The following is a 61214-nucleotide window of genomic DNA, read 5'->3' as shown; positions in this document are numbered from 1 at the left end:
TTTTGTCGGACTCACTGACATATGGGTCCCACATGTCATCCTCTCTTATCCCTTCTTCCTCCTCTCTCTCTCCACCTTTCTCTATCTCTCCCTCTTTTTCTTCGTGCGTGGGGAGCGGCGTCCGGATTTGCGCCGCCTCTGCCGCCACCGCAGCAGTAGGGATTCGGGTTTGGTGGTGGCGGCGCTGGAGAGGCATCGGTGGTGCGTTCGCCGCGGGGGATGATGGCGGCTGGGCTAGGGCCGCGCCTCGCCATGCAGCAGCAGTCGACAGTCTTCGTGCCGCCTCCACCGTCGCAGCAGGGTTCGGCTTCAACGGGTCCGGGAATGAAGCGGCGCTGGCGCCACGGGAGATGGGGATGGTGGCGAGGCCGCGTCAGCCGTGCAGTAGCAGCCAACTCTCGCGCCGACGCCGGCACCGCCGTTGCTGCAGCAAAATCTGGAGTGGCGACGGTGTCCCCTTCGCCACGGGGGATGACGATGGTGGTGGCGCCGTCGAAGGCGTCGCGCGGCCAAGCAAGAGGAGCTCAGGAGGGCATGGCGGCTAGAGATCCAGAGCTCCGAATCGGCCATGACGGGCGGCTAGAGGACGAGTTGCGGCAGCAGGGCGGCAACGGCAGCCTGATGTGGTCGCAGCAGCAGAGACGGTAATGGCTCGGTGGAAGGCGTTGCCGGAGACCACTCGTCACTTCGTGCCGCCGCCTCGAGGCCAAGACGAGCCCACCGCCACCGCAAAAAACGAAGGCGACGCGCAACCTTGAGTTGCTCCCGCGCCCGTCACCCGAGGTCCACCGCCCACCGCCGCCACCACCACCTGCTCGCCGCCGCTGCCACCGAGCCCCCGCCTGCCGCCGGCTCATGTCAAGGGGGGAGAGAGAGAGAGAGAGAGAGAGAGAAATAAGGGAGAGAGGAGGAAGAAGAAGGGTAGCGAGAGAGAAGATGACATGTGGGACCCACATGTCAGTGGGTCCTATAATTTTTTTGTGTGAATGACAAATGGCCCCGCATATATATTTTTTATTTTAGTGCCACATAAGCGCCACGTCAATGCCACGTGGAATAAAGATCAGGTCAACACTGCCACGTGCGCGCCACGTCAGCAAAACCGCCCTCGAAAACCACTCAAGGAGTCAAATTGCACCGGTTTTGCAAGTTCGGGGTGAAGATTTATGGTATTACGATTGAGAGATACGATTTAGATTCGGTGGTCAATTGACGGAGTCAAAGTGATCTTATTCCTTTTTTTTATTGGAGTAGGCCAGCACAGGCCCATTCGTAGACAGCCTGGGCCGAAGTTTTTGGGGCCGATAGGAGGAGCCGCGGGTCCCACAAGTCAGTGTCCTGTTCTCGGTAGAATACAGGAGCACCGGGAGCGTCGCGGCTGTGACCGCGAAAAGGACCGTGAGTACGTGTCTCCATGAACCGTAAATCGCTCTCGCTCGGAAGAAAACACGGAGGAAAGCGGCACCGGCAACGCGTCCGGGACAAAGGGCCGGCTTCGGCACCCGGCACTGCAGATTTTGATCTATTATAAGTAGGTAAGCGGGTTTATCACTTTTGCCTCTATCACTAGTTCGCTCTCATGAATAGGACGAGAAAGAGATGATAGGGAAAAAAAACGAGAGGAGAAAAATTAACGTGACTGTGAGAAGGAGGGGGAGAGATGGAGAAGTATACGGCGTTGAGGAGTCGGACCAGGTCCGTCCAACTGTCCAAGCGAGTGCGACCACGATTGAGACTACCGGTCGTGACTGACCGTGGAGTCAGGTTTTCTCACCTGTATTGATGACCTTCTTTCATTTTTCATGTTTTTCCCTCAACACTCAAAATTTTCTCTAATGAGTTAAGTTCTACTAGCTTCGTACTCCCTATAACAAAAAAAATAATGGTCAAAGTACAGCTTTAAAAATCATAAAAGTTAATACGATTCATATTTTATATTTTTGACACGGAATAAATATTTTTATGTCCTATTGATAAAATTGAATAACCGTGTCTTTTATATTTAAAGCCCTTAACCTTTAATTTCTTTCTATTATTTTATTTGTTATACATATCATACAATTAATAATACCCCGTATCTAGAATAGTGTACCATGTACCATATTCGTGTCTGTATCCGTATGGGAGTGTCCGTATAACATAGCTAACCCTCATTTGTGTTTTGTGCCAACTGTATCACAAAAATCAGTTCCATCATTTGTTCATGCAACCCACATGTAAGTACAAACAACGATGTATTTGGATCGTGGGATTGGATTCTAAACTCTTGATGAGATATAAATTAAATTATAGCTAGTTAATGTATATCTATAATCAAATTTACTTTTTTCGTTGTAACTTGTAGAAGTTAAATTTGATCTTGCATGTTTATGGATTTGTTTATCACATTTTAATCTATCATGTTGATTTTTTTTTATTTTATTTTATAACTATTTAGATGACATGCAAACAACAAGATGATATCCCTCAAGAGTTTAGAATAGTTTCTAGTTTGGACCGTCCATATTTTTTATGGATAATTGCTCATTTGGCTCTGTTTTGAAGCATAACTACCAATCAGACTCTACTTATTCTAATTTGCTCATTTGACCCCTTTTTCAAAATCAAAGTTACCATCTAACCCTACTTTCTCTATGATGTTAGGGCTTCATTCAAGAAAAGGGAAAAAAAATCCATTTACTAGTCAACCTGATCAAAATACCCTTGATGACATTCAACCATATCCATTCATTAGCTCCCAACCCTATCTCTCTATGTTAGGTGAGGCAGTGACGACGCACACGTAGAGGGATGGCACAGTGGTGCCAGCGTCGCCGGTGTGGAGAGGGAGGGAGCGGTGGTTGCGCATGAAGAAAGGGAGCGACGACGAAAGCTGCACACGAACGGAGCAGCGATAACGGCGTGCCAAGAGAGGGAGCGGTAGCGCACGCCTCGACAATGATGATGAGGAGCGATGGCAGCTGGGCCCGGGCGTCAGAGCTAGGACTAGGGCGGGAGGATTCAGTAGGGGATGGGTGGCGAAGCTCAGGCTGAGGCGGGTGGATGCGACGGGGAAGGAGTGTGGAGCTCGGGCTGAGGCGGGTGGATCCAGCGGAGAAGGGGCAACGATGGCTCGATGATGATGAGGAAGAGCACCAAAGGCAAGGCTCAGGCGGCAGAGTTCGGGCTGTAGCGATGGGTAGGCGATCAATCCGGTGGCGGCTGAGTATCTAGCTACAGATCCGGCGGCACCGAGACGTGCGGACTGCGGATATGGTGGCGGCATCGTGGCAGTGGTGGAATTCAGTGGGTGTGGGTTAGTTGTCGGCAACAACGACGATGACGCCATGGCAAAGAGGATGGTGGTTGCATTGACACGAACCTTCTTCCTCTCTCCCATCCACAAGCTGTATGTATTTTGGGTGGATGTTATCCAAAATTTTGTTAAATTTTATTCATATTTTTCTCAATCTAAATTAAATATGTCAAACATCTATCAAATTTAAAGTCCATTTTATCAAACTAAAGTCAAATTTAACAAAAACAATTTTTGACAAAAATATGCCAAATTTGATGAAAATCTGACAAATCTAAGTCAAACTTATCACAAATCAGTGAAACCTACGCTAAGTGCATTCATTCATTTGTATCAGGGGTCACCGATATGGCCGAAATTATTTGAATTTTTGAACAAAATTTTATCAAATTTGAATAAATAGTACCAAATGAGAACCAAAATTTCTGAAATTTTGTTATGGAATTTTGAACCCTGCCCTCAACCACTGATAGCAAAATATTTTTTTATTAGAAGCAGAATTCATAAATCAATAGTTGGTCACTTGTACTAATGATAATACAATAATAGTGTATTACGAGTAGAGAGTCTAGAGAGTAGAGACCACTGTAAAAGGATCCCGGTACAGAAGGCCAATAACCATTCACATTTTAGAGCTTGCCACAGTCATAGTCCGCCATTTTCAGAAGCTTTCTCACCAGCGCTCCGGCCAACCAATTGTCACGCAGAAAGCTGATGACCGCATTGCTGCTCTCCTGCATGAAGCCGACCGCGTAGGCTGTCCCGATGAGCTCGGCGCTCCTCCACCGCCGGATCCTCGCGTACTCACGCAGACCCGCCTCGATCCTCTCGCTCTCCGCACCGCCGCCGCCGCCGCCGAGGATGGCGTCGCCGAGGCATCTCGCCAGCACGACGCCGTCCTCCAGCGCCGCGCAGCCGCCCTGCCCCAGGTCGGGCGTCATCGGGTGCAGCGCGTCGCCGGCGACGCACACGTTCCCCTTGCTGATGCTCGCCAGCAGCAGCGAGAGCGGCGGCCGGAAACGCAGCGGCGCGGTGAGCACGTCCTTCGCCTCGCTCCTCTCGATGATCTCGAGCACCTCGGCTGGGATCTCCGCGCTATTCAGCTTGGTCAGAACGAACTTCTTATTCTTGGCGAGAGCATCATCATCTGGAGCAGCAACCAAACATGCGTGCACCGGTTAATTCCTGGTCACCAATCGATTCACCATTCGTGACAGTGTGTCAATGACAGAGACTAACCGTGCTCAGAAGGAGACCAGGTGAAGAACCAGTAGACATCAGTATCGTTGCAGGGGATCACGCCGAGACGAAAGCCATGGCCGAAGAACATCTTGAACTTGGGATCGAAGCCGTGGCCGCCAGGGTAACACGCGAGGCCTCTCGTAGCCAAGCGCCCCGAGTAGGACGGCTTTGCGAGCCCCAGCCATTTTGCCACCACGGAATTGACCCCGTCGCAACCGATCACTACCTGCATCCGCGCCATTAACAATTCAAGAATTCTCAGTTCGCAATCTTTGGGATTCACTGTGTTTTTTCTTCTTCTACCTTTGCTCGGAGAATTGCGCCGTCGGCTAGGTGTAGGATCTTGGCGTCGCCGTCCTCTTCGATTTCAACGATCTTGGAGGAGTAGCGGATGGTGCCTTCTGGTAGCTCTTCCTCCAGTGCTCGCAGTAGCCAGTCCCGCCTGACGCAGAGCATTTCGTTGGGTCCTCTGCATCTAAGCCAACAATCATGTAAGCGTTGTCTAGAATGAACGGTGTATATAATCAGTAGAGATCAGTCCGAGCATGCCATCTCACCGTTTCCCCTGCTCATTGAGAGACGTTGCATGTGCCATCTCTCCGGTGAACGAAGAGAAGACATGCAACCTGTGATGTGAAAAATTAAGGTCTAAGATATGGAGATGGAAATTTGCCTCCAGAGAATACAACCTCCTTTCTTGCATTTCACGTAACAATTTAATATGATATATTAATATGTGATATGTCATTGTATAAACATGCAGGTTAGAATTCGATCTCTAAAAATATTTATAAATAAATAAAAATATAACTTGTACGTGTAAATTCACGGTCATATTTGTCTTTTTACAATATGTAGGAGCTAAATTTAAACATACATATTTGTGAAATAGAAAATAAGGAATACTCAAAGAAGTTTGAGACCATCTAGCAGAACACAACACGAGATTAATTTAAAATAAAATATAATAATTTTAAATTAGAAAAATATAAATATGTGAGTTCAAGTATCAATACAATTTTGAAATAACTGTAATCCGGAATAATAAGAAATAGTGAAAACAGATCAATATTGAACACTATACAAGACTAACTAAAATCGGAAAAAAAATGAAAACAAAATTAGAAATTTAAAAAAAAGTTCAACTAGGAACACGATTTATAAATAACAAAAATTTGGAGTAAAAAATAAATAATATTGAAAAAACATTCTATCTATAACACAACAGTGACAATGATGATAAAAGAGAACAACATGCGAGCCGTAAAGAGGAAGAGTGGTGACGGTTAATGGGAAATTAAAAAACAATATCTAACTAATGATTAGGTTCAGTAGGGGAGAGGCGACGGGAAGGTCGTATAAGAGTAGTGTTGTGCTGGTTGACGGGACTATTAGAAAGTAAAAAAAGAAACCTAATAATAATAATCATGTTTAATTTCTAAAATCTCAATGACAAGAACATCGGGCATGCCGTGAAGGAGTCTAGTGACGGCATTTGAGGGGACTTCCAAAAAAATATGGGCTTGTTCAGATTGTAGCCAAAATAAACCTTACCAAGTTTTGGCAATGTCAAAATTTTGGTAAAGTGGTAATATTGCTAAAATTTTATAGCAGGATTTCTTATGTATTGATCAAATTTGGCAACAAACTAAATATAACCATTTTTTTTGGCAACTTTACCGAAAAATGGTATGGTTGAAAATAGCATCAATAGATAGACAAAGAAGTGAAAGTCGGTGGTGGGTGTGACTTTTAAAACATATAAAAATAAAAAAACAATGATGATAAGATTTATTTTAAAAATCTTAAAACAACGAGATTATTATTTAGCAAATTTTAAATAAATTAGATAATTTTAAATGAGTGCTAGCCGTGTGTTTACGCAGACTACCAGCTAGTTCTAATGATATGTAATAATTTTCTCGTCAAAGATATATCTTCATGCAGTGTTTTAAACCAGGTGCGTTGTACTTACTCCTGAAGATGCAGATGACACTTCCTGATCTTGTCGCCTACCCCAAGGGCGTCAAGCGCTTGCAACGCATTCCTCCACGTCGCGATGGCGAACCCCGACGCCCTGAGCTCCGGCGACGACTCTAGCACCGTGCACTTCACCCCTTTCCTGCATGCGGATCAATCAAGCAAGCAAGCAGATGATATCAGCTCAGCTCAAGTTAACATGCAGCTGCCAACACGGCGACACATACAGAAAGCCAACACATTCTCAGGGGGCTCAGGGGGTGTTTGGGAGAGAGGGGCTAAACTCTCAAAAACATAAGTCCCTCTGGTTTTGTGAGAGGGGCTAAAATATAACACCCCCTCAGTTTCCCACCTGTGCAGCCCGAGAGCCACGGCGAGTCCGGCGATTCCGGCTCCCACGATGACAACGGCATCCTCTCCGGCTCTCTTTCGTTGCAATATAGTTGATGCCATTCTACTAGCTAGTAGATGGTGCAGGCTAACTGGGGGTCACTGTTTTATAAACAAACCAAGTTCACATAGGCCGTGTCTAGATGTTTTGGCAAAAAAAAAAAAGTTTGACGTATACGGACACACATTTAAAGCATTAAACGTAAACTAATAATAAAACAAATTACAGATTCCGCATATAAACTGCGAGACGAATCTATTAAGCCTAACTAATCCATCATTAGTAAATATTTACTGTAACACCACATTGTCAAATCATAGCGTAATTAAGCTTAAAATATTCGTCTCATGATTTACATGTAAATTGTGCAATTGGTTTTTTTATTCATATTTAATGCTCCATACATGTGTCCAAACATTTGATGTAAAAAAAATTAAAAGTTTGAAGGTAAATAAAGACAGTCGTACTAGTCAGCTTCTGTAGGCTAGCTGTAGCCACAAGCTTCTTACACCTCACGTTTTTTTAGCCGCACCTCACGTTTTTCTAGCCACAAAAGTCCTTATTGATCCACGTGGCTACAGCCTACGGGCTGCATCAATCAAGTTCGTACTCCTCCTAGTATTCCCTCGAAAATAAACCAAACTCTTACAACAATATAACACATTCTAGGACGATTAGTTTATTTTAGAATAGACGGACTCTCTCTCCATCCCATAAAAAACCAATATAATACTGAATGTAACATATATTAGTATTACGAATTTGGACATATCTCTGTTTAAATTTGTTGTACTGAATATGTCACATTTAATTTTAGACTCGGTTTTTATGGGATAGAGGAAGTAGGTGCTTAGGCCCTCGAGTCTGTGATTAATGGGCAAATCATACTCACTCCATCCAAAAAAAAGGCAAACCGTGGATTCCCGTGCTAACGTTTGACTGTCTGTCTTATATGAAATTTTTTTATAATTAGTATTTTCATTGTTGTTAGATGATAAAATATGATTAATACTTTATGCGTGACTTATCTTTTTAATTTTTTTCATAATTTTTTCAAATAAGATGAACGGTCAAATATTGGACACGGAAACAAGGGTTTGTCTTTTTTTAAGGCGGAGGGAGTATGCCATACCTAGCTTGACAATTGATACCCCTGACACTGATTGAAGCATTGTGTGGCTGCTGTACTCTAGAAAATTGATATTTTGCCATTATCGAAACGGTTCGCTGGAGTGCCACTTACAAAAGTGGTCTCGTTAAAATGCCACCTTTGAACAGGGATAACATGTTGCAATGCCATTTCATCCATTTCTTCTTAGTTTAATGATTTTTGTAATATTTTTTCTTGCTGAGATGACCAAAATACCTTGATCCTATCTCATGTCTCCTCCATCTCTTCCTACTCTCCGTTGCAGATGGTGGGCGGCTTGGTGGTGCGGCTGGGGATGGGGACGGCGGCGGCGCGGCTGGGGACGGGGACGGGGACGACGCCGACGTGGGTGTGGAAGGCTGCTCGGCTCGGCGGCGCGGCTGGGGACGGCGTCCCTACGCCGCGCGGGCGCGGCTGCCGCCCATGGACCCCGCGCTCAAGACCGACGCTAACTGCATCCGGGGATGCGTCTCCCAGGTCTGGGTCCACGCCGCGCCGAAGGAGGGCGCGCCGGACAGGGTCAGCTTCCAGGCCGACTCTGACGCGCAGCTCACCAAGGGCCTCGCCGCGCTGCTCGTGCTCGGCCTCTTCGACGCGCCGGCGCGGGATGTCGCCATGGTGCCCGTCGAGTTCATCGAGTTGCTTGGGATCAGGCAGAGCCTCTCGCCGTCTAGGAACAGCGGCCTGCTCAACATGATTAGCCTCATGAAGCACAAGGTGCTGGAGATCACCATCGGTGAGGTAACCACTGAGGAAATTGGTCGCCAAGATGTGGTCCAAGAGGTTGCCGAACCGCCTGCTGCTGTCACCGTCCCCATGCCCAGCCGAGCCGCCGCCGCCATCCCCGTCCCCAGCCGCGCCGGCGCCACCCACCATTGGCAATGGAGAGGAGTAAGAGATATATAGGGAGAGATGAGATAGGATCCAATGCTATTTTGGTCACTCAGCAATAAAAAAACATTAAAAAATCATTAATTTGAGAAGAAATGGATGAAATGACATTGTAATATGTTGCTCCTGTTTGAGGGTGGTTTTTTAACGAAACCACTTTTGAAAGTGGCATTCCAGCGAAATCCAGTTTTTGACCATGGTAAAATATCAATTTTCTCGCTGTACTCGCTGTCCCCTGCTGTAAGGTCTCAAATGACGCTTCCTAGAATTTCCCATGTTCTCTCCGTCTCAACGTGTGGAATTGAAGTACTAGTATAACGGAATTGAGATATTACGGCTGCCTCGAACCACAAAGCATCTAGGAGTATATGTTAAGACAGAGAGAACACATGAATATATTTTAGACGGAGATAACGCATGATAAAGTAGAGGAGAGAACACGATAAAGATATGACAAAGATGTCCTTTATCTTCTTATTTATTTGTTCTCGTAATTAATGAACTTTCTGAGTCTCTTTTAGATGCAGGCAATCAGGTTATATTAAAGGGATAACGACGACAGGAGGTACAATTCTTCATTCTCTGATGTATGCAAATAACCTAATCACTGTGGGTCAGGCAAATGATGGAGAAGCTACTAGAATTTTTCAAACTGTTCAAACTTGTTGTGCTCAATCTGTTCAAACTCCTAACTGGGGGAATTTTCTATTTTCTTTAGCTCAAGCACTCCTAATCAACAAAAACATCAAATTCTCAATATTTTTCATGTCCCTCTGATAGAAAATTCCACTAAACATCTTGGTCACCCTTTGATTATTAACACAAGAACTAGAGCTTCTGCTTATAAGTTTATTATTTCCAAATTCAAAGCTCGTCTTACCTCTCTTAAAGCTAACATGCTCTCTCATGCTAGCCACTTGTCTTTAATTAAATATGTTTTCGCTTCAATCCCTATTTACTGTATGTCCACGATTTTACATTCTAAGAGCTTATTGAACAAGTTGACAGCTATTATTAGCGCGGTTTTGGTGGACAAGAGTGCATAATGAAGGCTCTAAGAAAGGTATTTCCTGGCGGTCTTGGAATGATTTTTGCAAATGCATCTCCTAATACTATTTCTCAGCTTTGGGATGACAGGACATGTTGGGAACTGAGCAAACTCAATCAAATATTTGATCAGCCAATGGTACAACATATAATGAAAGTTCAGATCGTTCCTCGGGACAATGAAGACAAAATTTGCTGGATTCATAATTCTTCAGGTGAATGTACTTCAAAGAGTGCATACAAGCAGGTATATAATCTATCACATTCAGTTTTCACAATTGTTACTTCTTTGCAGCTTAATATTCTTTTGAAAATCTGTTCCACTAAGTGCATTCCTCCTAAATTTAAAACTTTTATTTGGAGACTTAATAGAAAGGCTCTTCCAACTGTTGCCAATCTTCACTTAAAATTCTGTGACATTCCTGATATTTGCTCTTGTTTCAATTCTTCAGAAAATGAGGTTCATCTTTTTTTTCACTGTTCTTTTGCTAGAGTCACTTGGCATATTTCAGAAATCACTTTTGTTAATCGCATCACTGATTTAATGTATAATGTCTCTGATATTTTAGCTTACTTGCTTGTCACAAACAAATCTGAGAACATCCTACAAAAAACTTGTGTCATGCTTAGGTTTATTTGGATAGCTAGGAATGACTTTTTTTTTTTGCCGGGACGGCAAGAACACCGGCCGTAGTATATTAAGAAAGAATGACCAGTATTTTAAGAATAAAAAAAAGACCGCAAAAAAAAGAGTTTTATTTGTATCCTCAAGATTCAGAACAGTAGTTACTTGACATAACACTTAGGCCTTAGCTACATTACAGACCTGCAAAGGCTCCCATTCCTTTTGGAACTCTTCCAATTAAAGATGATATTGCTGCTGCCTCTATCAAATTGTTGCCAGGAACTAGATGTTATGTAGATGCTTCTTGGAAAGATAATCTGTTTGGGTTTGGTATCTTTATTCATGACTCTCTAAATCATCAAGCTATTTTTGTTCAAGCAAAATCAGATCTTTATGTGTCCCTTATTCGGGCAGAACTAGCAGCTTTTTAAGTTAGCTATTTTCATTTGTGTTAAACTTCACATTGCAAATCCAGTTTTTCTTTCAGATAATCAACAGTTGGTGTTTCTTCTCCAGCAATCAAATTACATAAATCAAAATCATCATTGGAGCCTTTTACCGCTGCTTGCAATAAAGCTGCGTTAATTTTCAGGTGGTGCTTCAATCAATACTACATGGATTCCAAGAGAAATGAACAAAATGATTGATTACTTATCTAGGAAAAGGCCAGAGAATCAAGGGTTGTTTTGCCTATAGCAAGCTGTCAAAAATATTAATCATGTTTGTAATAGCAAATACTAGTTCCACCAAACAAATCCTGCTTTTTGCCTCTTGAGCAGCTGAAAATGTTGTTAGAGTGCGCAGCCCGGCCCACCAACCGTGGGCCACCCAGGTCACATTGGGTCTGCTCCACCACAGACCCAACCGAAGCCATAACTTTAGGTCCTAGGATTACACAACCCAAAAGACTAGTCTGATGGGGTGAGGACCGCCCCACCTTTTAAGTGGGACTAAACCCAGCAATCTCCCTCGTCACACATCGGGCCCAACAATCTCCCCGTCACATTAACCCATGTGACCTCGAAGACTTGTTACCTGGCCTCAGGCCCAACAATCTCCCTCGTCACATTAACCCCATGTGACCCCGAAAACTTGTTACCCGGGCTCTCCACCATGTGACCCATGGAAATTGTTCCGGGTTCCAAACCGGAGCTAGTCTTTTGGGTTGTGTAGGCTCAGGACCTAAAGTTGTGGCTCCGGTTGGGCCTGTATTGGAGCAGGCCCAATGTGATCTGGGTGGCACATGGTCGGTGGCCCAGGCTGCGTACTCTAACAAATGTATCCCTTGTGCACGTGTTGTGCTTTTAATGTTTGATGTAACAAGTTCTAAAAGAAAGAACATGATAAAGTACAGGGAGAAGGAATGAGAGATAATAAATTATTCCTTACACTTCCTCCGTCCCAAAATATAATAGATTTTATATGGATGAGACATATCTTAGTACTATAATTTAAACAAGTCCAGATTCATAGTACTAGAATGTGTTTCCTCATTTCAAAATCCCTTATACGTTGGGACAAAGGGAGTATAAGAGGCACTAGGTTCGGCAATAGCAAAAAAAAGAGAAAAGTTTTCTGTTTTTTCGTGCGCACTTTTCCAAACTACTAAATAATGCATTTTTTAAAAAATCTAGATGCGTGACCCACACAATTGTGTGGCTAGCATCTATACAAAATTATCTATTTTTAAAATAATTTTACATAAAGTTTATTAATTAGATATCTCGTTGTCTTAAGATTTTGAGAAACCAAACCTTATCTCCCCGAATTAAATTTGAAAATGTACTATTCATTTGTTTTTTCTCTCAGAAATATTCGGGATGCAATTTTTTTACACAAATATACTATCGATCTCGCAGAACCATTAAGTGAAAAATGACGTGGGTGTGACGACACAGATAGTGTCGTGCGGTGACATTGCGAGACCGAGCTGTCTCGCATATGGAAATAGCGAGACCGACGTCCATGTCGAACGGCTCCAATTTAATTTGTGATTAATTACCCAATTAATGACTAACTAATAATAATTAGTGATTAATTATTTTAATTAGCAATTAATTAATAAATTGCTAATCAGGATAATTAATTAATTTGAAGCGGCCAACCTGTTCGGTCTCGCTCGCTGGTAATGCGAGATCGAGCGGTCTTGCACCGTCACTGCGTGACACAGCGCGATCTCGCGCCGTCCGTGCCGTCATGCCCATATTATTTTCAACCAACGGTTATACGAGATAACGGTATATTTCTATCAAATAAATTGCATAAGGAATATTTTTGAGGGAAAAAAAAGGTTAATGAATAGTATATTTTCAAAGTTAGTTCTTAACCTTCCTGTGTTTCTAATTTTATAGTTTTTAAAAATCGTACCTATTGCTACCCTTACTCCTATCGCTCCCTTCGTTATTTGCTCGATCTACCATTGTTTTTATTTATTTTTATGGAACCTTTAAAAATTAAATCTTATAGTTTTTAAGGTTTATTATCTCATTAGTTTTTATTTTTATAATTTTTATAAGTCCCGTCAAACAACGATACCTTTGTATACTCCTCTAATGATAATACAATAATAGTGTATTGCGAGTAGAGAGTATAGAGACCACTGTAAAAGGTTCCCAGTGCATAAGGCCAATAACCATTCACATTTTAGAGCTTGCCACAGTAATAGTCCGCCATTTTCAGAAGCTTTCTCACCAGCGCTCTGGCCAACCAATTGTCACGCAGAAAGCTGATGACCGCATTGCTGCTCTCCTGCATGAAGCCAACCACGTAGGCTGTCCCGATGAGCTCGGCGCTCCTCCACCGCCGGATCCTCGCGTACTCACGCAGACCCGCCTCGATCCTCTCGCTCTCCGCACCGCCGCCGCCGCCGCCGAGGATGGCGTCGCCGAGGCATCTCGCCAGCACGACGCCGTCCTCCAGCGCCGCGCAGCCGCCCTGCCCCAGGTCGGGCGTCATCGGGTGCAGCGCGTCGCCGGCGACGCACACGTTCCCCTTGCGGATGCTCGCCAGCAGCAGCGAGAGCGGCGGCCGGAAACGCAGCGGCGCGGTGAGCACGTGCTTCGCGTCGCTCCTCTCGATGACCTCCATCACCTCGGCTGGGATCTCGGCGCTCCTCAGCTTGGTCAGCACGAACTGCTTCTTCTTGGCTAGAGCATCGTCATCTAGAGCAGCAACGCACCGATCAATTGCTGATCACTAATCGATTCACTGTTCGTGACACTGTGTCAATGACAGAGACTAACCGTGCTCAGAAGGAGACCAGGTGAAGAACCAGTAGACATCAGTATCGTTGCAGGGGATCACGCCGATGTTGATTAATTTCAGCTGTGGCCCAATGCAAGCCGATTCTCTCGGAGCTGAACGGGAGGATGAATTAGTCTAGCAGGAGTTTGTTAGAGATGCAAATAAGTCGCAAATCAGTTAATCGTGACCGAGTCTAGCGCTGGCAGTGGCGCGGGTGTGTGCATGGAGTTCAGAGAAAAGCGGATCGTGGGATGGCGCGATTTTGCCTCGGATTCCTATTTTTTTTGCGTTGAGTATAAGTAGTTCTCTTAGCTCTTTATTCTTTTTGTAAGGTTTACATTCAGTTGAATGAGAAAAACCCAGAAAAAAATTGCCCCATACATTCTCGCAAGAATTCTTTCTCTGAAACTTCTCCTCTGCTCTGTTTGCTGCTCTGTTCGTTGTTGCCGCTGCAGTTCTTGCCGTGCCGGGCGTGAACAGTCTGCCAGCAAGGTGTTTGATCGGAGTTTTTTTGCTATTGCCAACAAGTGGTATCAGAGCACTCAGGTTGAGGGCTGATCTGACACCATGGCGTTGGTTCCGGCGGGAGCGGGAGCGGATCCGGCGAGGGGGAGCTCGGGGAGTGCTTTCTCCTACCCACAACTCACGGCAACGAACTACACCAGCTGGTGCATTCGGGTTCAGGCGATGATGGAGGACCAGGGTGTCTGGGACGCCATCGAGCCGGCGGCCGGGGTGGCCGTCGACCCAAGAAGGGACAAGAAGGCGAGGTCCCATCTGTTGCAGTCCCAGCCGGAGGACTTGCTGATGCAGGTGGCGAAGAAGAGATCGGCGAAGGAAGTGTGGGATTGCTTGAAGACAAGGTTCGTGGGCGCGGACCGCGTTCGCGAAGCGCGCTTGCAGACGTTGAAGGGTGAATTTGGTGCCATGGTGATGGAGCCAGGGGAAACTCTGGATCAGTACGCGGGCCGCATCACCGCGATGAGCGTGCGTCACTCGGCGTTGGGCTCGACGCTGGGTGATTCCGCGATGGTGAAGAAGCTGTTCGACACGGTGCCGGAAAAATTCGTCAGCCTCGTCGCAGGTATTGAGCAATTTTATGACATTGATACTATGCCATTTGAGGAGGCAGTGGGTCGACTGAAGGCCTACGAGGAGCGCATGCGGAAGAAGAAGGCTGCCGCCGGCGGGGTCACCACCGACGGGCAGGTGCTCCTCACTCAAGCGGAGTGGGAAGCTCACTTCAAGAAGAACGGCGGGGAATCCTCGCCACCACAGAAGAACAAACCTTCAGGTGAAGGTGCTGGGCGCGGCCAGGGCGGTCGCGGTCGCGGCAGAGGCCGTGGCGCAGGCGGACGCGGCGGGACGCCGCGGGGCGACTCAGGTGCAGGCTCTGGCGGCGGTGGCCGTGACAAGAGTCACATCAAGTGCTTCAATTGCGAGGAGTACGGGCACTACTCTAACCAATGCCCACATCCGAAGAAGAAGAAGGGAGAAGCACATCTTGCACAGACGGAGGACGCCGGGCCTGCCCTGTTGCTTGCGGTGACGGAGGATGTGCCAGAGCGCGCGTCGTGCGGCTTGGTCGTACGCGAGCAGCGCGTGTGGCCCAAGCTGCTGCTGGCAGACGCTGGTGGACATGCTGGCGATGTCTGGTTCCTGGACAACGGGGCCAGCAACCACATGACCGGCGATCGAAGCAAATTCCGGGAGCTGGACGAGTCGATCACCGGACGGGTGAAGTTCGGCGACGCTTCCACAGTGCAGATCAAGGGGAAGGGGTCGATTCTTTTTTCATGCAAGAACGATGATCAATGGCTGCTACAGGACGTCTACTACATCCCCAGTCTGCAATGTAACATGGTGAGTTTGGGCCAACTAACAGAGACCGGGCATCGCGTGGTCATGGATGAGGATGTACTCGAAGTGTTCGACAAAAGTCCATGGCGGCTGGTGATGAAGGTGAGGCGCACTGTAAATCGTCTTTACCGAATTGAGTTGAAGCTGGCGCATCCCGTGTCCCTGCTGTCCAGCCTCGACGACCCGGCTTGGCTGTGGCATGCGCGGCTGGGACACGTAAATTTTCAAGCAATGAAACTGCTGGTGGACAAGGAGATGGCGGGGGTGTTCCGGCAATCGTCCACCCGAATCAGCTGTGCCAATCTTGCCTGGTGGCGAAACAGGCCAGGGCGCCGTTCCCGGCGGCGGCGCACTTCAGGGCGGAGGAGCCGCTCGAGCTGCTGCACATAGATCTGTGCGGCCCGATTACACCGAATACGATGTCTGGTAATCGCTATTTTTTTCTTATAGTTGATGATTATTCCCGGTGGATATGGGTGTTCGTACTCAAGACGAAGGATCAATCGCTCGATGCTTTCGTAAAGTTCAAGCCACTGGCCGAGAACACGGCTGGGCGGCGCGTGAAGACGTTGCGGTCAGACCGGGGTGGTGAATTCCTGTCAGGCGAGTTTGCACAGGTGTGCGAGGAGGCGGGGATTCAACGTCACCTGACAGCGCCGTACTCGCCCCAGCAAAACGGGGTGGTGGAGAGGCGCAACCGCACGGTGATGGCCATGGCACGCTCACTACTGAAGGGGATGCGCGTACCGGGCAGGTTTTGGGGGGAGGCGGTGCGTCACGCGGTGCATCTCCTTAACCGGCTCCCGACGAAGGCAATGGGTGATCGTACTCCGTTCGAGGCATGGACGGGGAGGAAGCCACAGCTGGGACATCTCAAGGTGTTCGGCTGCACGGCACACGCGAAAAACACGCAGCCGCACCTCAAGAAGCTGGACGACAGGAGTGCACCGTACGTGTATCTCGGTGTGGAGGAAGGGAGCAAGGCTCATCGTCTGTTCGATCCGCGTCGTGGGCGCATACATGTAAGTCGTGACGTTGTATTTGAGGAAAATGTACCTTGGGAGTGGACATCAGCTGCAGGACAGGAGCCAACGGATTTCGCGATGGAGGAGGAGCCTGGTGAGCAGCTGCCGAGCCCGGCAACAGCGGCCGGCGTGGTACCGCCGTACCAGGCACCGTCTCCTGGCAGGCGCGCCGGGAAGGAAGCAGTGGTGGCGGCAGAAGAAGTACCGTCACCGGCAAGCCCGGTGGCAGCATCACCGACTCTGCCTGGAACGCCCACGCCCGGTTCTCCATCGACAAACTCTGCCGGGGTGGTGCCGTCACCGGGCACAGATGACAACATCGATACAGATGATGGGCCTAGGCGGTATAGATCGCTGGCAGATGTCCTGCGTGAGGCCCCGCGTGTGGATTTGGTGGAGGACGAATGTGATGGAGAGGCGCTCCTAGCTGAGTCAGAAGAGCCATCAAGCTATCGAGAAGCTGCCGGCCAACCTGCGTGGGAAGAAGCAATGCAGAGGGAGATGGAGGCAATCGAGAAGAACAAAACGTGGGAGTTGGCCATGTTGCCAGCCGGGCACCGAGCGATTGGGCTGAAATGGGTGTATAAGCTCAAGAAGAACACGGCAGGGGAGATAATCAAGCACAAGGCACGGTTGGTTGCAAAAGGATATGTGCAGAAACAAGGGGTCGATTTTGAAGAGGTGTTTGCTCCGGTAGCGAGGCTTGATACCGTTCGTGTTGTGCTTGCAGTGGCGGCTGATCGCCGCTGGCAGGTTCATCATCTTGATGTCAAATCGGCATTCCTTAATGGTGAACTTGAAGAAGAGGTGTATGTTGCACAACCGGAAGGGTTTGCTAGATCAGGAAAAGAGCATCTTGTGCTCAAGCTGCATAAGGCATTGTATGGACTCCGGCAGGCACCGCGAGCCTGGAATATACGCCTGGACAGAAGCTTGAGGGAGCTCGGCTTTGATCGGTGTACGCAGGAGCAGGCAGTATACACCCGAGGCAGAGGAAGTGATGGCATAATTGTCGGCGTTTACGTTGATGATCTCATTGTCACCGGAGAAAATCCCTCTGAATTGAAGGTTTTCAAGGAACAAATGATGGGGGAGTTTGAGATGAGTGATCTCGGTTTGCTCACATATTATCTCGGGATAGAGGTTGATCAGGATGAGAGTGCTACCACATTGAAACAGACTGCATATGCCAAGAAATTACTGTCTCAGTTTGGGATGATGGAGTGCAACTCAGTTTCAATTCCAATCGATCCGAGATCGCAGCTGAGCAAGGATCCAGAAGGTCACCCGGTGGATGCAACTGAGTATCGGCGGATCATCGGTAGTCTTCGGTATTTGCTTCACACGAGGCCGGATCTGTCATATGCTGTCGGGGTGGCAAGCAGGTTCATGGAGAGGCCAACCGTGATGCATTTCAAGGCTGTGAAGCAAATTCTCAGATACATCAAGGGAACGATGGATTATGGTCTCGTGTATGCTGCAGGCACTGGGGCACTGAAGATTACAGGGTATACTGACAGTGACCTCGCCGGGGACTTGGATGATCGGCGCAGCACTGGTGGAATGGCGTTCTACATCAATCAGAGTCTGGTGGCGTGGAGCTCGCAAAAGCAGAAAACTGTGGCACTATCGTCGTGTGAAGCCGAGTTCATGGCAGCCACGACGGCGGCCTGTCAAGCGCTCTGGTTAAGATTGTTGCTAGCAGAAGTGGCGGGAGTGGAGGAGAAAGCAGTGAAGCTCTTCGTCGACAATAGGTCAGCAATTGCATTGATGAAGAACCCGGTGTTTCATGGGAGAAGTAAGCATATTGACACCCGTTATCACTTCATACGGGAGTGTGTGGATGGCGGGCAAATTGTTGTGGAGTTCGTCCGGACTGAGGAGCAGCGAGCGGATGCACTGACGAAAGGATTGCCGGCGGCGAAGCTGGTGACGGCGAGACACCTTCTTGGTGTTCGTTCACTAGGGTCACGGCAGAATTAAGGGGGAGATTGTTGATTAATTTCAGCTGTGGCCCAATGCAAGCCGATTCTCTCGGAGCTGAACGGGAGGATGAATTAGTCTAGCAGGAGTTTGTTAGAGATGCAAATAAGTCGCGAATCAGTTAATCGTGACCGAGTCTAGCGCTGGCAGTGGCGCGGGTGTGTGCATGGAGTTCAGAGAAAAGCGGATCGTGGGATGGCGCGATTTTGCCTCGGATTCCTATTTTTTTTTGCGTTGAGTATAAGTAGTTCTCTTAGCTCTTTATTCTTTTTGTAAGGTTTACATTCAGTTGAATGAGAAAAACCCAGAAAAAATTGCCCCATAAATTCTCGCAAGAATTCTTTCTCTGAAACTTCTCCTCTGCTCTGTTTGCTGCTCTGTTCGTTGTTGCCGCTGCAGTTCTTGCCGTGCCGGGCGTGAACAGTCTGCCAGCAAGGTGTTTGATCGGAATTTTTTTGCTATTGCCAACAGCCGAGACGAAAGCCATGGCCGAAGAACATCTTGAACTTGGGATCGAAGCCGTGGCCGCCAGGGTAACACGCGAGGCCTCTCGTAGCCAAGCGCCCCGAGTAGGACGGCTTTGGGAGCCCCAGCCATTTCGCCACCACGGAATTCACCCCGTCGCAGCCGATCAGCACCTGCATGCGTCCCCGCCATTAACAATTCAAGCATCCCGGGTAATACTTTTAATCTCCAAGATAGATATATATAAGCTGTAACAAAAATAACAAATCAAACTCTCATTAGTATACATATATTCACAGTTAAATTTGTTGTTTTTGTTACTTCCTTCGTTTCACAATGTAAGTCATTCTAGCATTTTCCACATTCATATTAATGTTAATGAATCTAGACAGATATATATGTCTAGATTCATTGACATCAATATGAATGTGAGAAATGCTAGAATGACTTACATTATGAAACGGAGGGAGTAGAACTTATAAAAGTTGAATTTTAACTTGCATTTTTGTGGATATATCATCTATCTTGTAAATTTTTTTTAATTTTTTTCATGATCATTCAGTTGACATGCACTAAACGAGTGGACATCCGCTCGAGTGATTAGAATCCATCTTATCCCCCGTTCATATAATCTTTTGGATTCACTGTGAAACACTTTTAGCAACTTAGGTAGATATCCATCCATTTATTGCATGTCAACTAAATAGTTATAAATAATAATTAAAACAACTTGATAATATTAAAATATATCACTCTACTAACAGACAAGTTCAAAATCAACTTTTACAAGTTATAACAAAAATAACAAATGAAACTCTACATAGTGTACGTATATTTCACAGTAAAATTGCTACATCTTATAAAAGTTGAATTTAAAATTAAATATGTTTATGAACTGATATATTACATATCAATCTATTTATCAGTTTTTCTAAAAAAAATTATAATTATTTTGTTGATATGCAATAAACGAGTAGACATTCACCGAGTGATTAGAATCCATCTACCGATGTACGGATTCACTCTGTTCTTTTTCTACCTTTGCTCTGAGAATTGCGCCGTCGGCTAGGTGTAGGATCTTGGCGTCGCCGTCCTCTTCGATTTCAACGATTTTGGAGGAGTAGCGTATTGTGCCATTGGGTAGCTCTTCCTCAAGTGCTCGCAGTAGCCAGTCCCGCCTGACGCAGAGCATTTCGTTGGGTCCTCTGCATCCAAGCCAAATCGGCGTGTAAGCACGGCCTGGAGTGTGTAGTAGAGATCAGTCTGAGCATGCCATCTCACCGTTTCCCCTGCACATTGAGAGACGTTGTATGTGACATCTCTCCCGTGGACGAAGAGAAGACCTGCAACCTGTGTGATGTGAACGATTCAGATCAAAACATAGAGATGGAATTTTGCTCTAGGAAATGTCCACTTGTTTCTTGCATTTATATTTTTTTCAAAAAATAATTAATATACAGTATATCACTCAAAAAGTACAAAATTAAATTAACTACTACAATTTCTCAATTAAGAATTAACTACTAACAAATTAAAATGTACATAATATTCATATATTCACGTACGGCCGTATATTCTTTTTTTTTTGCAACTTGTAGAGCTCGAATTAGACATACATGGTAATAAAGTATACACATGAATTTATTTTGTTTCATCTAAAAATAAATTATGCATGTTTGAGTGACATGCAAAAACGAAATAACAAAGGTGTATCTCCTGCAGTGTTTAGGTCTTTGTTAAGTCTTGTGCGACTTCGTCCACTCATTAAGGCGCGCACGTTTTTTAATATTTAACTCTTTAAATGCGCACGTTTTTTAATATTTAACTCTTTAAATATTTGACCAATAAACTATAAATTAAATTTTATTCGATGAAAATAATATTATTGGATTGTTATTTAAATTTACTTTCATATAATTATAATTTTATTGCGACAAACATTATAATATATGAGAAATTTAAAGTTACAAATTAGTTTTAAAAATTGCGCCAAGTTTAACCGCACTTTAGTGAGTGGACGAAGAAAGTACACTAGTACTTACTCCTGAAGATGAAGATGACACTTCCTGATCTTGTCACCCACCCCAAGGGCGTCAAGCGCTTGCAACGCATTCCTCCACGTCGCGATGGCGAACCCCGACGCCCGGAGCTCCGGCGACGACTCCAGCACCCGGCACTTCACCCCTTTCCTGCATGCGGATTAATCAAGCAAGCAAGCAGATGATACCATCTCAGCTCAAGTTAACCTGCAGCTGTGCCAACACAGAGAGCAGTCTATATCCAGTTATCCGGCAAACGCATCGCTCGCCGCGCCGCGCGCTAATAGCTAAGCTCCCACCTGTGCAGCCCGAGAGCCACGGCGAGCCCGGCGATTCCGGCTCCCACGACGACGACGACGACGTCCTCCTCGCCAGCTTCCTTTTGTTGCAACACGGTTGGTGCCATCCTTGTGTTTGGATTTAAGCCAATATCATGCAGTAGTCAGCTTCTTTAGCCACAGGCCCTCTTATTACTTATTAGGAGACACCTCACGTTTTTTTTCAGCTTTCTTAGCCACAAAATTCTCTATTGATCCTCGTGGCTGCAGGCTGCATCATGAATAGCCTATCTCGCACGTGTTTGGATCCTGGAGTCCTGCTGTCTGCGAGAGTGATGGCCTCTAGCCGTAGCTTGTGTGGCTGCTGTACTCCGGTGAGTGTTGACATGTTTCCCTTACCACCTATAACTGCACGGTTACCGCGGGGTATGGTAAGGTTATCAATAGTAGGGTTTTTGAGCAAATTCAAAAATTCTAAAAAAATAGAAAAAAATCATGGATGTAGTTCTTGATTTTTAATGGTAGATGGTGAAGAATTTTTTTTTTGAAAAAGAGTAAGATAAAATCAAATTTGAGGGCAAAACCAATAATTGTTTAGGAAATGGAAAAAAGAAAAAACATGTATTGGCCTTAATTTTTGCATTTTACATCCAAGCTAGGTTTTCAGGTATCCTATATATTATTATAATTATCCTTAATTTCTACACACATTTAAGTGTTTTTAAATTTTTTTAGCATTTTTTTCATAATTTTATGTTTTCTACAAATATCGCGGTTACCGCTCAAACCACGCAGTAACCGCGAAACTGCTAATTTTTTAATTTAAATTTTTTGAAGACGAAATTCAGACAGTTTTCAACGGTTACAGCGCGGTTATCATGATAACCGTCTTACCGGGGTGGGGGCGGTAACCTCTCCCCTTAATTTTATGTTTTCATAATTTTTTTCATAATAAATGATAAGTGCAAATAATCACACGATGAAGTAGAGAAGATAAATGGGAGAGAGAATATGCTGTATCTCATGTAAGAGGTAATCTATAGGAGCAACCTTTTCCAAGAGCCATGACCCACTAATAGGCATATATAGCGTGCCTTGACGACTGAAATTATTGCTAATGAAAAAAAATTGAAAATATTGTTCACCATTTTTTTCTCGAAAATATAACACTGTTGAATTTTTCACAAGATTAGATCGTCGTAGCAAGAACGGCATGCAAACACGTAACGAGTTTGTCTACCCACCATCAGATTTGGAGCACAATGCGCGTGGATCCAGCTCCTCTGACCTTGGATGGAAAAGGCAGAGAATAAGGGCCCGTTTAGTTCATAATTTTTTTTTTCCAAAAACATCACATCAAATCTTTGGACACATACATGAAGCATTAAATATAGATAAAAAGAAAAACTAATTGCATAGTTATGGGGAAAATCGCGATATGAATGTTTTAAGCCTAATTAGTCCGTGATTAGCCATAAGTGATACAGTAATCTACATGTGCTAATGACGACTTAATTAGTCTCAAAAGATTCGTCTCGCGGTTTCCAGGCGAGTTCTGAAATTAGTTTTTTCATTCGTGTCTGAAAACCCTTTCCGATATCCGGTCAAACGTCCGATGTGACACCCAAAAATTTCCTTTTCCCTAACTAAACACACCCTAACAGTAAAATGTGTCTGTGCTACATCAGAAACAGTAATACGTAGTGTTTCACTGTAGCAACAGCACTCTAGCTCTCTAACTTTACCCATGTAAAGTCAGAGGATCCAAATCCAATGCGCGTGTGGGCGGGAAGCTAAGTAAGTTTATTGGGCCACGATATCTCATGTACCTTCAGCGCGAACTCGGCCGTGTGAGACCACAAGCATGCATCATGCCTGCACGAACTCAGGGCCTCATTGGATGGATGTTTGGGCTGAGGCTTTTCAGCCAAAACCCATTGAATTGCTTATTGGGCTGATGAGTACCAGCCACAGAAAATCTTCATCAAGTTAAATAAGCCAATCAAACCAATCAATGGTTTTTCTTTAGCTTAAAGGAAAAAAGCCAACTTTGGCAGTCAAAGCTATTTGCTTACCGATGAGGGCTTCGTACAGTGAGTACAACCCCATGAAGGTGAGGACGACGTCAACTTCACGAGTTCACATTTGCTTTGATCACTTTGTTATTAAGGCCGTGTTTAGTTCTATTTTTTTTTAAACTTCCAACTTTTCCATCACATCAAAACTTTTCTACACAAAAACTTTCAACTTTTCTGTCACATCGTTTCAATTTTAACTAAACTTTTAATTTTAGTGTGAACTAAACACAGTCTAAGAGAGAATGGTGGTATTTTAACTTGTAAGAAAGTTTCACTTATGTTCATAAAATTACAAAGTGTGTATTGAGGTTCGTAAACTTGTTTTATCGTATTATTCTAGTCCAAAACAACTTGGTTTATCGTATCATTCTTGTCCAAAACCTTGTTTGACCTACTTAGCATGCTACGTGGATAATGACATGGCACTTTTTTTTTTCCCTTTTTTTCTCCCCTCTCCCTCAGGGAATTTTTTTTATTTATACTTTTTTTTATTAAAATATTTACAAAAATAATTTGTTGTTTCGAAAATTTACAAATCTAATCGCCTGCCGCCCTTTGAGAGGGCGATTTTTAAAAATCGCCCTTCCACAGGGCGGCAAGGGACCTAAATGTAAATTTTCCAGCATAACTTGTTAGCTCTATAATTTTACAATTTAAAATTATATTATATAAAGTCAGATGAAATAAAACTTTATATCAAAATTGTAGAGCTCAAGGAGATCTACAACTTTGTAGTTAATAACTTTTTCATTTAAGATGTTTTAGATATCCAAATATTCGTTACAAAATATAAAACACATTTTAAAAAATCTCAGATCTACATTTCAAACGACATTAGATGGAGATAAACTTTATATAAAGTTGTAGATCTTGATGAGATCTATAACTTTGTAGTTTATCACTTTTCCATTTAAAATCATTTGGAGTATCGAATAAGCATTATTAGTTTTTAAGCAATTAAAACCGGTGGGAAGGGTTTGAACACAAATAAAAATTTTGTATTTAGGTCCCTTGCCGCCCTTTGAGAGGGCGATTTTTAAATATCGCCCTTCTTAAGGGCGGCATAAGGGCGGCATGCAATTAGATTTGTAAATTTTCGAAACAAAAAATTATTTTTGTAAATATTTTAATAAAAAAATGTATAAATAAAAAAAATTCCTCCCTCAGGAGTCCGGACCGGTTTGCTGCCCGCCGCCGGCATGTGGGCCATATTTCCTTTTCCATGGTAGTAGGCCAGTACAGGCCCATTCCTAGGCAGTCCCGGCCCGCAAATTTATCGGCCCAATATGAGGGGTGTCGGGTCCTACAAGTCAGTCTCCTTGCTCGTTCTAGCGTGTTCGGTGTTCCTCGATAGAAAAGAGGACTGGGGGTTTAGCTGCGCGCTCTCTCCCTCCCCCAATTTTCTCTTTCCTCATCTAGGGTTTCCGCGTCGCCGCGGCCGCGAGTCGCCATGGATTTCGACGAGTACGACTACTTGGAGAAGACGGTGGAGGGCTCCGGGGCGCCGTCCAACGGCGCCGCCGCGCCCAGATCCGAGGAGAAGGAGCGAAGCTCTCGCCGCCGGAGCGGCGGCGGCGGCGGCGGCGACGAAGAGCGCGACGATGGCGAGCGCAGATCCAAGCGCTCTCGCTCGGAGGAGAACCGCGACCGCGACAAGGACAAGGACCGGGACCGGCACCGCGACCGCGACAAGGACCGGGACCGGCACCGCAGCAGCCGGGAGCGTCGCGACCGCGACCGCGACCGAGACCGGGACGAGAAGGATAGGGAGAAGGAGAGGGACAAGGACAAGGAGAGGAGAAGCCGGGACCGCGAGAAGGAGAAGGAGAAGGAGAAGGAGAGGGAGAGGGAGAGGGAGAAGGATAGAGAGCGGAGGAGCCGGAGCCGGTCCGAGCGCCGCCGCGACGACGAAGAACGTGACCGCGAACGCTACCGCGAGCGAGACTACCGTGACCGCGATGTCAGGTGCCGATTCATGACCTTACCCACCTGTATTGGTGCCGCTGTGTTATGAACTGAGTGGTCTTAACGGACTTGCCGATTGCTTGATTCCAAAAAGCTGCCATCCATAATCTCGTTTTCACCACGTTTGATGCGCTTAGGCATCGTTGTCTCCAACAAAATCAATTTTATTTTTCTACACTTGGTCATGATATATTGTAATATTCGCGGAGGATTGCATGGGATGGGGATAGCAACATAGTTTGAGTGTAATGAGTATATTATTATGGGGTGCATTGGGACTTTTCTTCTTATTTGTACAAATGCAGCATCAATTTGTAAATTGCGTGTAATAGTTCTGCTTTCATCGTTTAGCATAATTTATAGCAGATGATTTGATAACTCTTCTATCAGAGTATTCCTATTGCTTCCTATAATTCTACTGCTATTAACAGTTTTTTGTATTATATACCTCGACTTCTTGTAAATTCCTACAATTTGAACATTAGTATGGGTACCTGCAGATTCAATTTGCTAGAGCCATCTTCTGTGGTCTTGATGTTGAGCCTGACCTAGGATATCAGGTGATTTTTTTTTAATACTACTATTATTAGATAGGAGTTAGTGTTCTATGTTAGGGTTACTATGATAGGGAAATTCAAGATGGATGATACAATTTATGCTTTTGAGTGGTGGTCTGAGAGCAATGATGGTGCCATCCACGCATAAAGTTTTGTTGCATCCAGAACATGGAGCTGAACTGTACTTCTTGTGTTGCAGAAATGCTGGTGAGCGGTGTTTTGGGCTTCTTCACTGAAGCATTGTGTCTTATTGTTAAGGGGACTCAGTATTCGGCCCGCTGCACAAACAACCCTTATTGCTTTTTACCCTTTTCAGGAGATGTCAACTTTGAGTTGTCAGAGTTAAGAGTTGTGCGAAACCTGGTTAGATGATGGTTCAGAGCCCACTCACCGTTCTAAACCGCATGCATCCATGCAGAAGGGGGGGGGGGAGCAGCTGCATGCATGCATGTGCAACACTGGGTCAAATGGTTTAGTAAAACCGTTTTTGTTCACCCCCAATCATGGTGATGCATGTCTATGCCTTACAACAAAGGGCTTTTTACACTACATTTTTTGCTTATCTCCAAGGCATGTCTTGTTACGATGTGACTTGATAGAATGTTGATGGGCCACATATTCTAATGAAATGTCTAACTCGATTAGTCAGTTATGATCTATAATGATGGCTGAACTATGCTCAGTGAACGTTGAAAGTTATTCTTCCTGGACCCCTAGATCTGACACATTCATTTCTTCAATTATTATTATTGGATAACTTGTTGGGTAGTTAAGCGTTGTGATCTTAACAAATCTTGTTATTTAGGTGAGACCGTTAGAGGTAGGGAGAGAGGATTGAGTGGTGATATAAATTTATATTAGTATGGATGGACACTAACATGTAGGGAATGATTGATATTGAGAAACTGAGGTAGTATTCTTTTTATGAGGAACTCCATTACTGTTGGAGCTGATGATTAATGTGGGCTTGTATTATATATATATTTTTCTATATTTTCGTATCAATGCTTATGACAGTTTTGCTTATTGTCTGTGCAGACGTAGGAAAGAAGAGGCTGGAGAGCCTGAAGCAGATCCAGAACGAGATCAAAGGACAGTATTTGCCTACCAGGTGCATTTTAGTGTAACATTTGAATTTCACTTTGTGACCAGGAAAATGCTGAAGCCTTTTCTATTTGAAACTAATGTTTGTGAGCATAATCACAGTTATCTCTGAAGGCGGATGAAAGAGACGTGTACGAATTCTTTTCAAGGGCTGGGAAGGTGATCCTCACTTTGAATTTGCTTGTATCCTCTTTAGTAGTAAAATATTTTATGATTAGCAGATGAACATTTACGGCCTATAATTGTGGTTTGGTGGGAAAAAAAGTTCTTCTGATGGTTGCTGCGCATTTGTTCAGTCTCTTGTCATTGCATCAAATCAATAACTGTGCTGACATTGATTACTTTTTGTAGGTCCGGGATGTTCGCCTCATCATGGACCGAAACTCGCGCCGTTCTAAAGGAGTTGGGTGAGTTTTTATAGTGAATTCTGTGCAACATATCAGATCGTTGTTTTATTTGTTACCTGTTTTTTTTCCTTGAGTTGCTAAAAGAGGGGTTTTATTTTCTTAGTGGCTTGGAATATCTAGCAGTTTGCTTATAATAGCCAAATATATCTATTGTTTACACATTTGATGGGAGGGAGGCAGGGTGTTACTTGTGTTTCCTGTTTTAGAATCTCCAAAAGATCTGATTAGACTTTGGTGTTCTACTGATTGTTACCTTGGTCGTTTGGTGCCTCCCATGGATTCATAACCTGAGATCTAGAGAGGGAGGGTGGGGCTTGATTTTAGGTTTTACAGTATCGGAATGAACTCGTTAGTTTGTGCTCATAATGCTTCTGGTTTTGTGTCCAAGTGGCAATATTGACTTACTGAGAATGAGGGAGATGGACCCACTGTTTTGGGGTTTTAGTCTGTGTTGCTAAGCCATTTGTTTGTAGCAAGCAAATAGCAAATGCCTCCTAGCTTTCTGTAAAGCTGCTCCAGTTTTGTGCTCATGTGGCAAATATTGTGATTTAGGTTGTTGGATTCAATGTTAGGCATGTTTGCACGTGAGTGTAGGTGTGCTGTAAGGTCCATTGTTGGTGGGCAACAAGGGAAGGAGATGAACTGAATCAGAAGGTATGAACCAGAGTGGAGTAGATGTCTCACAAGAGGCTGCAAAGAGATCAAATGTGTGAGAATTGTTTTTTGGGTGGGGGGTGATTGGTAGGGTATTTCAAATGTTAATGAATACCGACCATATTTGTCAATATTTTTCTGGTTGCTGTTATGATTACACAAGCATTTTTAAACTGTAGCTACATCTACGATTTATTATGGGGGAATATATTCACCGATTTTTCATACTCGGCAGGAATGTTTATAATTTGGTGTATCTACTGGGATAATCAGCTACTTATGACTAAGATGGAATACAAGATCTTTTTGGGGGAAGTAAGCAGCGTGGAACATCAAACATAGCAATTCCACATTATTGGATGCCATTTCTGCGCATTTTCATATGATTTTGGTTGGAGGAATGTGCAATTAGTTTGTGCTGGGAAAAATTAATTCTAAACCTGTTTGAAAATGTTTGATATGCAAGATTTTATGTGAATAACTGAATATCTTTTCAAAAGATTGAACGAATGCGGCCTAATTCTATCGGCGACATGATATCCTGATATTTATTATGCTTTTGCGTTTCCAGGTACATCGAATTCTATGATGTTATGTCTGTACCAATGGCAATAGCTCTTTCTGGCCAGCTGCTTCTTGGTCAACAGGTGATGGTTAAGCCATCAGAGGCTGAAAAGAATTTAGTTCAGTCAAATGCTTCTTCAAGTGGAGCAGCTTCAGGTGGGGCAAGAAAGTTGTATGTTGGAAATCTTCACTCAAATATTACTGAAGATCAATTGAGACAGGTGATGCCGACAAATTGTTTTTTAGATGAGTTGGCTGTGCTTTTGGAAGAAAATTTCCCTTGGAGTTCATAATGGAAAACATATTACTTTTATGGGGTAGAAGAATTACTATGGCATCCTTGTTATGCATATATAGAGTTTAATGAATTCTCTTTACCAGGTCTTCGAACCGTTTGGTCAGGTGGAGCTTGTCCAATTGCCACTAGATCCACTTACTGGGTTATGTAAAGGTTTTGGTTTTGTTCAGGCAAGTGTTTGCTTATTAAGCAATTCTTTTGTTTTTGTGGAGAGTTCTGTGTGGCTGACTTCTGTTTCATCATGTAGTTTGCACGCCTTGAAGATGCAAAGGCTGCTCAGAGTTTAAATGGGCAACTTGATATAGCTGGACGTGTGATTAAGGCAAGTGTTTTCTTCAGATTTACTAGAATACATGTTGTTTTCAAGCTATACATCTCAAATATAAGGGTTCTGCCTGACACTATGCTAAACTGCTGTAACCAGGTTTCTGCTGTGACAGACCAAGCAGGAGTTCAAGTCAGTGGAGTAACTACTGGAGATTTGGATGATGATGAAGGTGGAGGTTTGGTGGGTGCCATTTCTGGAGACACATCGAGAACTGGAAATTCACTTATCATATTTGATATATATATCCTCATTTTCTTTTAAGTACAATTACTTGGGACATAGCATGCTTTTGCTTGCACCTCGCCTCAATCTTTTTAGAGAAGATTTTACTCCCTCCATCCCAAATTGATCACCATATATGCATATGCACCAAAACCAATGATAATTTAATTCACATCAATCAAGACATCATGCACACATTCTCCCACAGCGCATGCATTGATTAAAACACCATGCCAATTACACCCTTAGCATGCACACATTCTCCCTTGCTGCATTAATTGTATTCCGATGAAATCCATGTTCATGTGGTTATATGATGATCAATTTGGGAAATTTTGAATTTCATTATATGATGATCAATTTGGGAAGGAGGGAGTAATGTGCAAGAACTTTACCATATGATGGTTTAGTATACACTGAGCACTCTGCATACCTAGCATATCTACTATAGCAAGCCTTTATTGCATGGTCATTTGTTCATTCTTAGTTGGTTAATGTTTGAGGCTGTTTTTAAATGCCACATACTTATGCATATTGCAACAGTATCTCAATTGTGTCTGTGATGACTTTGCTGAATGCTGATGTATGCAGGCACTGAATGCTAGTTCAAGAGCTCTTTTGATGCAGAAATTAGACCGTAGCGGCGTTACCACCAGGTATATATATGTGAGCTTAATGGGTTAAACTATCTTTTTGGTGCCCTCGTGGCCATGTCAATCTAACTACATCAGTCATATTCAATCTTACATATAACCTTTGTCCCATAAATACTCCCTCTGTTTTTTAATAGATGACACCGTTGACTTTTGGCATGATGTTTGGCCATGTTGAAAAAAATTATATAAAAATGTCATTTATTTTGTTGTGACATGTTTTATCATTAAAGAAATCTTTAAGTATGACTTATAGGCATATTTACACTAATTATACCAAAAGTCAACAGGGTCATCTATTAAAACAGAGGTAGTATAAATAGGAAGAAAAAAAAGACCATGATACCCCTCTTTAAATGTGGTATGGACGGGAGGTTGGTTAGGGGTTAGCTCGTTTGATGGCACAAGTAGTACTATAGAATCCCTTATATTTTGGGATGGAGGTAGTAGCTTGTTTAATAGTGTGTTGCTCAGTCAACCAGGTAATTTCTGTAATTTGTTGATGGTACTGCAGAGCCTTAAGTTCATATTTAGAATACTGGGATGTCAAATGTCCAGAACGTCAATTATCTTGCTTGTTAGAGTTGCTGTCATTTGTATCAAAATCATTCGTTATTGACCTTTACTATATTATCGTCAGGATTCATCCACCACTACATCAACACTGTTTCCATATGTATATAGCTTGTCAAGGTCATTCTCCAAGGACCTCTTCCAATTCTTTGGTGTACATCGCTATTGTTAATATTTTGTTTACTCCATTTCTAACATCAAATGTCAATCGCATTGACTACTACAAATTTCAAGAGAGTGAACCATGATTGAGAAATGCCGAGAACATGCCACAGTACCTTATTATTCTTATGGTATCATCAAGTTATCGTGACAAGACATGTTAGCCATAACCTTTTAATTTTTCACTGCATTTCCAATTCAAAAAATGTGCGTGGCATATATTAACTACAAATAGTTGGTACTGGTTTGAACACTTGGCCTTCCTCTGAATTTTTTACCTTCCTTTTGTCTGTCTGCAGTTTGACTGCTGGGATAGCCGGTACTGGTTTGAACACTTCTGTTGGATTACCACCTGCATCAGTTCTTGGTGCTCCTCCAGTCGCTGCATCTGTACTGCCTACAGTGCCTGGTCTTGGTTCAGTTCCTGGGGTGTCTCTTCCAATTACTACCCAAGCCATTGAGACAGCCCCACCCAGTGAATGCCTATTGCTTAAAAATATGTTTGATCCATCCGTGGAGGTTTGTTCTTACTACTGCATTCTTTTTTTTTTTGGGTTCACCAACAGTCCATACCTTTTTTAAAAAAAATCTTTACTGGTCTGTATCCTTTCTGTTTGGTTGATTAAAAACTAATTGAAACTTACTTTATTGCAGACGGACCCTGATTTTGATTTGGATATCAAAGATGATGTCCAAGAAGAATGCTCCAAGTTTGGCCAAGTAAAACACATTTTTGTGGACAAGTAAGTTTGTTCAACACTAATTACCAGTCAACAAATCTGTAACAGCTTGCATACGGCATTATTGTAACCATCTACAGCTTCCCAGTACATAAGTCCCAACACAATCTAGTAATCTAGTAAAATATAGTATTCAATAGTTACCAGCATGTACTTGTAGAGTGTTAGGGGAATAATTCTCTATTCTCTGCTAACATATCCAAAGGCTCTGTTTACTGTGCTTTTATCTTTCAATTTTCTTGTGTACTGCAACTTCAGAAAGGTGCAGTGTACTTTTGCTCCTCGTACTGCAGTGCAATTATTGCCGTGTGCAAACCTGATTTACCTTGAAAAGCCTGCCAATTTTACAAGGATAGCCTAAGGCCATGTACAACGTGTGACCCTGGCCTGTGGTCTCAAACCTCCACATCGGACGGGCGCATCCATGTCAGTGGGGACCGTGGCTCTGCAGGCCGATTCCGCGCTTGCAGAGGAACCGGTCGAAGCGCCGTGCCTGGGCTCGGGAGCCGCGAAGCCACAGCCCAAGGCCACGCGTTGGCGGAGCCGGAGCCCCGTGCTTCGCCTCGTCCGGTCGGTCGCCGTGGTAGTCGTCGCTGCTCACCGCCGCCACCGCTGCTCCCCGCCGCCGCCAGATGCGAAGAGGAGCGCCGCCGATGACACCACTGTTCCCCGCCGCCGCCAGATGCAAAGAGGAGCGCTGCTCCCCGTCGCCGCAGGATCCGGCGAGCCCGCGCCCGGATCCGGTGAGCCCGTGCCCGGATCTGGCGACCTTGTGCGCAGGGTGGCGGCGAAGGAAGTAGGATGCAGCGGAGGAGGGCGTGTGCGTGGCAGAGGAGGAGGAGAGGATGGCCTGGGGGAAGAACGCGGCGGTTGAGAGGAGGAGGCGGCGCTGCGGCGGCGCAAGAGAAGAGGAGCGGCGCTGTGGCGGCGCACGAGAGGAGAAGTGGAGGCAACAAGAGGAGGCGTTGGAGAGGAAGAGGGTAAGGCAGAGCCGGTTGGTAGGAGGAGAAAATAAAGGGAAGAGGATTGGAGAGGCTGACAGTGGGTCCATATATAGATTAGGGGTATCTATTTCTTTTTGTTGTTAGAAGGACTAAAATAGTTAATTTTATAATAACAAATATCATAGGGACTAACACAAATAGGTAGGGGCTGAAACACAAAATATACTCTGCAGTGGTCTCCATTGTAGATATCGTGGTTTTTGTGTGGCCTTATCCTATGTGGCAACCTGAGACCATAGTTGCTTGTGGCTTGCATTGTACATGCCCTAATTATTTGGTATTGTTGCAACTATTTTGCAGGAATACTTCTGGCTTTGTGTACCTTCGATTTGACAGTATAACAGCTGCCATGAGTGCACAGAAAGCACTTCATGGGAGGTGGTTTGCGGGAAAGATGATTACGGCAACATTTATGGTATGGAATACAACATTTAATTGAGGTCAATCTTCCCTTTCTAAATTTTGGGTTTGCTGATTGCTCTTTTGCTGTGTCAGTCTCCGCAGCAGTACTCAACGAAGTTCCCGAGCTAGCGGACAGCAACTTTCGGTTGATCGCTGAAGATTCTTGCTCTATTGCTGTGTAACGGTCTCCTGTAACATTATGTCATGCAGCCTTTTGTACTTTATAGCATGGGTTATTCAACACTAAGTTCGCATACATCACTCGTTTTTGCTTAAGACATTATCTATAAGCTCTCGAAGTGTACGGCGGGCAAATATTTTAACTCTTGGTGTTTCAATTGATCGTGCCGTGATGGCAAATATTAAAGAAATGTTGTCGAATTTTGGGGCAATCGTAATTGCCCAGGAAAATGATCTCATTACTTGATTTATACCCCTATCATCCGTTTGAAAAGCAGAAATTCTTGTTTTAGAAAGCACAGTTCCCTCGAGATTTCCTAATAAGAAGGGGCTATACATGGTTCCATTACATGTAAAGTAAATCATTGGATCTCCTTGAAAAAAGCTGGATTTGAATTTAATGCCTTTTTGGCCAAGTTACGCGTATCATCCCTGGATGATTCCCTTGATATGCGAAGGAGCTCCTTGATCCCTCCGGTTAGAATAATGTCACGGGCGTTATCTTCTGCGAATATGCGCATGTGATAGGAACATCAGTGATGAGGGTCAAATACTCAAAATGCGTGAGCTTGATTGTACACAGGGAGGGATCGAAGGTGACGGCAGCTAGTCAGTTTACGTACCATTTTGAGCTAAATGGCAAAATGCAAGCTCAATATGTCTTCGAGTTGAAGCAGAAAACGCGGATGAATTGGCCACCATCCAATTAAGAACACCTTCTTCGATGAGGAGGGATCTCCCTTTCCTGTGACCTATTTTGGGTAGAATGGCAAAAAAGTTGGATTTTCCCTCTCAAGTTTGCATAGTTATCTTCAGGAGAAAAGAGCTGAGGACAGTAGTGTTCCATAGTGTTCAAGGTAAAAAAATATGTAACATGTGACAATGCAATCCATGTTAAGGCATATTTAGCATATATGATTGTGTAAGCCTACCAGGATATTATTAATTGATTAGTGGTGTAATATCGGTTCGTGTTCTTGTGAACATGTGCGTTATATGCATAGATCTACTATAGTAATTTTCAAGAAGTATGTACGCAATTTCAGCAGGCTCTAGCCCTGTTGGCATGTTGTATCATATCAGTGTATCACACTTCAGATTGTCCTCTGCCGCATTTTACCTCTTTTCAACTACACCCAGATCGTCATAACTATCCAAATAAATTCAGGACTGTTCTGCAGTTGATATTCATGCAACCATGTGGAGTTTGATATTCAAACCATAAGCTCATAGAAAACAACAAACAATTACAGAATAATATGAACGAATATATCCATCACAAATGAGTAATAGAGAATGTACTAACCTTGACTTATTACTCGGGATTCACATTTTGCAAAATTAGCCATTCCCCGTGCTATCTGAGCTATGACTTCGTTGTGTCCAGTTCGGAACATTCCGAGAAGTGCTTTTATTCCGCCATCTTGTTTCAACATAACATGCAGCTTTTCTGCAAAAAAAAAAAGAAAAGGAGTACATGGTATTGGTCACTCATTATCAATCAATGTTCTACATACACGAGCTCTCTTGTTTCCATTCCAAAGGAATGCTAGCTCGATAGTTGCATGTCATTGCTGTTCAAGAAGCCACAAGTGGTGCACCCTCACAAGTCACAAGAGGACAATTGCCCAACTAAAATTACATTATTCTAAAACAAAATAAATTAAAGAAATGTACTTATCAGCTCTTGACAAATATCCGGTGCACCAATTAACAAGTTTGATCCGTAAAATCATGACTTTATCTTGTTTACATTCTGCATCGCTATCCACCTTTTTATCTTCATTTCAGAACTACTAGCAATCAGCGTTAAAAAAGGCCCTGATAAGCTGTCCTGATGCGCCGGAGGATTAGTGGCTACTGGCTAGAAGGATATGAATTCAAACTAAACACTCAAATTGTAAATTTAGATTTTTTTTTTTCAGCAGGTAACTGCACAGTTACCCTCCGGTACTGGTAAAAAAAATTCAAATTTTGGATTTGAATTTTATCTAGTAAAATCTGGTAATCGGTGGAACCAGGCCTGGTAAGTTAGGGAATACTGGTATTTGGAACGCTGCTAGCAACATTGTCAAACAAAAATAGTTAACTCATTAAAATTGAAATTGAAATTTGAATAAAAATATGACACCCACTGCCGTTCAAGAAAATTGAAATTCCATATTAAAAGGAATATTTTGCTATAATGGATACAATAAAGACAGGTTGTACCGTTTCCACATAGGTTGGCAAGGGCACCAGCAACCATCCGCAGAGTTTGGGGATCATTAGTTTTCGACGCAATATTTGCTAATAATCGAGCTCCTCCTTTGTTCATTATTAGTCCCTGGTTTGATCCTGCACTTACAAGGATCTAACTTAATACTCAAGTTATTGCCTGTTCATTTTATAAATATCGCAATATAAATTTGACTAATAATATAGATATAGTTCAAATATGTAAAAAGAATATCTCATGCTGGAAACCTATTGGGGAATTTTCCTTCAGTCAATGACTGGGCCATTTGGCATGTGCGGAAGACATTTAGTGAAAGACTATAGAACACACCGGTTAACAACTACTTCCATGCTGCAATATTATCAGCAGTGAGCCAACTATACAATGAAATAATAGCCCCTTTTGACCAAATGTGGAAAATAAATCTCATGAGAGGTTGGAATAGGCATTACCATTCATTGCCAAATTAGCAATAGCACCAGCTGTGACTCGATGAATTGTGGTATTTTCTGATGTTTCTAGAAGTGACAGAAGAGCATCCAGTCCTCCTTCTTCAACGATTTTTTCCTGATTAACGTCTGCAATCCCAGATGGATTGGTGATAACAATTAACTATGGTTATAACAGTTGCCTTCTAAAGGAGAAAACATAGCATAGACAGCAGATAACTGAAACAAATCACTGGCTTCAATATTATGACCAAGTGCAAATTACAATTCGTATGGAACAGTTGAATATGTTCGTCAACAGAATTTGAACAATATGCCACTTTCACATTTTTCACATATTATAACCAAAAGAGATCCACATATTTTTAGGGAAAAAAAATCCTCTTTTCAGGAATATTTTCCATGCAAATGTACAAGGAAAGGCAGTGAATGAAAAATATTCAGAGTTTTACATAAAGTCCCGTACCTTCAGCAGCAAGATTAGCTACTACTTTGACAGCATGGATCTGCACCTCTAGTTCATCAGACTTCAACAGAGCCAGGACATTTGGAAGACCGACTGAATGCCAGTTGGACCAAAAATAATGTCAAGATGGCTACCCACAAAAAACAGCTACACTGATATTGTACCACAAATAAAAGTACCTTCTTCAAATATCTTTGATATGTTACTTCTCTGGCTAGATAGCAACTCTCTGGATTTTCCTGACTTAGACATAAAAGGCACACTACCTAATCCAGATCCTGATCTAACCATACCACATAATGCTTTAGACTGTCAAAAAGAGAGATTGACATAAGATATGATTGGAAAATGAGCATCAGAATGTCAAGATTATAATGCAAGTGTGGTACCTCTTCAGAGCAATTATCAGCCAAAGATTGTTTCAACCTTAGAATTTCATCTTCAAGGCCCTGTCTATGTCTCATCTCCTGTTGCATCTTTTCTTGAGTAGATTTCAGCTCTTCATACACCAACTCCTAGAAGAATAATTAAATAAAAAGGTACATTAAAATTGTTTCAGATTTGAGAAAACCTAAACATCTCCATATGTTTAGATGTGCTGTCCCGTGTTTGCCATACCTTCTCTGATATGAGATCAGCAATTCTTTCTTCGAGTGAGCTTATTTGACTGGCAAATTCTTCAGTGGTTCTGGAGAGCTGCTTCTCCAATTCACAGGCTATATTTTTCTGCAACCGGGATATCCTCATATTAACCTTTTCAAAATTCCTGAAGGATGCAAACAAGTCCTCCAACAAACCTTAAATTATTGCAGGGACATGCGCAATGACATTCTGCCAAAAGGCCAATAGTGAAGAAAAAAAAGGAAAAACTATAGAGAACCCAAGGCATGTCTAGTCTAAAATGTTTTTCCATTTCAAGTATGGAGAGTAGTCCTGGTTGAGGAATGAGGATATTATATCCAAACAAGATGCAACCACAAACAAAAAATGTATACCTGAATTATCTGACTGTTATATTGTATTAGACTATTAGTTACTATGAATTATCTGACTGCATTATAGCTACAGTTGTAAATTCTGAAAGTATACCTGAAAATAATTCTGAGCATCACTCAGTTGCTGTTGTAGTACATTTAAATGGTCGTTCATGCTAGCAGAACGTGATCTTTCATCTTCAAGTTGCTTCAGCAATTCTCTTATTTTCTTCTCATGAGATTTAGTTGTATCGGCAAGAATATTTGTGTTTGAGATGTTCTCAAGCTGTTTTTGCTACTAACAACAAAACTTGTGTTAGAACTGTGAAATTATTGAAATAGGACATCTCAGTGTCAGCAGAACTACATCAAATACTAAGTACAAAATCAAGATAAACATTACATATGAGAGAAATATATAATATGGCAAAGAAAATCTACCTTATTCTCATCCAATGATGTTTCTAAGTGAATAATTTGCTCAGATAAAATATTATTTTTGCCTTTCTCTTTCTCAAGGTCCAGCATCAATCTCTTGATTGTAGATTCCAATTGACGCTTTTCCATCGCCATATTCTGCGAAAATAAATCACTTGTTACATTATATCTATAATGCCCTGAAGCAAGTTTTATGTACTGAAAGTGATTTTTCCTGAATGCTCACAATTAATAATTATATGGAAAGCACAAACAAAAATACAACCAATTTACTTGTCAGAAATTACAATAGATATTTACTTCAATTCATGTACCCAATAGGAAGGACAAAGGTAAGTAAGAAGGTTCTGTAATAAACAAAAGGCACCCAAACTGGTAGATTTTTGTGGAGTGACAAAAATGAATCAAAATTAATATACAATGCAAACTTCATAGTCTATGCTTTTTGGACAATTAGTCTATGAAAGTTATACCTCAATTTGCATGTTAGAGGTCACTTTTAAATCATTCAAGGATGCTTCTGATTCTTTCAGTTTTTTCTCCAACTGCATTTTCTCACTGTTTTTAAGCTTTTGCTGCCTCTCCATCTCTGACGTAAGATGATCAACTTCATGTTCTACCTTCTTATATAGGCTTTCATAATCAACTTCCTCCTTTATCCTTATCGTGTTCACTATTTTCATTGCCTGAAATCACATAATGAACGACTTAATGTGGTGTTATAACTTATAACAAAAAAGGAACAAGAAGAAGGAAACGATATAAAACAACTAGACAACATGAGTTTCTTTCTTTGAGTAAATGCAGAGTTGCAATTTTAAACAACGAGAGCCATTGAATTCATTTCAAGAGGAACCAGTAACAAGTAGTTTAGTTCATGCATGAATTAAGTCTCTGATGTAATGCAACATGCACAGTTTGCACTGTGTGCAAATTAATGCTGCTCAGTTCACTCTAGTAATTTATCCAGTTAGAAGCAGTTGAAATGATGTTTCCAACTCCATGAAACTAGGTGCATTATGTTGGTATAAGACAGGTGCATGGCATAATTTAATGGCCTGGGATGGAGTAGAGTTCAGATATTAACTAACCATCATATATCTAGTGGGATTAACTAAAAATATATCTAGTGGGAAAAGCTCTGAATACCATTTACAAGAATAGGTTCCATACAGTAGAGGCCAATTTTGCACAAATTGGAATAGGGAAAGTGAGCAAAAATTCATCAACGTAGACAGATCTTAGTATCTTACAGATGGACCTATTGTGCAGAGAGAGAGAGAGAGAGAGAGAGAGAGAGAGAGAGAGAGCAATGAAATATTGACCAATCTACACTTACTCGCTGCCCAAACATAATTGTGCTTGAAGTTTCTGAGAAATGCCTTGAAGATGGACCTATTGTCACAATGAGTGAAGTCCTTGCAGTCCCTGCATTTGGAGATTTGAGCAAATCAATTACAGTGTTACACATGTAGTGATGTGGAGAAAAAGTAACCATGATGTTTGAACAAATGTGATAAATTCAAACAATCTAATAGGCACCTATACTTTGGACAAACACAAGAAATTCAATCATACCAAAAGGAAATCATACCTCCAAATGAATCACGCAGTATTCTTGTAAGTTTTGAATCTCTTGTTGGTATATGAGGACTATTTTCTGCTAACGCGTTAATGCATTTGCCTAGAGATGTTAATGACAGATTGATGAACTTGGCTTCTTCAATCATGTGACCTTCACTTCCTGGGAGACAAAAGATTAATATTACAAACAAACAATACAACATACGAAATGAAAAGGTTTGTTTCAATTATATGGTAAGACCTACCAGATTTATCGATACGTTCTGATCCAGCAAGGTCGACAATCAAGAGCTTGCTCTTGAGAACAAGCGGTAAATTATCAGGAAAAAGGTTGTCAGTACCATTAGGAAGAGAGGTATTACTTCCATCTTCTATTCTTGAACTCCTCTGTATATGAATCTGAAAAGAATATCAAATTCGCATGGGCATGTAATTTACTTTGGAACTTAAAACAGAATACCCACAGCAAGGAAGAAGGAGCATACAATGAGAATAGCATGACTACGAGATGATTCTGTGTTCATCTTAGTATTAGCAGCATGACGATTCATCTCACCAATTTGGAGAAGTTGAAAAACATGTTCAAGATCTCTGATTTCAACTTTTGCAGCACCAGGCAAAGAAACTTCACCAGTTTTTGGATCCTCAACAATCGGAATATTAGTCTTCTCTGGAGCAAGTAAATCTTGCACAGATTCTAAGTAAAGCTATAAACCAAATAAACATGTATACATTAGTATGGAAAAACATACTACAACAATAAGGGACCACTAATGAATATTCAAATAATTTTATATAATTGAGAAAAAAAATATGGACATAGAAGCTTAAGCATTAAATGAACCATGGTGCACTTTGGTTCAATTTGCAGTACACCATGAACTATAACACTTCATCCCATTTGTGCAGTTTTTTATGCAATTTATCTAGCACGATAGAAAAATGCCTTTATCTTTGTCGTCCACGTTTAACATGGCAAACTACCTGGAACTATGGATGGATAATATTAAAGTGAGTGAAAGTGTTCAAACACATATTGTTATACATGACCTATTTGATGTCATGTATTAAATACAAAAACTGGTGCTATGTCTTACATAATCTGTTCAAAAATGATTGTGACAATGTGGCACGATAATCATATAAGCCTTAGCATATAAATATGACTGTTCCTGGCTTCCTGCATTAATCGAGACAGTTTGAAGAATCCTAGCTAATAAGAAAGTTAAAACAATTCCACCATTCCATGCCAAAAAAGAATAATGTCGATCAATAAGAAATAATGATACATGTACAAAACAAATAACTTCAGTTGTTGAGAATAGAACCTGGAGAAATGATATTGCCACACTATCTGTCTCCAAAGACATGACAGAAAGGATATGTTCCAATGCTCTGACCATTATTCCACCTTCAGAAGGGTCGTCATTTCCAAGCCGACCAACTGTGTATGTCTTGCCAGTACCTGTTTGACCGTAAGCCATCACGGTCCCATTATATCCTTCTAACACGCTCTGCGAGATTTATCAGAATAGTTTCTACATTCTCTCAGGCCAATATAACAAAATATCATATGCAAATGGGTCATAAGCTAGTAACAGGCTAAAGGGAAATTCCAATTGTATACACATAAAAGTTTGTTCCTACTAGCAATACAGAAAAGCGTTCTTAAGGCATAGTTGCAGGCCTGTTGTACACTATTTGGCACCTAAGAGAATCACTTCCTGATAATAATCAAGTTCTACCAACTGAAGTTAATGTAACTACATAGAAAACAGACAAACATAAGCATTTGCAATGAAAATATGTTGCTCATAGTTAGTAGTACGTTACATGTGTAAATAAAAGGGTGATGACATGTACGACTTGCCTCGACTACAGGTTTTGCAACGACCTCATATACACGTTTTTGTGAAGCATTTTCACTGAAAACCTCATCAAACCTATATGATTCACAGCTCCAGTTGTTTTTCTTTAGCTTCAGCTTCTTACACTGCACACAATAAAAAACAAGCAGAATAAGTAATTAAGTTGTTAATTACTTATAATGAGGTACAAAGCGCAGAGAGTAAAATAGGATGCTCACCTCAGGCTGCAACTCAACACAACTATCGAAGTCCGCGCCATGAGCTAAGTCCTCAGAATTCTTCGGCCGGAGCCTTACAGCAACTCTTACTCTGCACGAATCTGTGAAAAACACCCTTTATCAATTCTGAAAACATACCATATTGACATCAACTCCATAAACGACTGTAAAGCATATTAAGCTACATTCACCGCATCAGAATGTGAGAAAACAGCATCGATTACAGATATCTAGCAGAATGTACTGTGCTAGAAGGCTAGCAGCACCAGGGAAATGGCGTAAATTCAGAGCGAATATATAACTGATAGCGAACATATATGACTTGTATACATGTGTGTGCGAACATATATGACTTGTATTCATGTGTGTGCGATTTAATGAGTACAATATATAACTGATAGCGAATTTCCAATGCTGAAATGCATAAATGGTCATCTCTCCAGCGACAATGATATTCCCGTCGCCGTTGCAAGTATCCGTAACGTTTGGAGTTTCCCGATAAACCGACGAAGAGCGAAAAACCCGAGACGCGCTTCCACGGCTCCTCGAACAGAGGAAATGCATCATTCACCGGACGGCCTCCGACGAAAAGCACCAACAGCGAAAAACCCCCAATACACCGATGATGAAGTGCAATCTCCGATGATTCACGGGTGCGCGGAGCAGCAGAGGAGCGCGTACCTGAACCCCCGTCGTTGTCGGCGGCGGCGGGGCGCGCGCGGGAGGGGGACGGGGAGGGCCTGCGCGACGGCGGGGCGACCGACCTGGAGCGCCCGGCGGGGCGGGGCGGCGCGCCGTGCCTCTCCACGGGCCGCACCGACGCCCGCCCATTCGCCGCCATCTCCGCCCGCCCCACAACCCCACCCGCGCCGCGGATCCCTCTCGGCTCGTCGCCGGCGGCGCGTGCTGGATCGGGTGGAGGAGGAGGACGCGGCGAGATGGAGAGAGAGAGGCGTTGGGTTGGGGTTTTTGAGTTGAGGCGCGCACGACGGCGGGCGGGCGGGCGGAGACGGAAACGGAGTGGCTTGCAGGAGAAGGAGGCGGCGGCTCTTTTCCTAAACGCTCCACCTCCTCGGTTTGAATTATTTAATGCAGGGGGGTGTGTGCTTTGCGTTTGGGGTTGAGAGGGTGGGATGGTTGATGTTGATTGAGGTGATGGATCCAACGGCGGAGAATGGATGTTGGAGTTTGCTGGATGTCTCTCACGACTGACACTACTCCCCGTGACGACCACCAGCCAAGCGATCTTTTGTTGCATTTGCTTCTTTTTCATACTGCTGTGCATGTTTGGCTGTTTGCCCGTGAGAGAGTCATAACTAATGAACAGTAATTATTACTACTTCATTTCTGTAAATGTTTTCTAGCTGTTTTATGTTAAACTAAATGAATGCAGGAGCTTTACTACGAATAAAACAAAATATACGCGAGTTACACATCTTTTTTATGAGGAATGTTCACCTTTAGTTCGATTTTATACGTGGCAGCATATTTTAAATGAGCTCTTAATATTAAGAGGTTCAAGGTTAATTTGTAACTTTACGGATTTATTGCCACCACCATTATCCTATTTTAAAGAAGTGTAAAAATTTTGTTATGTACTGTTCTTTTCTTTAAAATAATGTTGTTTATGTACTATCTTTGTTTTCTTTTTTTTCCGAGCTGTCTGTTTTCTAATAGAGGTATCATTGATTTTGTCACAACACTTTAATATTTGTCTTATTCGGAAATAAAATTAGTGCACATATGGAAAAATATAAGTAATACTTAAAGGTCCTTTAATGTTAAACTAAGTCGCATCAAAATAAAAAATATTTAGTTAATTTTTTTAATAAAATAAAATGGTCAAACAAAATGTTAAAAAAATATCGGCATCATCCATTAAAATAACAAAACGGAAGCAATACTTCAATAAGATATGCTCTCTCCATCCCATAAAAAGCCAATCTAGTAACGGATGTGACACATCCTTATATTACGAAAATAAACATACATCTATAAACATATATCTATTTAGATTTGTTGTATTACGAATCTAAATATACATCTATAAACATATATCTATTTAGATTTATTGTACCACTATAATGTATTACATTCAATTGTTTTTCTTTCTGGATGGAGGGAGTATATACTTAGTAAGTGGCACTGAATTATCTATGGAGGATCTCAGTTAAGGTAACGAAAACAATGCTCACAAAATCTGCAATGCGCTAGTATAGCAATTCAGTATGAACCACGAGCAAAGATGATACATCTGCGAATTTCTCCTTCCTCGCTACACCATATGCATGATACATCTGCCTGTCGATTGTCGAACAAAAGATGGGCACTGTCCAGGTTTACACGGAACAAAAATGAACACCACAAAAATGGAATCTGAACTATGCAACACAAACATTACAGATTTTCGATGAGCCTGTATAGACAACACTAGCAGCTCAGCAACCCCCGTGTATGAATGGATTTGGAAACCCAATTTATAGTCTATAGACAGATCATTGTGCCCATTTCTCCACTGTAGGCAGCAAAATCCTTCCCACGTACAAATAGCGTTATTTGGCTTCGAGATCGTGCTGTAGGAGCTTCTACGTCAAAAATCGGATACAAATGAGCAACAATACACTTGATCCAGTGACCTCACACTCTGCGCAGAGGTTGAGACCCCAGACCCCAATTCACCAAGACAGTAATTGCACCATTTGACACTCTGATATTGACTCTATGAACTTCCCGTTGAATTGGCAGCTGACGCATATATCTCCAAGGAGTGCTCTGGTATGTATGTAAGACCTGTAGTAGAAAGATATCAAACAAAACAAGCAGGAAACATGGAATAAATTCCACTATAGTCTACATACTTCTTTCTTTTTTTACAATCAATTCCAACAGGAAATAATTATATGTCAACATCCTAAGGAATCTAGGATATTCACATTGTGACAGATTGTTAAAAAAAAAAGTGTTCCTCCAATGCCACTAATTTGTTTTTCTTTCTCTGTGTTTTTACTATGCTTGCAAGAAAAAGTATACCTTTCTCCCTTATCGTTATTTGAAGTGTATCCAGTGTAATGATCCCATCCGTTAATGGAAGTAGCTCAAGCTTGACGGTGGTGCTTGAACGTGCAGGAATACACCTACCACAATGGTGACAACAAATGTTATTCTTTAGTGTATAGAAATACTCCCTACGTCCCAAAATAAACTAACCCCATACGGGATGTGACATCCTAGTACAATGAATCTGGACATATCGTACTAGGATGTGGCACATCCAGTACGAGATTGGTTTATTTTGGGACGGAGGGAATACAAGGTACATGGGATGTGTCACTCAAAGAAAGAAAAGCAGGTGAGGATCAATACCCTAAAGGAACCGCACTCTGCAACCACAGATGAGTACAGCCTCCAGAAGTGCTAATTCTATTTCCTCCATTGTCACTTTCTTTTGGTGAGCCAGCAAGGACTGAATTCATTCTTCGAAAACCAGCTCGATGTTTACCCAAGCCAGATCTTCTCACAGACTCATTAAGATTGTCATACGAACTATTTGGTGTGGTTGGAGCTGAGTTCAAGGATACAACTGAAGAAGAACCAGACGCTTCTGGAGCAAGAACCGTTACGGTAAGGTTTTCTGATGTCATATTAGTAGCCTCAAGGGTTAAGACCTGGAAGGTAACAGTGGATTGCACTATCAAAATGAAACATGGATAATCTGCATAATATACCTAAAAAAGCATAGGAATTACCTGCACTGGGAGTTGAGGAACTCGAGCACTCGAAATAGGATTTCGCAAAGACAGTTCTGATGATACAGAGATCATAAGGTCACTAGCAACACAGGGTCGCCAGCTGGTGGCCTGCTTGAAGAAAAGTTTTGATTCTACACAGGAAAGAAGGCTGGAAGTCAGAAATAACAATTCAACGCTTCTTCCAAGTCACTTACCCCCATCTGTTAAGTAGTTTACCTGTGTAATTGCAGCGATATGATACAAGTACAGCATACTGATCCATAAGAGAGCCAATGGTCTCGCCAACCTTAGCCAAAGAAACATTTGTGGCAGTTCCATTCATCTTAGGGAGTGACAAAGTCAGAGGTGCATCATTGTTGGTCCTCCGGTCCCTAAACGACATAGTTGCTGGCTTGAGAATAAAAGAGTGCTCCTCGCCTCTCCTGGAAAGGAAAAGGTAACATTTAAGAAAGATGGAATATTCTAGAATCTGACATAAACTTCAATGTTTAGAGTAAGAAATACTCAACATACAACCATGTTTACTACTACTAGCATATACTTGAATCTGGTGAAAGTAAAAGGGAAATGTGGAATTAATCCAGTCCTGCTTTGACTAACCCAGTACTCTAGGGCTCTAGGCCATACAAGACCAACTTGTTTGAGGCCAAACTCAAACTCCTGGATTTGATGGACCCCGAGGGGGAATTGAACCAATCAATTTCTTTGCATAAAGCTGAAATGGTGGATAGAGAGTGAAATCAATGAGAAATTGCATATACCTGAGTGCAAGATTTGGTAAGCTATGCCCGTGCCCAACCTCAATACTGGCAATTGGGAGTGACAAAGGAGCACCTCCTTTGGATGCCTCCTCAAAGACAATTGTAATTGCATCTACCAATACAACTATATCTTTCACATGCTGTGGAGAAATATTCTGAAATTTGAAGATAGAAGCATTAGGTTTGAAAGCTTCTCTAAGTAGGAGATATTAATGGTTAGGGATGTTCGCGTAACCTTGATTAGAACACACAGAAGATTTTCCGAAGTACATTTTGCGGCAAAAGAGTGAACCTCAATTGGTTGAATGATCTCAACTTTTCTCCGCCATCTTTTCCCTGGTAGATATACACCTTCTAGACCACAACGTACGGAATACCGTTCAGGCTCCAATGGAACTCCTCTAAAGGAAAGTTGTCCATCATTTATAATATCAGGTGTTTTCGCAGGCTTTTCAGGCACAAATTCTTGACTTTCAGAAATTGGTGGTGGCCTAATGTTGGGTGGTTGAGTGGAGGAGGCTGAAGGCATGGAATAGCTTCTGAAGTGACTTAATGAAAAAATTTGAGAACCAGAAGCAGAATAAGATTGCTTGTGTGATGCACTAGGATTGAGAGTAGGAGGTGATAAGGATCGCGGAGGAAGTGTGCGATCCAAAGGGAGCAGCCAGCTTAGCAGCTCCTGACATGGATCCTCATCACCACTAGAAAGTCCATTGACCAGATTCTTGGTTATATAATTGCTTGATGAAGATTTCTCAAATTGAAGAACTTCTAGCACTGGAGCTTCCATTTTGTTAACACCAACATTCACTTGCAAAACAACCTGCATCCTTCCAACAAAGAACATGAGTGATTAATCAGCATATGTATAACATCTAAAATTAATCAACAGATACACGTGTGCTTCCTTTCTTTCTGAAAAAGGGGATTTCACCGAAGGTAATTCTATATGACTTCTAAAGATCTCAGAACATTGCTCAATGCCGTGATTTATAAAGTTGCAGAAAATGAAGAGAGTACTAAAAGGCATGGGCATGAGGTATTAGCCAGTTATGTCAATCTGCTAAGATTGACGCAAATAGGTAGCACATGAGAACAGTCTACCATGTTTATGCCTGGTGAAGTTATTATGATTAAAGCATCCAACTTGCAATTATTTATGCAGTGCTCATAAGTAAACTTCCAATGTGCATACATTATACAAAAGTTCTAGTTATAGTATCACCCAGTAACTAAACAGAAGGATCATTCATACCACGATGTCTCCATTTTGCAGAGCATAGCACCTTGCTGTACCACGAGCGATTCCTCCAGATGTGCTACCATCAAAAACTCCTTTATCAGAAATGGTATTATAAGCATTACTCCTTGAACCCTTATTGTTTTCCTGGTTGTCTGAATATGATTGCTCTTTTGGCACCTTTGATACAGCTAGTTTTTTATTGGACCAGAGAGGTTCATCTGACTCTGCAATTCGGACAAAAAAATTGGACATTTTGAATCTTTGAAGCATACTTTCAATTTGTTGCTTGTGATCTTCCAATCGAAGGAGAGATTCGGTCTCCAAAATATCTTGTTTTGAAGGAGAGATTTCGTTGTTGAGTTCAACATTTTGCATGTCATCTTGTTTTGAAGGAGACATTTCGTTGTCGAGCTCAACATTTTGCATGTCATCTTGTGTCATAGGAGACATTTCGCTGTTGAGTTCAACACTTTGCATGTCATCCTCAACAACCTGGGAACCATTCTCTCCATTCTTTACATTACTATCACCATTTTCTGTGGCATGACTAGATTTATTTGTGGAGTATTGCAAAGAATTTCCATTCTTAGACATCACGGCAGCAATTCTAAAGGGAGATATGACCTGTGTTTCTTGCTTCGAAGCGGACATGCACGCCAATATATGAACCTGCTCACCTGATAACTGAACTAGTTCAGATTCTAGAAAACAGGCAGAATCATGATGCACTTGTGCCAGACCCCCTAGACTAAGTCATAGGAAAAATGCATTTACCAGGAAAAAGGAAGGGGCGGTCCAAAGGCTGTAACTGCAACATGTCTGAAAGGTCATTCCAGTTATCAGGAAGCTCCTCTGTGGAAGTAAATTGAAGATGTTACTGACCGTAGATGTAAGAGGATTAATTGTTACAAGCTTATGGCACTTCTAAAAGCATGACCTATGTTCCATGGCACTTCAAAAGGAAAATTTTCAGAAAAATATGGATTTCCTTAGAACATTTAGCAGATCTTGTAGAGATATTCCTAACAAATGGATTCTTATTAACCAGTAATGACTTTAAATGAAAATAAAGACGGGCAAGTCAAAGGGCACATACTGTTCGGAATTGTGATCCATCCTTCGTCATCCAAAACATCGGTATGCTTTCCAGTAGGAACTGAATTTTTTGAATCTGCATCTGCAGAGTCCCCACCGATATCTACATCTCCATTATCAGTATCTTCATCTTCAGGGGAGGGGTGATATGGATCATCGGCAATAAGGCCCTCCAGAGTTGTAACTGGCTTTTGTAGGCTATCCCTTTGCTGATCTTGCTCTGGAATCCGCGGAAGCTCGGGTGCAACAGGCTGCGAAGTCCGGTAGAGGAAATTCATCTCTACCCGTCCTGCCAAGCAAAGCAAGAGGGTGAAAAAGGAGATAATGATACGCAGATGATTAAACAAACAAAATCACACCACCGGGAGCTCCAGTTCGACAGAGAGAAACAGGATCAACGAGAGGAAACAGAGATTCATCGATCCGGCAGCTCATTGAAGACAAAAACAACGGGACATCAGATCAGGCAACCACCCGCGGCAAAGCGAGCCATTCGAGGCAGCAATTAGCCATGGCGGCGCCTGATCTAGCGGCTACACGGCACAGGGGGCGCCGCATTTCCGCCGATGCGGGAGCCTGCCTAGCAATCTTAGCAACCACTGACGACTCTCACTGAAGAAGTAGGAGAAGAGGAAGGCTTAGATCACACTTACAGCGGGGGCTTCCTATGGGCATCAAACGATACACGCACAGCTGGGCTCGGAGAACCGCGCCCCGCCGGCGCGGGGAGGGAGAGAGAAGAAGCGAGCGAGCGAGCGCGGCGGCGGCGGCGGCGGCGGCGGCGACGGGGAGCGATCGCGTGAGGGGGAGCGGCTGCGTCGTGCGCAAGAGAGGAGAGAGGGGAGCGGGGCGGCGGCCTGGCGCTCCGGGGGACGGACGGATCTGAGCCGGAGAAGATGGTCCATGGCGATGCGTGGGTCGGATTAAACTAATCTTCCTCGTTGCCAACAACTAACCCAAGGCCCAGCTGAGGCCCATGCGAGCCCAACTATCTCACGTTTCTTTTGTAAGTTTTTGGAATATCAATTTTTTTTTACTAAATTTCAGCAAACCCCATGTTTTTGGTTGAAGTTGTATAAAACCCCAGTTATTGCACATAACCTCGTAATTCTTAAGTTTCACAAAACACCACACATATACATATTTGGCAAATATTTACTTAAAATTTTAAAACATAGAATATATACAAAACTTTTAGTCGTTGATTTCTTGATTAAGGTTATCAGTTTAACTCTTCGCTACTTTAAGAAATATTGTTTCTGATATCCTGAAATCAATTGAAATTTGTATCAGAGTGAGGTTTTATGAAACATTTAGGCCATAAAACATGTGATTATATGTCGCAAGTCATCACACGTGTGATTGTCTACAACTTTGATCATAAAAACGTGAGGTGTTATGAAATTTACTCCATTTTTTAGCAACTTTCAAATACCCACTTATACAATGTCTTTTTTTGGGTAGCATTGCTACCATTGGCAAAATGTTCAAGAATAAAAAGGAACATGCTTTTGTCAATCACAATAATATTCCAGCTGTAGCAGAACCATAACATGGTTAATTCCTGCTCAAAATACAGATTACGAGAGAATTTGGTTCGTATACCTCCTGGATTGCTACTTGTTGATAAGTGTTGAATCGTGTAGCAAAATGGTTCGTATACCTCCTGTACCTCACGTAAGAGCATCTATATTGATAAAGTGTAGCCTCTATCACTAACCCTCAACCTGACAATATCCCATCTCCACCACCATATATATTGATAAAGTGTAGCCTCTATCACTAACCCTCAACCTGACAATATCCCATCTCCACCACCAAACACTGCTGCCTTGTTGGGCACTGGAAAATGTTCTTCCAAGCAGCTTGTGTGTTCTTCAAGCCAAAAGTATGTCTTTGTCTATCTTCACCATCCGCACCAACTTAACGTACAGGCATTGGTGTGGAGTAGCTTTCACCTTGACGTGAGAAGGAGCAATTGCTATTCTTCGATGGAGTTGTGCGGATCCACATTACCGTCGAAATTAGCACCCGTGGACCCAGGTTTTCACTCTACTTCTTGCCTTCCAGTGACTTGAGATCAGTTTGTTTAAGTTCAACAAACTTCCCAATTCTGAACATGTAACATCCAACAAGGGTTAATATTCAGTGTTATTTTTCCTCCCAGTCTGTAAGAATAAATGGAAAACAAAAAGGTCCAGGATACCAAATTAATTTATCATTTTGTGCATGGAATCATGCCTCTAAAATGATGGCATACCAGTTATCTTTGAATCAGCCAACTATACTGGACAGGTCTTAGCATGCCTGCTGGCAGATGCTATCAAGTATACAGCACCATGTTACCTCACAATATTTGACAGGTCTTATGATATAGTTATTGTTCATATCATTTACAGCAAGAAAGTGCCATGCTCTTTCTTGCGATGTTTCATAGACATGATCTTTTTCTTACAGTATATAGTGTTCAGTGTTCATATCTTTTACATGAAAAGAACATGTCATGTCGAGTAGGTGCTAAGATGCTAAAAAGACAGTGTAAATGTATAATGGTCCATTTCAAACATATACAGATGTGGTAAACTGCATTACCTGAGATCTGGTGGAAGCCTGAACCTGCCTATCCGAACACGTTTCAAGGCATAAACCTATCAAGAACAAGGATAAAATATCAGCTACTTCCCAGAGGGGGGAAAACATTCCAAGGTATACAATTCCAGCAAAAAACGCACTTACTGGTACACAAGGATATATGCCTACCTCACCCATAAGAATATAAGATAAGTGCACTTCTTAGACTTCACTGTTGTTTTTAGAAACACCTAAGACTAGGAAGAAATCCCAAGCTGATGTGAACAAAATCTTTCAGACAAGTGATGTTCCGTTGTACAGGTATTACAGTTAGTACAATTTATCTTATGCACTGTAGTGCTTGTAGAAGCACAAGAATTGAGATCTGCAAAGTGCTTTGAGATAATATCAACTAATAAACATGCTAGGCATCTCAAAAGCTACTGTTCTAAGAACTATATAGTAGAATGTAGTATATCATCATAAGCAGGTTTGAGAAGAAAAACTCTGAAGCGCAATGTGCTAGGTGTATGACATTTTTTTAGTAAGTACACTATGTCTTTAGCACACTGCTAATCTCTGTCGTTGTAATATTCGATCATCATAATAATATTTCTGTTGAAAAGAAGACTCTGAAGCACATAAGATGCATTTCAATCCTCTTCTAAAACATACTGTTAATTTGTCAATAGTGCTACTGATCATTAATCGTCCTCATTTCTAACAATTCAATCAGATAAGGGATTAACAAACAACATTTGCTCTTGATTCTAGAACCAAATTACTTGAGTTACCAAATTTGATATTGCACAATGGGAAATGTTAAGATATGATCAATAAAACATAAAGGGAAAACTTGAGAAAAAAAATATTGAGCATACAAACAAACCTCTAGGCCTGCATTCTGCACGAGTTCACGAACTTCATGATTTCTTCCTTCATGAACCTGCCAGACATTAAAAAAAATAGCATACCAATGAGTAGATGACCAAATGCTATGCCTTTGCAAGTTTACATCTCTATAGAATTGCTTTAGTTAAGAATACATGCAAGAATTTTGAGCAATAAGTCCATAACATATTGATGTCATTGAAAATACTGTATGTTGCCCAGAGTAGTGACTTTTCCTTCTACACTGGTTTTTACTCACAGGGCTGAAATATTATCAAGAAATGGTTCCAAATTAGCTGGTAACATGTTAAAATTATTTAGCTAGTTTTGAACAATGCGAAACATATTATTGCTTAAGCTTTGCAGAATTACCAGTTTCTTATGGTTTCCACGGTTTCAATCATTTGAAAAAGTAAGCAGGTGAGGCAAATTATCGATCCAACCAACTGCCTGTTAGACATTTAAAGTGAACTTTACATAATCACTAACCACTTTAGCTTGTCATGACATTTAAAAATAAATCTTGACCGCAAGATACTATCTAAAGAGACCTTTCGTGTGTCATGTATCATGTTGTATATCCCATAAAGGAATGATAGGATAGATTCATTGCTAGGGTATATTTTTCACTGAACAGAAAGAGCCAAGTTGCCTATCTTCTACATTATCCTATGAAGAATTTGGAATTCATGAAACAGACAGTAAAGTCAATCCGGAATCTAATAAAATGAGGTATAATAGAAAATATAAGTACCGCTATTCTAATCCGGGTCCTTTTTGTATTGGATTGTACATCCAATGGTTCCACTAGATCAGGTATACATTTGACGCCATCAATTTTTGTGCCTTCACTGATAGCTATAAGGTGATTTCTGTGCACTGGTCCATCTATAGTTACCACATATCTGCAAGATCAAACAACTCAAAGTCAATGTTGGTTTCATTTGAAATTTGATAAAAATGATATTTCAGATATTTCTTTTCGCAATTACCAGTGCATATTGATAATGAATAAATGAGAGTAAAAAAATGTGAATATTAGGGAATGGCCTAATATCAAATAAATAGAAAAGGTGAGGCTTCGAACCCAGGCCGGCTAGCCCACCACCTTGTGGAGCTAGCCGGAAGACCCCTAGGCGTTTCTCCAAATAAATGAGAGTGATACCAACAGACTGTTAAATTTTCTTCTACAAAAGATCTGGATAGTGTCTACAGTGTTCCTAGTACGTGATTTTGTATTACTGTACTTCGAAGGACACAAGAAGTTGAGCTTACTCCTTCATTATATTTGACGAAGGGTGTGAGAGTTTCTGGGCAAACTCACCTGAAAGAGAAACAAACTAACTTTAGGTATTGGATGGTCAAAATATTGATTCCCAAGTATTTATTATGAAATACAATGAAATTACCGTCATTTGTAATTATTATCAAACCACTTGTAGCAACATCAAGACGACCCACAGTAAACAAGCGCGGTTTTGGTACTCCTGGTTGAATCTTGTTCTGCAAATGTTAATTGAAAATGGAAAATTGTAAGTCCTAGCTATAAAGCATAAGAGGTGAAAGATTTCACAAATATTAGGAAGTACCATCACTATAAAAAAAAAAGAACATACCCAACCCTTCAAATAGTCATCAAATAAGGAGATAATGGACTTTGGTTCACCACAGGAACAAATATACCTGCAGTACATTGGAAATAACATTTAGATATGTTGCTCATATGGACTGCTGCCTCCATATATATTTCAAAAATGCTTTGATGGAACAAGATAGCGGAATGGAATATAAGAGCTGACCCTTTTGGCTTGTTAACAGCAAAATATAACTTCGGAGGAAGCTTCTTGGAAATGCGGTTTCCATTAACATAGATAGAATCCTTTGAGATGTCAACTTTGGTCTACATAAAAAAGAATGTATAAGAATCATATGTAACAAATAATAAACTTGTCTATGAATACATTTGAAGCACATGGATCAAAATTCATAGTAAAATGACCTAGCTAAATTAAAACAATTTATATTTTACCGCAATAGTACGATAGCTGGTCTCAGACCAGCACCAAATAAATGAGGATAAGAGCTAAAACATTACTTAGACATGCAACAAACTTAGAGAAGTAGCATTTCATCATTCATAAAGCTAAAAAAAAAAACATACCTGGGGTGCAGTGCAGACAGAACCATTGACGGTCACCTTCCCTTGGAAGATGAGCTCCTCGCATGTCCTTCGTGAGGCCACTGGAAGGAGCAATCAGGCCAGCATTCAGACAACTGATGTGTTGCTGTAACTAAGTAATATAACTTTGATTGAATTGATTCTGTCCAATTCAAGCACTTCAGTAAAATCATGCGTGATAGGAAGACTACCTCCTGCCGCGGCAAGGACCTTGGCGAGCCGCTGCGGTTCGTGCTCCTTGATATTCTCATTGTAGAATCTCCTCGCGGCCTTGGAGAACTTGGGCGGCGCCGTCGCGGGGGCGGCCTTCCTCTCCCTCACCTTGGCATTGGCGACGGGGGTGGCAAGGGCGGCGGCGCCCTTGTGGCTCCTGCGGGGGTCCTTCTTGGCCTTCTTGGCCTCCGCCTCCGCCAGCGCAATGGCCTGGAGGACGTCCGGCGGCGGCGCGGTGCGCATGGACGGCTTGCCGTCCTCCCCACGCACGATCCACGGCACCACCTGCTCCGCGGACGGGGCGGGGGATGAGGGTTTGGGTTTCGAGGGGGCGGGGGCGGTGGGCTCCGCGAAGGTGATGTTGAAGTCCGGGGCGCTGGAGGTGGAGGAGGAGGCGGCGCGGAGGAGGAGGGGAGGGAGGCGGCGGTGGCGGCCGCAGCGGAGGAGCACGCAGGCGGCGGGACGGGAGAGCAAGGGCGGGAAGGAGACGGCCGCTGCCGCGGCGGCGGCGGCGGCGGCGAGGGCCATGGCTCGAGAGTGGAGAGTGTGGGAGGGGGTTTATCGGTTATCGGATATGCCCGCGACGGCGCCTGTTTGGTTGCTTGGTACGCCTGGCTTGAGACGTGCCGGAGGGGAGACCAGCCCGAACAACGTTGCCACACTGACGTCAGTTCCTTTTTTTTTTAAGAAAGAAAACGTCAAATGGGGTCGGGATTAAAACTCCGACCCCCCCTCCTTCGTTTCGAGAAAATTAAAAGTCGGCGATTTAGATTTTTTTTTTAAAAAAAAATACACGACAGAGATTATAGATGCATAAGTGCACATATGCAATATCACGCTCACCTCCACAAATACATTCTCTATAATGTACTTATAACTCTAAAAAAAATAACCTTGTTTAGAAATATGAAAAATGTATGTTAATATAGTCATATAAAATAGCACTATGCTGAAATAGGCTAAACTGTTCCGATATAATACATCAAATCACAAACTCGACTACTTGGGCAAATAAGGCCCCCCCCCCCCCCCCCAAACCTTGTTTGGACAATTGGATAATTGGATTATCCCTTAAAAGATGTAGACTAAACTTGCAATATTCCATAAATATGTGCACTTTAGGATCAGAGACTAAAATTTTGATCCCTTCCTCATTTCGTTTAGATTAACAAAATACCACCTTATAGTATATTCATCACTATTTAATGGCATTGTGATATCTTTTATTGGATACAAACTAGAGAGTAACACCAGTCATATAGTACAACTATTTCTAACTAGTCCACATTTCACTTTATGTTTTGTATGAAATACTCCCTAGAATTTAGTTTGATGGTTTCACTGTAGCTTAGTTACATGTTTTATGTTTGATGGATTCACCGTACAAGCAGTTGTCCATGTTCATCTCTATAATTTTTTTTTTCTGCACAAAAAGTGATAAAGAGGAGATTCATTAATAACGCCATACTTTATATGTTTTGCCATTAAAGGAAGCCAAATCCTCTCTCGTAGGGAACAAGGGAGAACTAAATACTAAACCTGATTGAAAAACGGTTAGGAAAGCTATATTGTTTTATAGTGTGACAATGATTGGTTTAACTTTGGGTTAACAACTGTTATTTTTTTCTTAAAAAAAAAGGGAAGCAAGACCGCTGAAACCGTCCTTGTTGTCACCGCAGACCACCTTACACACCGGATAAAACACCCCAACCGGGTACGGGCTAATCTGACCCCTTCATTCTTTCTTAAAGCTACCAACCAACGGCCCAGATCCAACATCCTCCTCCTGTGGCCAAGAACAAAAACCGACCAAGAGACCAAGCGCCGGCCACCACAAGAAAAAAAGAGCGCGCACGCATCGCCTCCCCAAAAAATCCACCCATTTTTCCGCGATCCCGTGCGCATCTCATCGCCCCCACCTCGTCCGCCATGGCCGATTCCGCCGCAGCCGCATCCTCCTCCCTCCCCCGCTCGCTGGCGTCCAGGAGGCCGCTGCCCTCCTCCCCTCTCCGCGGCGGGAGGCCCCGGTCTCCCCGCCGCTGCCGCTTCGGGTCCCGCTCGCTCCACCGGCTGCGAGCTCGAGCTGGGAAGGACGATCCCGAGGATCTGTATGGGCCCTACCCATGGGATCAGTCCTTGGATCTCACCACTGGCCTCGGTAAGTTCATGCCCCCACACTCTCCCTGATCGTTCTGGTTGGTATCCGAATTCGAATGGTTCTTCGATTCGACGGCGAGCAATGAGCTGGGGGCTACTTGCGCTAGTCTTGCGGTGGGGGTGATGGTTGATTTCCCAGCTGTTACTAGTCTGTGATATGATGATGAACTCATTCATTGTTCTGCAGATTTTGCTTATTTCACTTTGTGAGAGGCTTTATACTTGCGTTTATGGCGTGGCTTTATTTGGGGTTCAATCTCTGTTTCTTAACAGATATTCAGTGGGTGCCAGAAGATAGAGTCACACTGTTCACTTCTGATGGGCTTGTTCAAATAGGGGGTTCCCTGGTTCCTCGTCGAATTACTCCATCAGAGGTGCCGAATCATTCAACTTGGGCTCGTTTCATTAATCGTTCATTTTTCAGTAATAAACTATGTGGTATATTAGAATATCTTGACATTCAAGTAGGAAAACAAAGTCTCTTGCATCATAGACAGTAGTAAATTTATTCTTGTCAGTAAAACTAGGGTGCATCTTCAGTTCAGGAGTGAGATATGTTATAGATATTGCAGACACTATTGTTCAATGATCAGGAATGTTCTGTTCCAGGGAGACATAGTTTCACATTAAATCAGTTTCAATCTCTTTTGCATAGTGCATCACAGCCTAACTTCATATAATTCAATCATAGACTTGGATAGATGATTAGACTATTAAAAATGTTTGACTTGTCACTATGCTAAAAGTGCTTATATTTTGGGACAGAGGGAGTATCAAACAACAAAAACTTTTTCAGCATCCTGACCAGCATCAAATGTTCCACTATGAAATATAAGCTCTTTCACACCTCTGTTCATGAAACATTTGGATATATGCAGCAGTACTTATGGAAACGTGTCATGTCAGCAAGAAATTGAAGGGGAATGAATCCTTGAAAAGCAGTATCACATACATTATAGCACCAATTTTGTATCTCCCATGGTGGCACCAAGCTAACACCATAGAGTAGTGTACGTCTGTCATGTAATGTTGGAGTATCTTATTGCATAAACAAAGCATGCCATATTTATGGATAGCCGTATCTTTTTAGTATTTGTGCTCGCATTCAGTTCAGTTGACCTGAAATTATATCCAACTGAAACAAATTCCAAGTCGATTACAAGTAATCCAGTATGAAATCTAGCACAGTGTGAATCATCTCAAGAACACGATGTATCTCAAGCTGACAGGTTATAATTATGATCTGTGCCCAATGTGCTAGTTTAGACCGAATCATAGTAATGTACTGAATTACTTAAATTGTGCTAGTTATGAAATGATAATTACTTAAAAGATGTTGATTTTAGATAGAACTGCAAGTTTTATTATGTATTCACCATTATTTCCCATATTATCTGTACTCACTTCTTTTGTTATATTTTGACCAGAAGAGGCAACGAAAAGTAAAAGGTATACAAAATATCCAACGGTTTCAGGAGAGCTCGTACATGGACCCAAATCAAAGTCTTTGCCTTGGAGCACTATTTAACATAGCAGCAACAAATGTAATTATTTCCTCCTGCCTATTTGCCTATCATGCTGTTGCTTTCTTTTCTTGATGTCATTTCTCATTTCAGGGTCTAGATATGGGAAGAAGACTATGCATCTTTGGCTTTTGTCGCTCTATTGAAATGCTAAGTGATGTAGTGGAAGATACAGTATTGGAGCATGGTGGTGAGGTATGTGCAACAGTCTTACATGGAAAAAAAAATCTTTTGGTACTTTGCTCCTTACAGTTTTATATCTTCATTCTGACTACCGCATAGACTATCTTTCCATATTTGAAATAAGCCATGTAAAGGGTACCAACAGATTACCTTCTTTCTGAGAAAAAAAAAGATTTAAAAATGGCGCACATGGACAATGATGTGGCGTTTTATACTGAAGTAGATTGCGAAGCAAACATAACGGTGCCCAAGGAAACATGCCAGGTGTAGCTAAGTTTTTTCTAAAAAAAAACTTAATAAAAGGTTGAGTAGAAATGCTAAATTGTCAATGTTTTTAAAGGAGGAAACATCTATCTAGTCAGCTCTTGTTACATTTGGATTTTTTTTAGAACTTTACATTTGGATACTAAACTGTGAATTGAGTAAAGGGCGCCAATCTGCAGGTTGTCACGGCAGAGAAGGCAAGCAAAGATGGCCTCCAGGAGAAGTTGACCATGTCTGTTGCAGTGCCATTGTTGTGGGGTGTTCCTCCAGCATCAGAGACCCTCCATGTCGCGGTGCGGAGCGGTGGAGGCATTGTGGAGAAGATCTACTGGCAATGGGACTTATTTTAAAAGTCCCAAGCCGTCCAGTCATTAACAAATGATCCATGCCACGGTGTAAATACTCATTCAGTCTAATTCGCTGCTCGCATTGTGTCAGCAATTGTAAATTGTGCATATATGTAAACAGAAAACTTTGGAATCTCTATACATGTACAGACATGGTCACACCCCTGCATATAAGAAACTGTGAGTTAACAGCTCAACTTCTACTTTTATCCTTGTTTTAATATTTACCAGTGAACTGTCGTCACCGTTTGAGTATTGGAATATTGGAGATTTGGAGTAACTAAACAATGCGAACCAGTCATTAGTTGACTCCGGGAATCGGGAGTAACTAATCCCTGGCCTATGTCATTGTAGACACGTTTATGAGTTTTGGAGTAGTAACTAATGGGTTGTTTGGTTGATGCCTAAGCTTGCCATAACTAAGCTTAGGTAAGTTGTAGCATGTGGCAAAAGTATGGCCAAGAAATAGTTAGCCACAAGTGTGGCAATGTTAGCTCTAGTTATCTGAGTATGACATGTGGGACCATCTAAATATGACATGTGGGACCTAAGGGTAGAAAAGTGTGGCATGACACAACTGTGGCATTGAAACAAACACACGCCTAAAAACTGTGGCATGACTGAAATGTGGCGTGGCAAAATGAAGCAATCAACCAAACACCCCCTAAAACAATGTGTTGACTTCGGGATTTGGGACAAGATTACTCTGTGTTTTATATTGTCGCTGGGCCTTGATCATGATGAGTTGATGATACTCCAGGTGTGATGCTTCCTGCACTAACCCGTGCTAGTTGTCGCGCCGGTGGTGTCATGCATTTAGACGAATCGAAAAGACATTTTCAGGGGCGTTAGGGTTGCGAGTTGTGGGTCGTTTGGACTGTGGAGATCAGGCCAGGAACCAGGACGACGATTTTTAAGACCTTTGCAGGCAGTGCAAGGCTGCAAATTATGGCATTTTCGCTTGCGTTTATACTTATAAGCTAAACTTTAAATTTGATTTTTTCGTCCTAGTTTATTTTTAGTATTTACTTTTGAATCGCTAAGAATATATATAAAAGTTTTACTCGCAGATAATTTTTATTTGCTAATAAGTGATTTCGAATCAACGTATGAATAAGCGAAACAATGGAATGGCCTAGTAAGAGATTTGTTCAAACATCCCTTTCATCCTCCAACATGAGGTCGCCACAATGCCACTTGCCATTTTTCTGGACCGTAAGATAGTTGTCCAAATACCAAATTAGCCAAACAGTAGTTGCGTATCGGGATTTATAATGACGAACTGTTCAAAGCTTTATTGGACTTCACCTAGATCAATCCGGTTGAGGTTGACACTCACTCTCTCCCTCGTGCATTCAGATTTGTGACAAGCAAGAGGGGATCTCCATCGCGTGCTGCATTCTCCGTATGGACCGTATATTCAGATTTGTGACGAGCAAGAGGGGATCTCCATCGCGTGCTGCATTCTCCGTATGGACCGTATATAGCCATGGTCGTCGCCTCTCGCCGAACTGAAATTACTCCCTCTGTCCTAAAATATCTTATCTCCGTTATATTTAAATATAGTAACCTAGTAGTACAATGTTTATTCTTATACTATTTGCTATATTTTGATATTGAGAGAGTAACAAAGAGTGTGTTTAGTTCACGTAAAAACTGGAAATTTGGTTGAAATTGGAATGATGTGACGGAAAAGTTGAAAGCTTGTGTGTAGAAAAGTTTTGATGTGATGGAAAAGTTGAAAGTTTAAAGAGAAATTTTGGAACTAAACTCGGCCTCAGCATCAAACATGATATATATTACTACAAATCAGAACAGTACCACATTGATAGAAATCAGAACAGTACCACATTGATAGTAGTAGGATATGTTGTATCCAATCGTAATTGCTACTTCTTTGTTTCACAATATAAGTCATTCTAACATTTTTCATATTTATATTGATATTAATGAATCTAGATGTTAATCACATCAATATGAACGTGAGAAATGCTAAAATGACTTATATTGTGAAACGGATGGAGTATATTTTAAAATTAAAAAGTAGGAGTATAAATCTATGTGCGAAAGTTGAATCTCGTGCATACATATTGAATATGACCTTTGATCTAGACGGTCGTTCCTATCCACTGTACCCTAGGTATCTCCATGATGCAGACTTCGACTTCGTTTTCATTCCACTTCCATTTGTTCGATCATGAATGTGTTGGTTTAACTATTATGGGAGTGTTCGGATGTCCCTTTTCCTAACTCACATCTCTCGTTTTCTGCACGCACGCTTTTTAAACTACTGAACAGTGTGATTTTTTAAAAAGTTTATATACAAAAGATTAATCACGCGCTAATGAATCGCTCCGTTTTCCGTACGTGGGTGATGGGTTCCCAACACCCACCATCGAAGACAACCTATATGCTCTA

General features: G+C 42.3%; 7 protein-coding genes, 1 long non-coding RNA gene and 1 pseudogene across 16 annotated transcripts; 4 read left to right on the top strand and 5 right to left on the bottom strand.

The window, feature by feature from the left end:
- Positions 1 to 3762: 3762 nt before the first annotated feature.
- On the bottom strand, positions 3763 to 7005 carry LOC4331657 (monooxygenase 2). 6 transcript variants are annotated; one of them, XM_015773475.2, is made up of 6 exons: positions 6870 to 7005; positions 6513 to 6659; positions 5095 to 5229; positions 4841 to 5012; positions 4535 to 4763; positions 3763 to 4442 (listed from the first exon to the last, which is right to left on the bottom strand). In XM_015773475.2, exons 1-6 carry the CDS (start codon positions 6968 to 6970, stop codon positions 3925 to 3927), a joined length of 1302 nt encoding a protein of 433 aa, XP_015628961.1. In that variant the 5' UTR covers positions 6971 to 7005; the 3' UTR covers positions 3763 to 3924. The 6 variants fall into 6 exon arrangements, with proteins under 6 accessions (XP_015628961.1, XP_015628962.1, XP_015628963.1 ...); XM_015773476.2 differs by having other exon boundaries at positions 4841 to 5006; XM_015773477.2 differs by having other exon boundaries at positions 5095 to 5163.
- Positions 7006 to 7938: 933 nt separating this feature from the next.
- On the top strand, positions 7939 to 9146 carry LOC4331656 (sufE-like protein 1, chloroplastic/mitochondrial). The gene has a single exon (XM_015773409.3). The coding sequence runs from the start codon at positions 8482 to 8484 to the stop codon at positions 8962 to 8964; it is 483 nt and encodes a 160-aa protein (XP_015628895.1). The 5' UTR covers positions 7939 to 8481; the 3' UTR covers positions 8965 to 9146.
- Positions 9147 to 13226: 4080 nt separating this feature from the next.
- On the bottom strand, positions 13227 to 21704 carry LOC107275731 (monooxygenase 2-like; annotated as a pseudogene).
- Positions 21705 to 24973: 3269 nt separating this feature from the next.
- LOC9270364 (uncharacterized) lies at positions 24974 to 33636 on the top strand. 4 transcript variants are annotated; one of them, XR_010740066.1, is made up of 14 exons: positions 24974 to 25557; positions 27153 to 27225; positions 27321 to 27377; positions 27570 to 27625; positions 28851 to 29064; positions 29225 to 29311; positions 29389 to 29463; positions 29566 to 29649; positions 30283 to 30347; positions 30985 to 31037; positions 31379 to 31598; positions 31734 to 31822; positions 33124 to 33238; positions 33319 to 33636. XR_010740066.1 is itself a non-coding variant. In XM_015774402.2 (13 exons), exons 1-13 carry the CDS (start codon positions 25043 to 25045, stop codon positions 33352 to 33354), a joined length of 1686 nt encoding a protein of 561 aa, XP_015629888.1. In that variant the 5' UTR covers positions 24974 to 25042; the 3' UTR covers positions 33355 to 33636. The 4 variants fall into 4 exon arrangements, 3 of the variants coding, with proteins under 3 accessions (XP_015629888.1, XP_025880218.1, XP_025880219.1); XM_015774402.2 differs by lacking the exon at positions 30985 to 31037; XM_026024433.2 differs by lacking the exons at positions 24974 to 25557; positions 30985 to 31037 and adding an exon at positions 26548 to 26620.
- On the top strand, positions 26199 to 26615 carry LOC136355742 (uncharacterized). Its single transcript, XR_010740067.1, has 2 exons — positions 26199 to 26321; positions 26431 to 26615. It is a non-coding gene; the product is annotated as an uncharacterized lncRNA (long non-coding RNA).
- On the bottom strand, positions 33598 to 42683 carry LOC4331654 (kinesin-like protein KIN-UA). Its single transcript, NM_001417218.1, has 20 exons — positions 42302 to 42683; positions 41621 to 41721; positions 41405 to 41527; positions 40863 to 41048; positions 40020 to 40241; positions 39780 to 39933; positions 39545 to 39694; positions 39290 to 39378; positions 38424 to 38636; positions 37954 to 38088; positions 37628 to 37807; positions 37157 to 37264; positions 36928 to 37053; positions 36718 to 36847; positions 36539 to 36631; positions 36076 to 36201; positions 35617 to 35742; positions 34712 to 34855; positions 34029 to 34157; positions 33598 to 33910 (listed from the first exon to the last, which is right to left on the bottom strand). The coding sequence occupies exons 1-20, from the start codon at positions 42459 to 42461 to the stop codon at positions 33768 to 33770; spliced, it is 2838 nt and encodes a 945-aa protein (NP_001404147.1). The 5' UTR covers positions 42462 to 42683; the 3' UTR covers positions 33598 to 33767.
- A 1125-nt stretch (positions 42684 to 43808) lies between these two features.
- On the bottom strand, positions 43809 to 49366 carry LOC4331653 (uncharacterized). The gene is made up of 11 exons (XM_015774398.2): positions 49122 to 49366; positions 48470 to 48757; positions 48148 to 48225; positions 47386 to 48050; positions 46366 to 46953; positions 46131 to 46285; positions 45586 to 45791; positions 45367 to 45500; positions 44984 to 45285; positions 44651 to 44754; positions 43809 to 44410 (listed from the first exon to the last, which is right to left on the bottom strand). Exons 2-11 carry the CDS (start codon positions 48744 to 48746, stop codon positions 44340 to 44342), a joined length of 2580 nt encoding a protein of 859 aa, XP_015629884.1. The 5' UTR covers positions 48747 to 48757; positions 49122 to 49366; the 3' UTR covers positions 43809 to 44339.
- A 592-nt stretch (positions 49367 to 49958) lies between these two features.
- LOC4331652 (putative ribosomal large subunit pseudouridine synthase SVR1, chloroplastic) lies at positions 49959 to 54910 on the bottom strand. Its single transcript, XM_015774397.3, has 10 exons — positions 54301 to 54910; positions 54092 to 54171; positions 53730 to 53830; positions 53547 to 53613; positions 53340 to 53433; positions 53206 to 53254; positions 52685 to 52835; positions 51929 to 51985; positions 51061 to 51116; positions 49959 to 50581 (listed from the first exon to the last, which is right to left on the bottom strand). Exons 1-10 carry the CDS (start codon positions 54848 to 54850, stop codon positions 50521 to 50523), a joined length of 1266 nt encoding a protein of 421 aa, XP_015629883.1. The 5' UTR covers positions 54851 to 54910; the 3' UTR covers positions 49959 to 50520.
- A 1242-nt stretch (positions 54911 to 56152) lies between these two features.
- Positions 56153 to 59003, top strand: LOC4331651 (uncharacterized). Its single transcript, XM_015774396.3, has 5 exons — positions 56153 to 56480; positions 56753 to 56853; positions 57907 to 58023; positions 58096 to 58197; positions 58629 to 59003. Exons 1-5 carry the CDS (start codon positions 56252 to 56254, stop codon positions 58797 to 58799), a joined length of 720 nt encoding a protein of 239 aa, XP_015629882.1. The 5' UTR covers positions 56153 to 56251; the 3' UTR covers positions 58800 to 59003.
- Positions 59004 to 61214: the final 2211 nt, after the last annotated feature.

This window comes from Oryza sativa, chromosome 3 (assembly GCF_034140825.1).
Source record: "Oryza sativa Japonica Group chromosome 3, ASM3414082v1".
NCBI lineage: Eukaryota > Viridiplantae > Streptophyta > Magnoliopsida > Poales > Poaceae > Oryza > Oryza sativa.
This window is presented reverse-complemented; position numbering and strand designations above follow the sequence as displayed.

Coding starts and splice junctions, on each gene's coding strand:
- LOC9270364 (XM_015774402.2), top strand. CDS start 25,043: ATGGATTTCGACGAGTACGACTACTTGGAGAAGACGGTGGAGGGCTCC. Junction 29,312..29,388: donor AAGGTTTTGGTTTTGTTCAG/GCAAGTGTTTGC, acceptor TTCATCATGTAG/TTTGCACGCCTTGAAGATGC. Junction 33,239..33,318: donor TGATTACGGCAACATTTATG/GTATGGAATACA, acceptor TTGCTGTGTCAG/TCTCCGCAGCAGTACTCAAC.
- LOC4331651 (XM_015774396.3), top strand. CDS start 56,252: ATGGCCGATTCCGCCGCAGCCGCATCCTCCTCCCTCCCCCGCTCGCTG. Junction 56,481..56,752: donor GGATCTCACCACTGGCCTCG/GTAAGTTCATGC, acceptor GTTTCTTAACAG/ATATTCAGTGGGTGCCAGAA. Junction 58,024..58,095: donor TTAACATAGCAGCAACAAAT/GTAATTATTTCC, acceptor TTCTCATTTCAG/GGTCTAGATATGGGAAGAAG.
- LOC4331654 (NM_001417218.1), bottom strand. CDS start 42,461: ATGGCGGCGAATGGGCGGGCGTCGGTGCGGCCCGTGGAGAGGCACGGC. Junction 39,934..40,019: donor GTAGTCATGCTATTCTCATT/GTATGCTCCTTC, acceptor TATTCTTTTCAG/ATTCATATACAGAGGAGTTC. Junction 37,054..37,156: donor CTGATCTCATATCAGAGAAG/GTATGGCAAACA, acceptor TTATTCTTCTAG/GAGTTGGTGTATGAAGAGCT.
- LOC4331652 (XM_015774397.3), bottom strand. CDS start 54,850: ATGGCCCTCGCCGCCGCCGCCGCCGCCGCGGCAGCGGCCGTCTCCTTC. Junction 52,836..53,205: donor TCGTCAAATATAATGAAGGA/GTAAGCTCAACT, acceptor TTGATCTTGCAG/ATATGTGGTAACTATAGATG. Junction 51,117..51,928: donor TGCAGAATGCAGGCCTAGAG/GTTTGTTTGTAT, acceptor TGTTCTTGATAG/GTTTATGCCTTGAAACGTGT.
- LOC4331656 (XM_015773409.3), top strand. CDS start 8,482: ATGGACCCCGCGCTCAAGACCGACGCTAACTGCATCCGGGGATGCGTC.
- LOC4331657 (XM_015773475.2), bottom strand. CDS start 6,970: ATGGCATCAACTATATTGCAACGAAAGAGAGCCGGAGAGGATGCCGTT. Junction 5,230..6,512: donor TGTCATCTGCATCTTCAGGA/GTAAGTACAACG, acceptor AATGCAAGAAAG/GAGGTTGTATTCTCTGGAGG. Junction 4,443..4,534: donor CTGGTCTCCTTCTGAGCACG/GTTAGTCTCTGT, acceptor TTGCTGCTCCAG/ATGATGATGCTCTCGCCAAG.
- LOC4331653 (XM_015774398.2), bottom strand. CDS start 48,746: ATGAATTTCCTCTACCGGACTTCGCAGCCTGTTGCACCCGAGCTTCCG. Junction 44,755..44,983: donor CAGAGTGCGGTTCCTTTAGG/GTATTGATCCTC, acceptor CCATTGTGGTAG/GTGTATTCCTGCACGTTCAA. Junction 44,411..44,650: donor AATAACGATAAGGGAGAAAG/GTATACTTTTTC, acceptor TTTCTACTACAG/GTCTTACATACATACCAGAG.